Source organism: Haplochromis burtoni, unplaced genomic scaffold, assembly GCF_018398535.1.
Source record: "Haplochromis burtoni strain Fernald_Lab_line unplaced genomic scaffold, NCSU_Asbu1 Contig_43, whole genome shotgun sequence".
NCBI lineage: Eukaryota > Metazoa > Chordata > Actinopteri > Cichliformes > Cichlidae > Haplochromis > Haplochromis burtoni.
The window spans coordinates 2232642-2304730 of record NW_024582404.1 but is presented as its reverse complement, the minus strand read 5'-3'; the positions used below and the strand labels follow the sequence as shown (position 1 = coordinate 2304730).

Genomic DNA, 72089 nt, shown 5'->3' with positions numbered 1-72089 from the left:
GGGGAGCAACTACTAACAAGCAAAGCAGTGAGTGAAACAGTGACAGCTGTCTTTATGCTCTCAGGTCTGTGACTTTTGAAGTGTGGCAAACATGGCAGATGGCCCCGCCCCTCCCTGAGCCTGGTTCTGTTGGAGGTTTCTTCCTGTTAAAAGGGAGTTTTTCCTTCCCACTGTCGCCAAAGTGCTGCTCATAGGGGGTCATATGATTGTTGGGTGTTTCTCCGTATGTGTTATTGTAGGGTCGACCTTACAATATAAAACACCTTGAGGCGACTTTCGTTATGATTTGGCGCTGTATGAATAACACTGAATTGAACTGAAAAGAGTGAGACTGTTACACTATTAATCGAACTGTGCTTACTTTACAAATCTTGATTGGACATCATGCTGTCAATAACTTGGTGTTCAGTGGTTCACACACGTTTCCTGCTTCAGCTGGGAGTGCTCTTCATGTTTCATTCAGTTCACAGGCCGGCTCAGATCTTCAGAGACCAACCAAAGTTGAAAAGGGTTTCTCAGCGTGCAGTGACCTGTGGGCACGTTTACTCTTCAGTGTGACTTGTTAGTTGAGCGATGAGTTGTGAGAAAAATCACAGCAGTCTGTTGTAAAGACACATAATCATGTAAGGGAAAAACTGCCTCCGGAGTGATAACACAGCTCTGCTGCGTGTAGCTGTTACGCTGATAAAAGAAGCGCGACTGTGAAAGGAAAAGGAAAAGACGTAAGCTTAACGTCTGCTGACCTCTGAAAATGCAAATGAAATCATCCATCTAAATTTCACACTTCCTTTCACATCAGCCTGCTTAAGAACTCTGAGATGATGCAGCACACAGGAAGCTAATGCTACACGTAAGCTGTCCCGTTTAGCTTTAAACCAAAACTCCAGAGATCATAAAGCTCCTGAGATCTAACGCTGGATGAATCACTCACTGCTGTTTTGGAAACGGATTGAGTGCGATTGACTTCCCTTTGGGGGGGAAGGATTTGGCTGCAGCTCAGAGCGGAGCTGCGTTTGAACTAACAGAGCAAATGTCTCCTGAGCACGACGTTTTCTCTTGTTATCATTTTCTTAGAAAGGAAACTCGCCTTGTGTATCTTAATGGAAGAACATACGTTTTTCAGATGTGTAGTGTTTTGATGTCACTGTTGTCTTTAAGAATTTGTTCCAGTGTAGCTGTGAAAATAATTATCTGTGATTTGTTTGCTTTCATGGTCCGTAGTAGATGAATGAGTTTCTTGGCCTTTCATGAAGCCAGAATTAATTTGACATTTATCTAATGGAGTATGGCACCATCTACATCATGTTGCTGATGTTCCCGATCTCCAAATAGAAACCTGCTTTTCATTTGGTGTCACTGTGACCTTGGATGTTACTGTATTTATGCCCCAGACTTGGCAATTATTAACTGGGGGATAAAAGTGGAGGAGACAGAAATGGCCTTGGGTGGAGATCCAGGCCGCTGTAGTGAACCTCACGGCATCGATCGCCTGCGCAACCCGTGAGTTAAGCCGGTGCCCTGAGATAATGGCTGTCCTTCATTGAGTGATAAAGTTCTCATTGTGAGGATGGAAGTGCGGTGGGAGCCTCAGTCACAAATGTCTTAGCTATGAGACTGTGGATCGCGCTCTCTTTGTACATGCACTTTGTGTAGCTTTCTTTTCAGTCAGGTTTAGGCTCTAACAGCTGTTTGATAAGGGGCTAGAAAAAGAGTTACAAATGAACCTTAATGCTCTACATTATTATTATTATTATTACTAGACAATCACTGCGTTTAAATGTGACACAAAGGGCTCTTCAACAAGTTTTTAAAAAGTATGTGATGGATTTGGGTGTGAGAGGTCCTGGTTTCAAGCGCCCAGATATGTTACAACCCACTTAAGTGTTATCTGGGATGGGGTGTAACAAAGTGGGGAAAAAATGTAATAGTTAACATCAGTGGAACATCATTTAATTTACAATTAAGGCAAAATTAGAACAAAAATAAGACACGGGGAAACTCTGAGCGTCATTGTCTCAGTGGCCGAAATAACAAACAAAACACTAAAAAAAAAAACTAAAACCACTCTAACTGTAAGAAAACAGAGTACAGAGGCGGAGCTCGCCGTCTAACCACAAAACAGGAGAAAAAGACTGAAACAAAAATGGCAGAGAACCCTTCCTGCTTCCACTGTGGATCACTACAGTCCCCGTTGTAAAGATACACCTACAAACAAAACAAAGTCACACCAAGCTTCACTAGTTGTGCACAGCTACAGTCCACTACCCGAATCACTGCAGGAAGAAGGGCGCGGCATTTGGACATGGCAGTCTTTATGCAGTGGCTGACGAGCTGCAACACATCTCATCTGTGGTTAGACCTGAAACACAGGAGGAGAAAGAGCCCTCTCACATGGGCAGAGCCCCTAGAGGTCAGCAACTGTAACAACAGCCACTGTATTTATAGTCTCACAGAGCTACTAGCATGGCTTTGTAAAAGCAACACACACCAGAGAACCATCTGTACTAGTTCGATGCACTCTGGTGTGTGTGCTGTTTGTCACGAGTACGTTTGTTTTGGTCATTTAATTGAATTTTTCAAGTCTGACTGATCATTCAGCATAGGGTCTATAATATAGCACACTCTCTATTATAGACAGACTCACGCAGCAGACGCTTGTGCAACTGGAGGCGTCTGTGGCCATTTAGGGTTCAGTATCCTGCCAAGGACACATGACATTGTTGTGTTTACAAGGTTCTATAATAAAGGAAGCAAATTAGTACATGCTGTTACCCTGTCAGACCAGGGGCGCCGCTAATGAGGCTGGGTAAGAGAGAGGGGAGAAGAAGAAAGTAGAGAGAGGTAAAAGAGATGGAGCTCCGCTGTAAAGCCTGAAATAAAGTGTTGAACCCAGACGTCACCTCCGCTGCCTGATTACAAACTCAACAGACATGTAGACCGAAGGAGCCAGGCATCAAAGCACCAGCCTCTGCTGGACTTCCTGACACAGCCACCTCACTCTCAGCATCGTCTGTTTGTCTGATCTCTGTGCACCCATCAGTTATTGTCTAATTACTTTGCATTTCAGTGTTTCTGTTGCTTTCAGAATCACATTTTAAATCCTTCTCCACATGCAAGCTCGCGAATGAGTTATAACATAAAAGTCCAAATATTCTACCTCAGTAAGTGAATGATGAAGAAGATTGTAGCGTCTAAATGGGTCTTTGCAGTCTCTCAGGGCTTTCACTCTGTGCTTTTTGTTTATAAATGATGTGCATGGTCATGTTCAGGTACTTGGTCCTTTGAAGAGGAAGGTAAATTGCCTAAATAGCTGGATTTTTTTTCTTTTTCCCATCATTGTTCCACCTTGCTGCACAACGTGAGGCCAAGGTTTTTGTGAATCGCTCTGATGAAAGAGATGACAAAAGTCAAAGAGGATGTTTGCATCGCTGCACCTTAAAGGATAGAAATGCATCGACTCACGACTGATGTGGGATCATGAAGCTGGCGTATTTTCACATTTAGTTTAATCAGTCTTACAATGCACAAGAACTTCAATACATACAGTTTTTAATTAAACTCACTCTTCATGTTCACCGAACGTTCGTGAGATTGTTTGGTGAACTCAAGCTGCTCTGGCACATAGTCAGTGTGCAACCCTCGGTATATAAAAGGAGTTTGATTACTGTGTAATCCACTGAAGTCTTGTCACAGTAACTTGCCAGGTTTAGCCTACTGGGATAAACTCTGACATGATGCAGCATAATTTGACCTTAGATGGACATAAATTATACTTTTACTACAAAATTATTGGAAAACCTGCCAAGAATCTCTTTAATGGCACCGGAGAAAAGATATGTGCACAGAGCGTTGACTTCTTTTCAGTTTGGTTTCTTTTAGAAAAGTTACAGCACTCAAAACAAAAAGTAAAAAATGCTACTGCCTATTTAAACATTATTATGCAGCCTTTTCGTCCTACGTTGAACAATAATGTTTCTTGACGCATGCAAAAACAGAAAAACCTGCTCATACAGGGCCTTCATAGAGCTTGGGAAATCTTTGAGAAATGAAGTGCATTCAGAGACCTGCTAGTGTATAGATTAGAGCTAATGGAAATCTAATGTAAGAGGATTCATGCTGAATTTTAAATGTCTTTATTGATTTATGTGGAGGCGTCAGCAGCTTTCTGTGCTGATGGCGTCTTTTGTCTGAGGTGTTTGTCTGCGCTCAGGCTTTCTGTTAACAAACATTTCACCTCTGCATACTAATTCTCGTCAGTGAACAGTGTATCCGAGCCTGCTCCTGGATTCCACGCGTTATTTATTTATTTATTGCTTCCTTCCGTGAAAACTCGACATAAATCGTTTCCCATTTTTCCTGCCCCTTTTCCTCCGTTCAGAAATCCCTTCCTGTTGTGACAGGCCGCATCTAAAAGTATATTTTTACTCAATAATTTATTCACTGCCGATTGATGTATGTAGCAGATTTAACCATCAGTCTTTCTAACATCACTCAGGGGAATTTCCACCTTCCAAAAAGATGTGACGTTATTTTGGAAATCTGCAATAAATACTGCTCGCATGATTTTTGACCTCAGAAAATCAATTGTTAGTTTTATTATGAAGCATGTTGGACATTTTTAAAGTATGGTCACAGTTGAAGGTTTGATTTGATTGGATTTAAGGTAGAACAGCTGGACACTGGTGCTGGTCTGTTGTGGTGTGCATAAAGGCACAGCTACTGGTTTAAATGGCTGACCTGCATTCATACTTTGACATATGACAAATAGCTTCTCCAGAAGTCTAGAGATGGCTCGAGGGAGCCGATATTCAGAGGAAATGGTTTAAGCAACCAGTAGGAGAGCCTGAAGCAGACGTAGCATACTCGGGAGAGTTTGTGTCCGCTGGCTGGTTTGGGAGCATCTCTCTATCTCAGTGAAGAGTAGATATCATGGGCATTGTTTATTAAATTTTTTATACAGCGTATTATTGGAACTGGTCTCTTTTAAAATGTGTACCCCTTGTGTTTACATCCTCAGTGGCAGTTACCAGGTGACGTCAGTGATCCTGTGTTGTTTTCCCTGCAGATGGATCTCAGAAGAATGGGAGCACTGTACCAAAACCTGCAGCAGCCTAGGCTTTCAGATCCGAACCGTTCGCTGCGTACAGTTCCTGCATGATGGCACGAACCGCTCCATCCACAGCAAATACTGCAGCGGCGAGAAGCCCGAGAGCCGAAGGCCCTGTAACAGAGTGCCGTGTCCTGCCCAGTGGAGGACCGGAGCCTGGTCAGAGGTATCCACCGAATGTATTTGTTCTTCGGGGCGGGGGCCATATTTGTCATATTTTCATGTTTCAGATCTTTTAAAAAAATATATTATTAAATAAAGGTAATGCAAAAACATACAACATGCAGTCTTTATGCAGAACTTGAAAGTGGAGTTCAAGTTCACTCCCCGCTCCCAGACCTGCAGTGGGACAAAGTGCAGCAAACTAAACAGCGCATCATTCCACGATATAAAGAAGCAGCTGAGAAACCAACTCACTGACATCTGTCACTTTGGAAAAGGTTACAAAGACCACTGCTGACCAAAAAGAGTACAAAAGCTCGAATCACATCTGCCAAAAAACATCTGGATCCTCGCCGAGACTTTTGGGAACTGACAAGACAAAAGCAGAACTGTCTGCAAGGTTTGAGTCCTGTTACATCCGGCTTCAAGCTAAAAAACAAACATCAGACGTGGTGGTGCGATGGTATGACCTTAAACAGGCCGTTCATGTTTGCAAACCCTCCAGGAAAGACGTGTGGCCTAAATTCCCTCCACAGTGATATGAAACTCTCCCATTTATCTGTTTGATTGCAAAGTGTGATTGTGCAAGTGTAGCACAACCGTTTATTGGGTTTAGACGACTGCTGCTTTGTCACTTTGGGGCAGGTAACTTTGGATGATCTGAAACATGTTAAATATGCAAAAAATGGAGAAACTACTAAGGTGGCAAATATTTCACGTTACTGGGTTTGAGCATGAAAAAGCCATTTTCTTTTGAGTCGCAGATCAAAGAATCGCATCTGAAAGAGTCGTTTATATTTGCTGTTTGTCTTTGATGTGAGGGTGAAGAATTTGGTCCCAGACTTTTGTGACTGATTTCATTCTTAATGTAACGTTGTTTTCTGTTCCCCAATGGCACCTCAGCTGACATAGCAGGGTCTCTGTACAAAGAATCAGGCATCTGTAATATTTCATTTAGAGCCGTGTCGCATCTCATCTGCAAACATGCCAGTTTTACAGCCTGCACTTCCTCCAAATGAGACCTTTAAAAAACCACATCAAAGAATTCAATAAATCAGGCGTCCGGCTGAGTGGCACGATGCAAAGAAGAGCTAATGAGATGTGTGTCTTTGTGTTAGTTGTTCATTTGTGTGGGTGGGGTTTTTGTAACATGATTGGGCTACAGCTTCTGATTAGCAATATATATATATATTTAGTATATGTACAGTTAAGCTGTGAGTGAGAGTAGTGGTGCAGTTTCTTTAATGATTTGTTGGTAAATTAAAGATGTTTTTAAATCATAAAAACATGCTTTTTTACTTCTAGGCTGATGGAATATGTTCGAACAAAATCTCATGAAATTAGCCACTTACAGTGTTCATTCAAATACCAACAGTCAAACTAATTGCTTCAGTATTGCAGTCTTGCAGGTTTATCAATAAATTATTCAAAATGTTGTAACAGAAGAAAGAGGATCTCTCCACCTGGGCCTGTTGAGATTTCAGATGCTGTTTGGCTTCATTTGAGGGCTTTAAGTTTGTTAATTCGCCAGAATCCCTGGGTACAAAATAAAGATGCCACTGAAGCAAAGTGAGACAGAGACAAAATACTTTAGTCGTGTGATGTATTCCCAGGATAGTTTTCTAACATATAAAACTCTGAGGAAAGTAAGAAGTGTTGTTTCTTTTTGAACATTAAACCTGAAGTGAATTTTCAGCTCACTTTTCTTATCTTCAAACTCTTGCTCAGTGTTCTGTGACGTGTGGAGAGGGGATAGAAAGGCGTTTGATCACCTGCCGGATTGGAGATCAGTGTAACGGAGAAAAGCCCGAAAACGTGAGGCCGTGCAAACCTGGACCCTGCCACGGTAAGAATGTCTGATGGTGCAATCCTCGTCGCAAACATGCAGCGTCTTCTTTTCATTTACTCCATTAACATTTCAGCACATTGTGCTTCCCTCCACATAATCAGTAATTCCAACATGCCCGTCTTTCAGTCCAGCAGGTCCTCTAGACAAAATACATAATGCATGTCATTTGCTCTTCATTTTAGCAGATTACGTCCTTGATAAAAAAAATACCAAATCTTGCATTTTCCCCTGACCTCGCAGCCAGCCGACGGTTTCCATTTATTTTTAAATGAAAAGGAAAATCAATCAGCAGCCCCTCGAAACGGGCTCGGTCCATCTAGCCTGCAATAATTCATTAGAAAGTACCAACATTGTTCACGGGTGAGTGCAGTTCACGACCAGGTAGACGGAAGCATCTCTGCTGACATTACAACAACAGTAAAACTTCATTTAAGCATTTCCCGTGATTGATTTAGACTTCGAGTTTTGTGCCGCTTCGAAAATTCAATCAGTCACTGCTTGAAGGAAGAAAGATGTATTCAGATGTTAACAGTGCGTCCTTTCACATGCTCTTATTGACTGAAACGTGCCGCCCTGTCACGCTTTCATTTAAAGTCATTTCCTTTAGTGATTTAAAGCCCAGACAATGACATTTGTGAAGAAATAACACATTATTCCTCTTACTTTGCTGCTAACGTCATTCTTCCAGTTGGAGCTGCTGTGATGACATTTGAAAGTGTCCAGCGTCTGTATGAAATTGCTTCACCCCACAAAAACTCTGCTCAGTGGTAGCACAGAAAGGCGTCTGCGCCTGCACGAATGTTTGCTAGACTTTGGTTTGAAATGCATCAAAGCAAGTAAGGCCGAAGGAATCGTCCCATTCTGCTTTGATCGAAAGCTCATTCATAGATCTAATGGAATAACACTTTTGTGTCTTCATTAAGTAAACTGCATAATCGCTCACTTTCTATTCTGAGGGGAAACTTCGTGGAGCTTACGATGTCATGTGCATAAATGGCCGACATTGTTTTCAAGCAGTCATGCTTCTAAGTGCATTGTGTGTTAATTAGCTTGTGCTTAATCTACAAATAGAAACATACAAAGGTTAATGACGAAGTCTGCTGCTGTTGGTTGTTTTAAAACCTTTCTGTCACACAACCTTAGAAGAAAGCTTTTAGAGATGCTCCAAAAGATTCTTTGTTCATTCATCTGCAATGAGACAAGATGTGAAGGAAGTTCGCCAACAGTCCTGCAAAGATCTGTGAAGAACCTGAAGTTAACATACAAAAACCTGCAGAAAGCTCTACAATGAAGTAAAAACCATGTTATATGTCCAGTGTAGAAAACAAACCTGTATTTTGGCAGATCTCAGTTTTTCAAAAGAACTGAATGTTCCACACAAGATTTCTAGGACAGCGTTTAGCGAACAGATGGGACAAGAGTGTAACTCTTAAGCTACACTGCACACCAAAGCATGCAGGGTCTGGGTGACTTGTATTCAATAAAAATAGAAACACAAACAAACTCAAGGCAGGAGGCTGGCTTAGCGTTTAGGAGACGAGACATCGTGTTAAAGTCAGGACGAGTGAGATGCTGTGACATGTTTGAAGGGGGCCAGTGATGTAAACAGTTTGGTGTCTATGAGAAGCTAACACAGGTTGCTGCTGCTGAAGGACGTTTAACAGGTTACTAAAGTCACGAGTTTACCTATTTGTACAGCCGTGACAGGACGCGATCACAAACATGAAATTTAAGGTTGTGTGTCACTATTCTAGGACAACGTGCAGTGAAACAAAAATGAGACAAAACCCCCCCAAAGCATTGTGTTTGTTCACAACAGCGATGAAAATCAGCAAAAGGAGTCCAAACAGAATCCTGCCAAATCCAAACCTTTTCATGGAACGTCTTCTGATTTTAATAACGCGCCCTAAGCACCTACGTGGCCTTTCTGAGACAGCACACAGATTTTTAAACCAGCGTATTTTATTGATCGTGTCAGTGGAAGTGCATGTCATTTGTAAATGTCGCTGCATGCTCTTTATGCGAAACATAAATGCCAAGTCAGTATTTAAGTTACAGAGATACATCTCATAATAATAATAATGGAGCACACTCATAAGGCGGCGAGAGCACATTAAGCTCTCTGCAGGTAGCATTCCAGCTGTTATATATGCATGTGTTTATTTTATGTGTGCATGCTGTGAGTTTATGTAGAACATCGTCCCTCAAACAGGAAAAGAAGAGGTTTGAATGAACAAAACGTCTGTGGTTTGTTTGGCCGACGCTGCTGTGGGATTATTACCTTTACTTTAAATCTTTACTGTGTTGCTGTGCATATTTATTTATAATTTTAGCAGAGATAAAGGTAGTTATTTTGCATTTTTGTGTTAAAGGGCAGCAATTGAATGGCAAAATATCAAACAAGGTAAAAGATCTTTCTGATTAGACCTGAGACATTTTCATGCATGTGCTTAGAAGAGTCGTTGAGGTCTCTGGAAGTTGTTTTAGGACGGATGTAAGTCTTGTTAAGCAACACTCAGCAGTTTTATTTGTTAGAGAAACAAAAGCAGAGTTTGGTGCCTGAGAGCGTGAGGGGGATGAACCGGAGCCAACACCAAACACGCTTGGAATTGGTTTGTACAGTAGTAGAAGAAACTGGGTCACATCTCCCGTCCAGGCAGAACAGAATGAGCATCGTTATGCTGAATGTGCCGTTAGAATGTGCACAGACACTTTCTTTGCTGTCAGTCTCTAATTAAAAGCAACGCCTCTGCGCTTTGTAAGGCATCCCTTCCTCTCTTTGATCTCTTTCCAAGGCCATTTAAACTTTCCAGAGTTTTGACACTGCGGCGAGCTTACACTGTATGCTCTTTGACTTACAGATGAGCCGTGTAATGGGGACAAATCCATCTTCTGCCAAATGGAGGTGTTAGCGAGATACTGCTCTATCCCAGGCTACAGCAAGCTGTGCTGCGACTCCTGCAGTAAGCGCACCGGAGCCCTGTCTATGTTCTCGGAGGCGGCTGAGACCGAGGAACACGTTCGCTTCGGATCAGCCTCACAGCTCCTTGAGACGCTAACGGCTGCAGTAGCGGCCAACGGCACTCGCGGTGGGAAACAAGGCGCGGGCAAAGGATCCGCCACATCGGGCGGTGCAGCAAAACACATCACCACGCCTGCTCCAGTTAAGAAAACCCCATCAAAGATCGCTACAGCACCAAGGCGGGTTCCACGGCATGCGGACCTCACTGACAGGAAGCTGTCCACCCAGGCTGGTCCTACTCAGGGTCAAAGGTCAAGCAGTTTGGTGGACAGTCGGCAGCCTGTGGCATATTCTGAAGTGGAGCGATGAAAGTCATAGCTTTTGCCTTTAGGACTCGTAATGTACAGTAGATAATCCAGCTTCATCCTGAGTCTTCTCACACCAGAAAACACAGAGAAAGAAAAGTGCTGGTTCACTTTGTAAGAATTTGACCCTGATACGGACTCTAAATATCTCTTTAACCACCTGCAGCTTCCAGATTGCTGAGGCTGAAACAGCCGTGCTACTTTGCCCTCATACTTCTATATTAATATGAAACAAATATGAAATCATTTCAAGGTGTAGGGGCACGTGAGCCACGGGGAGTTTTCAACCGTGTCAAATGAAAAGCTAAATTACGTTCGTAGTGAATACTTTCAGGGATACAAAACAGCCAAAGGACAGTATTCAAAAGATGTTTGTCGCTCTGACTCATACATTCCCGATGTCTGACATTTATTTCATTTTATCACCTTGTTCACTTGTTCAGGCAAATGTTTCTCTAATGTCACCTGCACAGTGAAAACTGAGAGAGCAGGTGGAGGAAGGTGTCTGCATTCCCCCTCCGGACGAGCGGTCGCCTGGTCTCGTTACTGAATAAACCAGACTCCTGCTGCCTGCAGAGCAGCTCTGCTGCTGCAGGTATCCAGAGAGAACGTGTGAGCAGGTGCAGAGACCAGAGCTAACCCAGCTGTGTAGATTTAGTAGAACTCAGAGTATGCAAATAGATGCAAGAATTGGTTTAAATGCCTCTTGCATTTCAGTTCATTTAAAAGTGACTCCACTAAAGGCCGCCCATATGGAAAAACTTCTATGATTTACTCATGAAAGTGGCCACTTTCTCATTACTTTCATGTATTGTTTTAGTATCCAAAACATACAAGTTTCATTATATAAATGTGTTTTCACTCTTATATGCTTTTCATACAAGTTTCACACAAGACAGATACAAACTTTATAAGATTTATATAGATCTTTTCCATGTGGGCACGTTTGCCACGTTGGTTCTTTTTGGATAAATCTCAGCTTTACGATGCGTTTAATTGATTGCATCCATATCCTGTCCCCACATTGTGACCTTTGAGGTAGATGTCAGAGTTCGGTGTCATTTTAAAGTTAACAATAGTCAAAGCCAGATCAGCTGAGAATTCCCACTACTTGAATGTTACAAACTGCCAGTTTTCTTGCCAGAAATCGAACTTTAAAGCTCGACTTACAGAAAGTTCAGCCGTCAAAATATTCAGTGAAAAATGATTTACCGTACTTTAAGTGAATATGAAACAGGAACAGAGATGAATTTCCCCGGCGCACTATTTATAAAGCTTCCTGTAAATGCTGTACATGAGAATATCAGTATTCTTTTAAGAAGGTGGGATGCTTTCAAATACATTTTTAACCAGTTCTGACAGATGTTGGTGCCAGTGTTTACCCTTCCAGGGACTGTTCACATGGGCAGAAAGGGATTATTGACTGATCATTGATGTAGCTTTCCTTTCAGAATGCCATGAAGGTTTCTGTTCTAACTTAAGGAAAAGTCAAAGTGCAGAGAGATGAGATGTTTGATACCTTGTATGACACAATTAAGTTAGTTTTTCATAAACACTGAAAACATGGGGAAAGCTAACCGGCTCTGTCCAAAGAAAACACCACCTATCAGCACCGAAGCATTCATCCTGTTTCTGTGTTTAGTACAGGAACAGCTTTGTTAGACAGAGCTCACTTATTGCTTTGCTGCACCAAGCTGGCTGCCTTTCATATTTAGCTTTGTTCCATGTTTTTCTCTTCTTCTCAGAAATACTTAAGGGCAAAGAAGAGAACTAACTAAAGAGCATGCGCATATAAAATAGACCGCACAACACTCAGGTTAAAGGACCAAAATTATTCATAATACATGTAAAATGTGTTTTTACTTTAGCCTCACTTTTACCGTGACTTTTCGTTAACCTGTGAAAAGAAAGAAATGCAATCCGATATCAGCACACCGCTATAAATCCTTGTCCTGTGAAGCTTTCTGTTTGTGTTTGTTATTGAGGTCGTAGAGGGCAGTGATGTGGGAAGGAAGGGAGGCAGCCTATGTAGCCTACACGTCCTCACTGCCTGAAACCTCCATAATCAGGTAAAATCATAAGAACCTTTGAGGAATGTCAGCAAAGAGTGAAAATGATGAGTTGTTAGCAGAACTGCTGTGTTAGATTGCATTCGCGTTCACAGGTGAGCCTAATAACTAAAGCTGCATTAGTTGACTTTTGACCACTAGGGACCAGACAAACTCAAAAACAAATTATCTTTAACTTTTAGACACATTAAATATTCTCCCCGTGCAATGAAGTCCGACTTATTTTAGCTCAGGAGTCCCCGCCATCTCTCACTGTCTTCACCACCCAGCTGTTTGTTCCAGCTGTGCTTTTAGCTTTTTTATGAAGAGCTAAAACAATGTAATCTGTCAGTACTGAGCTTGGAAAATTGATCTACCCTTTCACAGTCTGCCGATACAGAGCCATGTCATTCAGTTTTAATATGAAAATTGCTTAATGACCCTTGGAGCTCGTTAGATCCTTTCATGATTAGCCTGAACGAGGTTCTCTGGTACGTGTTACGTTTGCAGGAACAAAGCTTTGTTGTAAGTACAATAAGCTGGAATTTAAAAAAAGACTTACTGTATGTGGAACATCTTTCTTTCCAGAGTATTCTCTAAATGGCTTTTTTATTAAGGTGGAAAAAGGTTTTGGAGAGAGAAAGCTATTTATTTATAAGTGGATTTCCTTGCAACCACCATGCATCTGACTGCAATAGCAAAAGGCACAGATTTGTGTTTTCAGCAAAGAAATAGCTTGCAACTATCCACACTCAGTCCTGTGTGCCAATGTATAGAACATGTATATAGCATTGAGTGCATAAGTATTTATTGAAAGTTAAAGGGTTCTGCTTTGTTGTCGCAGCGTGTGCAGCAGCCGGCCGATAAGCTGCATTGGATAAACCATTGAAAACTGATCACCTCTTTCTCCGGTCATATTTTCACATTGGAAGCAGATTTGTGCTTGTTAACGAACACAGTAGAGTAGAAATGACATTGTTTTTGCAAACAATTAGATGTAAATATACATGCTCAATTTTGAGATGTTTTACTTGTCAGAAAGCTGTTTTTTCACAGCTGTTGTGTAGAAGTCTTTATCCGAGTCGTTGCAACGCAGCAGCGTGAACTGACCAGACAGATGCTTTATTTTAACCGATAAAACATGAATAGCGTAGTACCAGTAAAGCTGCTTTATGCTGTTTGTAGTTGGCAGTATTTTCATTTTCCTCCCAGTTCTTTTCACAGCATTTACTTGCTGCCTATAAACTCTGCTGCTAATGCTATAGAGAGCTTGTAATGATAACTAGAGTAGCCGTAGATGTTACTTTGACAATCCCTGAGCCTCAGACAGCTGTTATTGCATAGGATTTTCCATGTACTGTATCAATACCCCTGTGCTGTCCATGCATTGAAGTATTGGATTGTCATGAACGCAAGTCACTCTGTTCTATTTGCTTTACTATGTATTTGTGTAGATTGAAGTGTACACTACTGATGCTGTTTGTTGTAATGGGGAGCACATAGCAATAAAAGAAATAATTATCTAGTCTGTGTTCTTGCCTTCGGCTCTTTCCACCATTGCTTTTTCTTCTGGGAAGTGAATTGATGCAGAAAAGAGATATTCTTGGTATGTAGTAATAACAGTGATGTAAAATAAGCCCAGAGCTCCTGCAGTCTGTAAACATCCTGTCTATCTTTGGATTGTTCAGAACACGACATACACACAAAAAACCACGAAAGCATATTCAGAGATTTTGATCATCATGCTTAATTTCTTTTATTAACGAAAAGACCAATCATGTGTCTGCGATGGGTCCCTGCTTTTGGCTTTTTTAATGAAATCCAGACTAAAAACATGACATTATATCACTTTTCCTTTTCACATACAACGACGCTGAAGCCGTTTTCCTGCACTCCAAAGTCTTCGTCTCCTTCAAATTAAAAGCCAACCAATTCCTCATTGATCACAGCTTCCTGCCTTTTCCTTGTATCACAATTAAGTGATTGTTTAATGTTTTGAGTTATTCGCAGTTGCTGGCAGGAGATTGATAGATGCCTTCTTTTACATGTACAGTATGAGCTTTGGAGGCAGTTGTAGGTTTTGGTGCTGCTTTCTGTGTCCTTCCCCTAAACCATGATGGTGAACAAGCTTTGTCTTCAGGTCATGTGAGAGTTGTTTTGAGACCCCCGTGTTGCTACTGAGAGAAAATTAAAAGAGGAGGGAAACTTAGTTTACCCCCCTTAAATACTCTTTCTCATTATTGGATTCACCTGTGTACAGAGATGGGCAGTAACGCGTTACTGTAATCTGATTACTTTTTTCAAGTAACGAGTAAAGTAAGGGATTACTATTGCAAAAACGGTAATTAGATTTCCGTTACTTTCCCGTAGGAACGCTGCGTTGCTAAAACCGTGACTTTTTGCGAGAATGTCTCACGACAGTGACGTAAGCGAGTGCGACATTCGTGACAACAGCTGTGTGCAGATCAACAATGGATCACATATCGATTGTGGGAGAGAGTATGAGCGTGCAGCGTTTAAAGCGTGGAAGCACTGACCTTACTTTGAGTTTGATTCCATAAAAAGTGACAAAAACATGAGTGTCCGCTGTGCGTGGGAAGAAAACTTCTTTTTACAGCGAAAAAACCCCTAAACTTCCAACAAGCACCGAGTAGCTACGATGTAATGGGAAACTCACAGTGAAACTGCCGTATCCTTCCACTGACCGCGGCACACCTGCACCAGGGTAAACCTCCGCCTGCCCCACTCCTGCTTTACAGGTGAAAATAGAGCAACAGGACCGCTGAGGCTTTGACTTTATTTATTTTCTGCTGTGTTTTACTTGCATCTATTTGAAAGACTGAGGGTAAACACAAAAATATTTTATTTTATGTGCTGGAATGTGCAGAAAATAGGTTTAAATGTTAAACTAATTTCTTCCAGTCAGAGAATTTTGCAGATAATTAAATGTTTGCTTGATGCATAAAGTTAAAAGATTAAAACTAATAAAACAAGTTTTAAAAAGAGACTTTTCCATTTGATTACATTTTGTATGATGGATTATGCAGGAAGTAGAATTAGGCTGAAAAATCTTTCACTTTATCACCTGTTCAGGTTGTAAATCGTGTTTTTAAAAAGTAACGAAGTAACTAAGTAATTAATTACTTTTGAAAATAAGTAATCAGTAAAGTAACGGGATTACTTTTGGGGGAAGTAATCAGTAATTAGTTACTGATTACTTTTTTCAAGTAACTTGACCAACACTGCCTGTGTATGTAGGTCAGGGGTCACCTGCCTGATTTTGTTTAAACAATTCTTGCACACTTTCTATAAATCCAATAAACTTCCTTTCACTTCTCAAACATCACTGTGTGAGTCTCCTGGATGATATATTTAACTGACATTTTTTATTGTACCAACCAACGATTTATACAGGAAAATAATGACTATTAACAAGGCTGCCCGATCTTTTGCATCCCACTGTAGGTTTCATGTTCTCCCCACTTTGCAAATCAAGCCTACACCCTTGCTGATGAACGCCCACACCCTCCTTTGTAAACCAGCCATTGTGTGGTCTTCCATGTTGTATTACATAATGTGCAGCAAAGCATTTTTCATCCTTACACTGAATTTCCTCCTAGATTTAACAAAAATGTCCTCAAAAAATAAAACTCAGTGCGTGCACCTTGTACCGTGTTGTCTTTAAATAGATTCTGTGCAGTAGGATCCTGGTCTTGCTTTTAATAAGTGTGACAGCAGCAACAATAGCTGCGTGTGGCTGTTTGCTTGACAGAAGCCAGTATCTCACTGGTATTATTATCCTTTGACACTTCCTAAAATTGCTTTGCCCACACGTTGGTGTAGGAAAAACCTGATCTATTGTCCTGGCGATGAGAGAGCGGCGGAGTTCTGTTATGAGCACTCACCTTAAAGAAGAGGGCCTCTGAAAAATCACTGCAATCACTGTGCTGAGTGACCACAATCATCCTAAGATGAAAACTTCCTATTGTGCTGGAAGTAGTCTCCTCCAGGATGTTAAAGGCCCCGTCCATAGGTCAGGAGGGGTCAGCGAATGGTTTGATGAGCTGGAAATGATCGTTGGCACATCTCAATCCCAAAAACGGCCTGGGAGGATTTTACACATGAACAACGGGCTTCAGCAGAGTTCCAGAAACATGGAGAGTCAGTGCCAAGATGAACTGAAGTTGTTCTGTTTACACCTTTCCTTTCAAATTCAGCTCTTTGCTCTGCACTGCATCGTCTCTGAGAGGCTGAAGCAAAAGGACTCAGATAAAAGAATTCAAGGTAAAGCAAAGTACTGCAGGTGGAGTCACCGGTGCATGTAAGCCTCTGAGCTCTACCCCACAAATACAAGAGCAGAAAGGATAGAAGGTGACACAGTTAGGACTTCCTGCCTCTGTCACAGTGCTGCGTGGCAAAATGAGAAAAAGATGGCAGCTGGGAAGTTGAGGGGGTTGTGTGTATTAAACCAGAGAACACAAGAGCCACGCTGACTACAAGTTAATTACTCTGTCACGGCACACTGAATAGACGCATACATTAAATTAATAACAGCTTTTTTTCATGACTTCTCTCATCTAATTAATACGTTTTGTGAGGAGCTCTCCACAGAAAGCAGCATAATTTCACAATTTTCATTGTGTCGCTTTTTTGTGCGAACAACAGCCAGGCAGTAGCAACTGTGCACGAGTGATGACAGTGCACGTCTTGACTGACGCACTATGAACCGCTGTGGACTTGGGTGGCTGCTTTTGGCGGTGCTGCAGGAGCGTGACATGAGTCTGCTACAGAAAAGCCACTCGTGTCTGACTTCTTCTTTTCTGACATCTTGACATCACAAACTTTTTTCAGGCTTTATTCTCACCGGCTGCACCTTCGACTCGTCAGTGAGGAGTCTAGATTATACGCTGCTGAAGAATCCTCCGTCACAATCATTGGAAAAGAAGAGACAAAAAAAGGAAGGAGCATCGGTCATGTGGGATTTTACCTGTAACGCTGCTGCTGTAGTTTCTTAAATTTGAGTGTATTGTGCTTTCAAGGAAATGCTTTCAGTGTTTTCTGGGTTATAAAACTATTTATGATTATTTTAGCTTATTAGCCCAAATTTAGCATCTTAAAAACCTCCCGAGGTCAACATCCTGAAACCTTCAGTGCTTCTGTTTTTTCTCTCGTTGCTCTTTTTGTATTTGAATATATTTATTACTGGATGATTTGTGGTTTGTGACACTGCAGTGTCCTGTAGTTCCACGTGGGACTGAGACCATTTTTGGCACGATGATGAAATAACAATTAAGGCCTGAAACAACCCAACAGTCATTTTGAAATGAAATAACAGGTAAACACTGTGTTAGAACTGAAATGAGTGAATTTTCATTCACGTTGAGTAATGTGATTATTGACACCTGTGCGTCTTTACTCTTCTTGTATCGACACGGCTGCTGTGAAAATGGTTTGTGATCAGATTTTGTCACAGGCCCACTGGGTAACAAATCACTGCTCTGAAATCAGATGCGCAGAGAGGAGCCGCCTCACAAAGAGAAAGGCATTTTAACAGGGCTGTCTGTGCTGTACTTCCATAGATCCGGTCAGAGAACAGATAGATGGTTTTGTATTGACAGTTTTTGCAGCGTGCACTGCAACAGTCCGTCCCAGGGGAAGGCCACCACGTGGGCACAGCCTGAGCCCTGACACAGTCTCTCATTGTGTGTGTTTCTCTAATTGAGGGGCAAGCTTGCCAAAATCTTTTGTGACACAGCTCACTGTGGAAGCATGCAAGGAAGTCTGACAAAATCTTGGCACAATAATGATCATTTTTGTGCGGTAGAACATCTGTGATTTGACCGACGGCTGATTCTTCTTTGTTTGCAGGAAGAAAAGGCTGACAGCTCTTTCTTTTTTTTATTCTTTTCCCTTTTTTGTGCGTTAAACGTGACATTCTCATACAAAGTAAAAGAGGGGGAAGTTTTCCTCAGGTAAAAATGGACTGATCGTGCTGGTGTGCCACCATGATTTTTATATGGAAAGTCATTCTGTTCAGAAATTAAAAATGGGACAAAGAAAAGAGCTTCTGCATAATTTGCTGTCTTTATACAAATGCCTGCAAGGAAGTCAGTGAGAATAACATTTACACAAGTATTCAGACTAAATCTGTGATGTGTTCATGCTTGACAGACTTACCAGACTCAGCCAAGACTACCTCTGTGCTCCAAGGAGAGGTTTTTTGTTATCAGCATATTTGGGACTCTACAGGCTACAGGCAGACCTGAACATTAAAAGAACATATTTCATAAAAAGTCAGATGCTTTTATGTACAGTACTGTGACAGTACAGTACCTGATCCAATTTTATAATTCAATATTTGATCAATTCTTAATATTAGACTAAGAAAACCTGAGAAAATACAAGATGGAATTTAAATTGCGTTGGCAGCAATAACTGTAACCAAGCATTTGTGATAAGTGGCAATGAGAATAACAATGGTTAAAATTGCTTGTGAAAAGAAATGCATGTGATAAAAGACCCAGCACATTTACATCTTTGTAGTTCTACAAAGAAAAGCGTCTCTGAGCAGCTCTATAATAACAGATCCGGGGAAACCTGATAATGTGTTGTTTCTCAGTTCATTCGGTTTTCTTTTTAAGATCAAGTTTGTCAGAAGAAAATAAGCTCAATTCAATTCTTCATCCGCTTTATCCGAGGCCGGGTCGTGGGGGCAGCAGTCCAAGCAAAGAGGCCCAGACCTCCCTCTCCCCGGCCACCTCCTCCAGCTTATCCGGGGAACACCAAGGCGTCCAAGGCCAGCCGAGAGATATAATCTCTCCAGCGTGTCCTGGGTCTGCCCCGGGGCCTCCTCCCGGTGGGACATGCCCGGAACACCTCACCCAGGAGGCGCCCAGGAGGCATCCTTGTCAGATGCCCGAACCACCTCAGCTGGCTCCTTTCGATGTGGAGGAGCGATCTCATTGGTCACTACCCACAGCTCGTGGCCATAGCTGGACTGGCCATCGGGCATACCGGGCATTTGCCCGGTGGGCCGCTGGCGATTTTTTGTTTTTATGGGCCGATCGATTTTGGGTATAAATAATGAAAGGTGTTGGATTGGCCAATTGGTCATGATCGACTCTGGGCTGGACCAATTACAGCCGAGGAGGTCGGATGCACCCTCCCCCTTGTTTAGCAATCTTATAGACGAACTAAAGAAAATGGAGAACAAAAAAAGGAAAGGAGGTGCAGAAAAAATTAGGGCCAAAAAGAAACAAGCCCTTCAGGCAGACGCTGCCAAATGTGTAAAAATAACTGAATTGTTTGGCGGTAGCTATGGCATAGCTTCCACAGATTTAGCAACATCAGCAAGTGGTGGAGGCCAGCAGGTGGATAAGGGAAAGGGGAGGCAAGAGGAGGAGAGACCCGAGGCGGCCGCCGGTCATAGTGGCAGAGGAACTGAACTTCAGGTAAGAAGTTATGACCTGCTGTCTATCTGTGTCAGATATAAACCAAGTTTAGTTGTAGTTTGTTTTCGTTGTGCTGACTTTTTACAGTCGCTTAGAATAACTGGTACTGCGTACTAGCTAGCATGACGGAGTTTATATACTGCTGGGCGGGTGCTATGAAGTTACTGATAGTAAATTTTATTTTATGCTTAAGGTTAGTTTCTCAAACTCCTAATTTAACAAATTGTCTCAGTCACCAGGCTGATTTATCATCAAAAGTGGAGAAGTCTGTGACAGAGGAGACAGAAGAGCAGCAGAGAGAGATGGAGAGATGACTTATGTCATCCATGAGGGATGCATTTGACATATGTTTCACATATTATAGCCCAACAAGTTACTTATAGCAATTTAAATACGAGCAATCAGTTTTTGGCAAATACCGGAAATCAGTTTTTGGCAGACAATCACTTTTTGGCACAACACCGGCTATTGCAGTTAATAATACAACAGCTTCTTGCCATTTTTTGTGTTTCTTTTTATCGCTGTGTAACTGAGTTCAATTGAAAGCCTGCATGCGCTAGTACCTCTTGCCACAAGTTCCCAGAATCCTTTGCGGTTTTACCCCTGAATGACGTCACATTTTTGGTGGGCCGGTCTCTAGTCAAAATGCCCGGGCCGATTTTTTGTCCCAGTCCAGCCCTGCTCGTGGCCATAGGTGAGGGTAGGGACGTAGATCGACCGGTAAATTGAGAGCTTCGCTTTTACACTCAGCTCCCTCTTCACCACGACGGACCGGTGCAGCGTCCGCATTACTGCAGCTGCAGCCCCAATCCGTCTGTCGATCTCCGGCTCCCTTCTCCCATCACTCGCGAACAAGACCCCGAGATACTTGAACTCCTCCACTTGGGGCAGGAACTCATCCCCGACCCGGAGTGGGCACTCCACCCTTTTCCGGCTGAGAACCATGGCCTCAGATTTGGAGGTGCTGATCCTCATTCCCGCTGCTTCACACTCGGCTGCGAACCGTTCCAGTGCGAGCTGGAGGCCCTCACCCGATGAAGCCAACAGAACCACATCATCCGCAAAAATCAGAGATGAGATTCTGAGGCCACCAAAGCGAAAGCCCTCCGCCACTTGGCTGCGCCTAGAAATCCTGTCCATAAAAATTATGAACAGAACCGGAGACAAAGGGCAGCCCTGGCGGAGCCCATCACCCACCGGGAACGAGTCCGACTTATTGCCGGCAATGCGAACCAAGCTCTTGCAACGGTTCAGTTCTATTTTATTTATGTGGCACCAAATCTCAACAACAGTCACAGTTATACTGTAAAGTGAAGACCCTACAATAACACAGAGAAACCGCAACAATCATACGACCCCCTATGAGCCTGGCTTGGTAACAGTGGGAAGGAAAAACTCCCAGGAAGAAGCATCTAGCAGAACCAGGCTCAGGGAAGTGCGAGCTGTTGGGGTGAGGGGACAAAGACACCCAGTAGAAGAGAACCAGAGATTAATGATAACTAATGATTAAATGCAGAGAGACGTATAAACACATAGATAGTACAGCTTGTTTGTATCCCGATGACCCGATGACCACACTTTTTTAAATTTTAAATTCTAAAAACGTATTGAAGCAAATTTTCTGCAGGGGGATTTCATAAAATATTATCTGTACATGATCCAGTTCTTCAGAAATAACGCTAATAATGATGCAGCGCGACCTCGGTTGTCAAAATTAGAAAACTATATAATACTTCTCATGTTTTTAGATTCAAATTTCAACATGTAAATATACATGATGCATGAATGATAAATATAACCTTCAAAAACAGAATACCCCCCCCCCCCAAAAAAACCCCAGAAACTTAAAAATGATAATTATTAATTATAAATAATAATTATTAGAATGTATATGTTAAATATTAAACATATATGTTAAAGGTTTAAATGCTCAGCTGTTTAGCCTAGCTGGATTGTAAATAAATAAACATATTTCATGGTGGCATCACTGACAGTACAACAGAGGCGTCTGTGGGCATCGTCTTCATCACTCGTTCAGGTGTGTTTGTTTTATTCATTCATTTTTCCGGCCATTGATGAAAATGACCGCATCTCATGTTTAGCCAAAATATTTACCAGTCTTATGCAAAATATAATAACAATAATTATTATTATTATTTGGAGGTGGGGCTATATTACTAATTGCGCATATTCGAGCGAGTGTCGTTGCACACTGGAAATTTTAAGATAACGCTGCTGCGCATGTCAGAGGACGACTCAAACGTTTGGCGTCTGACTCGCTGTGAGTATTATTTATATGGATAAGTTTAGTAGCTTGAGATTCAAACGTGTAAAAGGTGAAAAAAATAAAACATTGAAAAAAAATTCTTGATTTTCTATTTAAAAATAACACAATTCTAATTTTATTTCACTAACAATCTTTTCTCATTGCTGGCTAATGTATTCTAATGTATTCTGGTTTTATTCTCCCTTAAGCTCCATTTAGGAGGGCATATAAGGAGACTGTGCACCATATATTAATCAATTACTTCCACAGCTGGAAATGTTTAGTTAATGACATTTAACATAACATAAAAAATGTAATAAATGCTGCAGTTTGAGTTGATTATCTGCTTCCTTTCCTGCCTATGATTTAGGAAGGATGGAGACGGGTCATGCGTTGTTCCATGATTGGTAAATACTGTCTTTGACACATGCCTACAGGCTTGCTGTGGGCAAGCTTATTCTCCTGCACCTCTAAAATGCAGCTATCTTGGTAAAATAGCCAACTCAGCTTAAGATGACAGAGAATTCAGTGCTTGCTCCAATAGTTTTAGACGATTCCTTAAGGGGGAAACAGTTTCCCTCCTCACGGGGTTATTCATGTGTGAAATTACACAAAATTACAAGAAACAGAGCAGAAGAATACTAGAAGAGTATTATACTATTATACAAGAGTGCAGTATCGAGGCAGAGAAAGCAGATGTGGTCACACGTGGTTGTCTGGTTAGCTGGGAGGGGAGTGTAAACAAGAACTAAAGTGGCATGTGAGAGCGCCAGCGGGTGTGCAGAGTGGATGTTACCCCACAGCCAAATGAAAAGCAAGTTGCTTGTCATGCGTCATTCTGTTGACTTGCTGGTGAGCAGCACAGGCTGTAGTCGTGTGGGTAAACCTCTTGCTTGTTAGGCCAGGAGGACCCTTGCTCCTAATAGCAGTCGCTTCAATCATGCCCCATCAAGGTTGAGATGAATGTAACTGGGCACCTGCCTACTCCTCTGTACCTGGGGTTCTGTCAGATTTCATTGGTTTTTCACAGCCTGATTGGTGCGTTGCGATGTTTCTCTCCCCTGTGTGCGTCCCTTAACTGTTCAGTATCTGCCTACTTTCTTTCACGGTTATATGATCAGTGCAGCACAATTTGTTGTTAATAAAAGTGACAACCCATCTGAGTCTTCCCTCGCCACTTTCAGGTTGTTCCGCTTTGCCCAAACTGCCTGAAAGCCTTGATGATAATGATGGGATCCAGAGTTAAACCTGCTGCCATGTCTGTGAATCATGACATTATTACACTGAAGTCTCTTCAATTTCTCAGAATGGCCGCAAGCTTCTCCACTGTCAATTTTTCTCACACTGTCCAGGACGGTGTGAGATAATACAGGAGATATTCAGCTTATATCTCGGTCTATCTGGACCCGCCTGTTTTCCCTCGTGGCTTTGTTCCTCCCCTGAAGCTCTGCATGACATCCTGTAATTTCTTTGGGTCTGTTCTTGCTGTGGTTGTGAATGCAAGGATCAAAAGAGCTTTCATTTTGAGTAGACAACAGCCTGTGTTTACCACCCGCAAAATGTCATATACAGTGGGAAGAATTTCAGCCTGTAGATGTGCAAAGCTGGTAGAGACAGACCCTAAAAGACTGGCAGCTGGAACTGCAGCAAAAGGTGGTTCAACAAAGTATTGACTCAGGGGGCTGAATAATTACGCACACCCCACTTTGCAGTTATTTATTTGTAAAAAATGTTTGGAATCATGTCTGATTTCCGTTCCACTTCTCACGTGTGCACCACTTTGTGTTGGTCTTTCACGTGGAATTCCAATAAAACTGATTCATGTTTGTGGCTGTAATGTGACAAAATGTGGGAAAGTTCAAGGGGGCCGAATACTTTTGCAAGCCACTGTAAGTCCTGGATAGACATCATCACCTCAGCTACAAACCCAAGTGCATGGAAGTAGTTGTCTTTGGCCTTTGGACAGCTTTGGTTGGAGGTAATGGTGCCTCTTTGGCCAAGATCTCCCTGTCGTCTTTCATCTGAAAAGCCAAACCACTGGCTCAAAACCCCGAACAATCTATTTGACCAGTTTCCAAGTAACTCAAAGCCACAACATAACTCACATTATGAGACCTCAGTAAAACCCGTCGTAGCTGGAACCCCACTCGGGTACTCAGTGTTTTCTGTATTTCACCCTCCTTTTAAATGGTCTTAAAAAGCTATGATGTGGTTTTCTTGTGGTGGTGTTTTGCAGAGTGAGCGAGACACTGAATCTAACGTGGGAGCTGCTCAGAGCTGAGTTATGGCCAGAAGGTGCTCTATTGGATTTGAATCTGGTGAAGGACACGATAGTATCGCGTTTCTTCCGAATTCTGATGTTCATTTTGAACTTCACCCTGAAGTCCCCTGCATGCCTGAGTGCACCAACTGCTCCTGCGATTCACTCATTAAATATTTGGAGCAATTTAGCAGATGTACCTAACAAAGTGGCGAGTGAAAACCTTCTTAGTGATGAACAAACCTCTTTTCATCAGAGTTTGTATCTTCATATATTGTCTTCTGCTGATTATTGAAATCAAAGATAATTGAAATAATGGTTAAAAATGAGATGAGATGAGCTTTACAGTAAGAAGATGAAACAAAATGGGATGTAACTGGTTCGCACCCTGTCTGGACACATCTGTTGGGACTGCTTGCTGCTGTGGTTATCATTGCAAAGAAAGACCTGTCATTTTAAATAGACTAAATATTTATATTATTATTTAGAATAAATATTCTAAATATCTTTTTAGCTGTGGTTAGCTGGATGTCAGTCTGATGTTACAGCAGCTGTGTCGAGCTTTGGATACGTGACATATCCAAACCGACATCATGACCAGCAGCTTTACAGCCGTGGCTCCAGCAAACCTCAGCTGATACTAGAAAGTAATATTAAATAAATTCTAACAACAGCTGATCACGCTTAAACGTGCTGCTGTTGTTTATCCGCTGGTCTTCTCTTTCTAGCGCAAAGTGGGCCATAAACAAACGAGAAAGGCGGGACTTGGGGCAGAAAAGCAGATCAGCTGATCATTGATCAGCTTCATGTTTGAAGTAATAACATAAATCGCTTCCTTTTCACCTCATTATGGAACTCCGATGGCCAGTCCAGCTGTGGCTCAATATATCAGTTGTTCAGCTTAACGTGGAAAACCTATGCAAACACTCAGGGATGAACTGACACACCTGCTTTACTTCTCTGGGATCGTTTTCGCCGAGATGAAACGCTGCGGTTAGGAAGCATGTAGGAGGCTCCAAATGCTCCAACGCAGCCGCTCTGCCACCTGACACATACTGCTCTGATGCGCCGGGCTGGGTTACACCGAGTAGCACGTTTTGTGAGGTGACTTCGTGATACTTCGGATCGGATTACATTTTTATTTCTCTCCGATATCCGATCCAGTAATTTAGGTCAGTATCGGACTGATACCGACACGACCATCTCTAGTCTCTGTATGTTAAACCATGATATAAAGCATTATATGATGGTCTACAGAAAAGAGCCAGTACATTTACTGTGCACCCTAAATGTTATTGCTGTCTTCATCATAGACATGTTCTTCTTTGTATTTCCTGTCTTTTCTTTTTTTGTTCTTTTGTCTTCTTATGTTCTCCTGTCTGTTTTGTAGTGTAGCTGTATTGTTTCTTACATGCTGTGTTGCTGTTGTTTGTCTTTTATATTTTTTTAAAGTCGACATTTCAAAATGTGCTACTTTTGTCTTAGAAAAGTTTTCAACTAAAAGAAACGAGCCTGTTAGCTGTTTCCTGTCAGCACATGAAATTCTAGCTTTGTTCAGAACCCGACAAAGGTTTTTGACGTTCACACTAGATTGCTAATTCTATTGTAAAATCAGTGTGTGACTTTCATGGGCATGTGCCTCGAGATGGACTAGAAAACTATTTCTGTAAATGACACTAATGACACAAAGTGACAAGACAAAGAAAAGCATTAAAAAAAACCTCCCTCATTTTGTGACTGTGCACTTCACCACATCAGTTTCAGCGCGTTAGCCTGACAGCTTGTTAGCCTGTTCAGTGCACTCTGCGGGCTCTCCTCATCTGTCACTCGGTGAGCGTCAGGAAAACGATAATGAGGCTGTTACTGTTCTTACTGTTCGGTTTCATCTTCACAGACTCGAGCAGACATCCGGTCAAGATGCTAGCGAGAGGCCGGAGAGGCTGTAGGAAGCAACTCAGAGGTATTATCATACTGTAAGTGAACAATTGGATATTCAAACCTGTATTACAGTGCACTTTAAAGTCACTCTACACTGCAGCTTCCTTACAGGTGTGCTGCCTTTTTTGTGCTGCCACAGTGGAAATCTGCATTTACGTTCTATTAATTTGTTAATTTACTAATTATTTGGCACCAACCTCATAGCAGGCCACATTTTAAAAGCCAAGCTAGTGTTGTACCCCAATGATTTGACTTAAAATGCCCCTAATGTTCTCTAAAGTTATTTAGCAAAAAATTCTTTCCCTCTTAATTACAATATTTATTCATGTTTTAAAATTCAACTGTTCAGCTCAGTCAGCCAGTTTTCAGTGCTGCTGTGAGTCTTATTTCTGAAAGGGTGTCAGTGTCAGAAACGAGTCATGTGTTAATCATGTGAGTGTGAAACCAAGAGTGACTAAATGTTGTGAAAGACGGAACACCAATCTGTCCACAGTTAGTAGACAGATTGGTGAACCTCTGCCCAGCTTGACATCTGAGAAACTCTGCCTCTCTAAGATGCTCTTTTTATACCCGATCCTGTTACTGACCTGCTGCCAGTTAACTTAAGCTATAAAATGTTGTTTCTTACCACTCGTGAGATCTGCAAATCCCCCCCGCTTTTGCTAAGAGTTAAAGTGTGACAGCGAGGCATAAGTTTGCATTCTTAACCCACTTTAACAGTAAAAGCTGAAGCTTTGTTTTTATTTCCTGTCCAAAACAACAACACTCTTTCCTGAACGACGAGCAGAAACCGTTCACAGCAAAGCAGCACCGTGTTCAAAGGATTACAAGGACAGTTAATTATTTCCTGCTTGAGAATTCTGGTCAAGTTTGCTTCGTTGGCAAAAGTTGGTCAATTACAGCAAATATGAATTTCTTAGTGCATAGTTCATAAACTTACATGGAGTATTGCAGAATTCTAAAACAAAGCAAAACTAAAAAGCTTTGGCAACATTTTTTAGGAATAATGTTACACGGTGTGCTGCAGCATAGGGACTTCATCATATCTGTTTTAGGAAGACACAACCTCCTTTATACTTAGTTCATCGTTTGTTCTTCTACACCAGAGAGCCGTAAGTTAGTCCTTACATGGTGCAGCACTCACCAACACATTTCTTCCTCTCTTACAGTCGTTGCCAATTCATTACAAATTGGAACTCCGTTTTTGTGGACCACATGTTTACAAAAAAGACTTTTCTATATAGAATAAGAAAGATCATCGAAGGAGGAAAAAAGCCCAAACTCCAGTGTTTGAAGGTAAAAAACAGCAAATTCATCTGTTATTCTGCATATCTGTAGGAGGTTAACTGCTTTTGTGCAAGCTTTCCTCATTTAATGAATCGTTGTTGTTTATCTCCTCATCGCTACCCAAGGAAAAAAGTTAATGAGAGGAATTTAAAATTTGTTTAATGACGCAGTAAAATTTGTAATATTTTTCTTTCTTTTCATAAACAGAAAATTAAGTGTTTATGAGAAGTGTTTGTATTTAAGTGCTCAGTTAGGTGTAGATGAGGTGAAAAATCACCTGCACATGCATACTGTGAACATTTATCACAGCCTTTTTTTTCCTCTTTTTTTTTTAAAGGCAAAGGGTTGAGACGCACACAAATGTGCATCTTTTGTTAGGACAACAGTTACCAACTGTTATTTTGATTTGTTGCTTTATAAAACTGAATTAATAGAACTGAATTAATCATTTTCAGATATTTTTCCTGGGTTTCATTTCTAGAAAAAATGTGTGGAATGAAGAAAACGTGTGTTTAAAGTAGCCTGATTTTATAAATCACTTTGACTTCAACAATAACATGAGAAAAAACATTCTGGTACAATTTTTTTTCTTTCTTAGGACTGAATGAACTTTCTGAGGACTGGCCCAAAAGAGAGGAAAGCAGCAGCAGTATAAATAACTAGCTTTTATCTTAAATAAAAGCTTGCTCCTCTTTGATCTTGAAAGCATGATGGGGTCTGTAAGAGAGGATAATGGTGACTTTCTGAGCTGTCTGTATTCCTACTGAGGAGGTAATATCACCCCTGACTGAAGCCTAGTATGCACTATATGATGACACACCCTGCTAATGTGTGTCCCCTGAACGACTGAAAGGAAGCCAGAAATCTCAGGAAACTGAGTTGTTGTGCTGCATAGGGAACAATAACTACAAAGGCTCAATCATTAGCTAGATTTACTTCCTCATTATGGGATTTAGCATGGGATAAATCTGCTTGCTCCAAGCATTATTTAATACAAATGAGGATGCAACCTTGAGTTTTTTTATACTTGTTCAAAAATAAGCTGCTTTCATACAAACATGCTGATGTGTATCGGAGGACGTACACTGGGAATGCCAGTTGTATTAGCATGACCAAGTTAAGTACTGAGTCCTGGTAAAAGAAATTATCCCGTCTTTACTAGAGATGGCACGATACCATTTTTTTAATGTCCGATACCGATACCATAAATTTGGATATCTGCCGATACTGATATGAATCGATATAGTCAATTATATAACGAATAAAACAGTTTTTTAATGTCCTGCTGCATTTTGTACAAGTTCAGACTAAAATTTAAAAAAACAAAACACTAAAGCTATTCTATTGTACTTGTATGCAAAACATGCACTGCACTCACAATATTTTTTGCAGTTCAGCAATACTGATCTTTAAACTTGTAGCAGAACTTTCAATCTAAGTATTTAAAGTAACACTCAAAAAGTTATTAATATGTAATTTTATGCAGATTTCAAAAACTCTTTGGTTCTGAAAAAAAGTGCAATATCTGACAAAATAATGTTTATAACCAACAACAATTTGTAGAATGAACCCTTTATACTTAAAGCTTAACATAAATAGACATCGCAGAGTGGAAAGCAGTGCAAATAAATGCAAACACAGCTTCATTGCATCATCTTTTATCAAGATGGATGTCAGTGTAAACTGTTTCTATCACATTTGTGTCATTTCTATACAAAATGTAACAAAAGTATGAAAAAAGTGTTTTGGTCGTGTCGTGCTGGTGGAATCTGTTTCCCCTGCGTCGGGAGCACACGCTGGGCTGTCCAAATCACGGACAAACGGTATCCCACAGCTGTTTGTTTATTTTTTATTTTTTTTTTTTTTTCACAAAAACTTCTTAAAACAACGAACTACTCCTGAAACTTTGGAGGTTTTAGCTCTTTATACAGTAAAGTTACAGGAGGATAAAAATAAATGTCCTTCGTTTGTTAAACTGATCTTGTCCGATACCACGTCAGAACAATAAATATATACTTTTTTGTTGTAATCCTCAAACTGAATGGTAATGTAATGACACTCACTTTTCACCTTTTCACAAAACTAAAACATCACTACTGCCACATCTAATTGTCTGTAATGGAGGCGGAGTAAACCAGATCCACACTCCGTGCCCAGCAGGTGCTCTCGGCGCTGGGGGAGCGGGTTTTGTCGGGATGCCTACCTTGGCACAACACCTGGTTTGGAAGCATGTAGCGAGGCTCCAGATGCTTTCAGTGTGAAGTAGCTCCAGAGTGCCGATAGGTTTCGTGCACAACAGCCGCTCTATCATGTTACGCATACTGCTCCGACGTGCTCAGGTCACTACCTGGGTTACGCCATGTCGCAAGGTTTGTGAGGTGCTTTTGTGATATTTAATGGATCGATTACATTTTTTGTTTCTCTCTGATATCCGATCCAGTAATTTAGGTCAGGATCAGACTGATACTGTATATCGGATCGGTCCTTACCAGGTCCAAACATTAGATAAATATACAAACCCCGAAGGATAAAATTGAACATGTATTAAACTGTAAAAGTATTTATTTAACAGAAATCGAACCAAAATGCAGACTTGCTAACACTCTGTGATTCAGCAGCTTGTAGAACCCCTCTTAGCAGCAATAACCTGAAGTCGTGGTTTTCTTTATGAATTTATCAGTCGCACGTTGTGGAGGAATTGGGTTTGGGTTCTTTAGACCACTGCTTCAGTTTAGGTTTGCAGCATTTCTTATGCACGGCTCTCTTGAGGTCCAGATTTGGTCTGCATGTCAACGGGACCTTGCAGCACCTTGAACCTTGTTTTGTTTTTTAGGGATGATTGTCCTGTTGTCAGTTTGATCTGTCAGAGAGCCAACCTCACATTTGACTCTACGAATACTTTGATATACAGAGGATTTCATGGTCAGCGCTGTGACCGCGAGGTGCCACAACAGGCCGAAATCATCACCCCTCAACCATGGTGCTGACAGCCGGTGTGTGGTGTTTGTGCTGATGTGATGTGTCTGCTTTTCACTAAACATGGCACTGTGCATTACATCAGACATACTTTGGGCTAGGGCTGCTCAATTAATCGAATTTTAATCTCGATTACGATCTGGGCTTTCAACGATCATTAAAAATGACTGAGCCGATTATTAGCACCTCCCTCGTGCTTACTCTCCGTGTGGCAAATCGAGCGCACCTCTCTGCGTTTCGAACACGCGTCACAACAATAAGAGGACCCGAGGGAAGCTCGGAAAGCTAAGCAGAAGTTATTTGGAGAGGAGAGTGACTGCCGTTGGTTGAAAAGAGAGGTAAAACCCTTCAGTGGTGTGGAAGTCAGACGTGGAGTCAGACGTGGATCAAGTAGACACAGTGTGTAAACTCTGCTACAGTGTCGTAGCTGCACCACAGAGCAACACTGCAAAGTTCACTAAACATAGATGTTTACATTTTTCATTTATTTCTTATATTGCAAACATTTGCACTGTCATCAGTATTTGCACTATTTTATATTATTTTTTAAAGTCATTATTCAACACATTGTTATTGTTAAATAAATATCGTCAAATAATCGAGATCTCAATTTCAGTGAAAATAATCGCGATTATCATTTTTGCCATAATCGAGCAGCCCTACTTTGTGCTTGTCAGTCCGAACAACATTGTTCCAGACGTCTCGAGTCCTGATCAGATCCAGCTTTGCTTAAACTCAACCCACGCTTGTTCTTTTCAGAGAGAGGACAGTTTCTCCTCGCAGACCTTCTAAACAAGCCATACTTGTTCAGTGTTTTTCTAATTTTACTGTCATGAAGTTCAGCATTTAACATCCTAACTAACTGAGGCCTGTAGAGTCTTAGATGTAGCTCTGGGGATTTTTGCACTTTCTCAGAGTTTCTCTGACCTCAGGGTGAATTTGTTTGGATGCAGGAACATTTGCAGCTGTTTTTGACTTGTGAATAAGTGAATAACCTCTCTTACTATAGAGTCATTGACACTGAAGGCTTTGACATTGTGTTAACGCACAGCTGAATGCGCCAGACCAGCAAATTGACAAAACTTCTGCTTTTGTGGAGGTGCTAACACCACCGTTGATCAATTATTCAAGTACATTTGATTAGCAGTACGTGGCTGCTACAGTACTTACCTACCAATTCATATGGAAGCTGTAAGGTTGTTCCCTGTTTTCTGCAGATTGACTTTGAGTTTTTCTTAAATAAAAAAGTGTAAATGTCATGTTTGCTGGTCGTGCGAGTATTTTATTTGATGTCGCTCTACATTTTTTATGTGCATATTTCATCTCCTTTTTTTTTCTCATGAAAAAGTATAATAAATAAGAGGATGCCACTTGATGACCTAGACCTGATCAGGTAGTACATCTGCGTGTCTGTCATCATTTCCAAATTGCAATCTCAGACTTTTGTGGTGGCCTAAAGTCAAGGAGTGTGGGCGCTAGGAGAACATGTGTTATGTGAAAAGGGGAGGATTTCTTTTTTGTTTTGTTTAGTTTGAATGAAAATGTAATATTGTAGACAGCATAAGTCTTAAAGCCAGTTAAAACATTTTGTTTTTAAATTTTGTTTGTGAGGGGGATCCAGAAAATGAATTAATGCACGATTCTAGCTGAAAATGGTCCCTTTTCTTGAGGCATCTCGTGTGGTTTCTGTTGGCTTGGCTGGACAATATTTGCACATACAGCCAAGTTTGCTGCTGCCTCTTCAGCTCCTCCATCTGTCCTGGCACTCTCGTCTCAGTGAAGCTGGTTAACAGCAGCTGTGCTTCCACCTCAGCAGGGCTGTTTGTTTCCTACTTCAATTAGGAATAGCTAACTGTGAACTGCAGCGTGGTTGAAGATGCCGAAAGCTGTGGTTTACTGCAGCAGGACAGGTCTGTATATTTTAAACCGGATGCTGTGTAGCTTATTTGACAGAAATCTATACATTTAGATGTTATTTATGATTGTTTGAAGACCAGATGATGGAACACAAATTCAGTAAACTATGAAAAAACTAGATCTCCACTCATGAAATAATGTAAGATAAAAATAAGAGCATATTTAGCAACAAGTGCACTCACTCGGGTGAATTTAGTATTTGACATTAACCACTGTAAAATCATATAGATTCTGCAGTCTAAAACTTCAGAATAAAGTATTTTACCTAAACTTTTTAGTTATGCAGTTTAAAGTAATCTATATTCATCCTCCACTGAGCCTTGAAGTCCCTCAGTTCATCCACTGTCTGAATATATTTTAGGTCTCTTCCTCATAAGGTTAAACAGCATGTGGGGCCTCCCTGCTGCTGCGGAGTCGGGGCGGTCTGCCTCCCCCCACCGCAGGGAAAAGGGTAACACCACCTGGGTCTGGGTGCAGTTCCCCCCTCCAGGGGCAAGGGTACCTAGACCCGGTTTGTAGAGTACGCTTGGGGAGTGTGATCGTGTGTACAGCGTCTCTTTATGTCTGTCTCCACGTTGGTTGAGTGTGGAGTAAGTGCATATGAGAGCATGAGGGTGGGAATGGATGTTTGTGTCTGTGTGTGCCTGTATGTCTGTGTCTATATGTCAGGTTGGGTATCAGACGCCACCTCTCTGGGGACATCTCAGGCCCTCCAAGGTTTGGAGGCCTATCTCCCCCTACCACCACTTCCCCTGCCAGTGGCGGACTCCCTCAGACATCGGTGCGTTGGTGGTTCTTTGTGTCGGGGGATGGGCGTCCAGGTACACACCGGCTCACTCCTTGGCGGCCGCTTATCGGGGCCTGGAGCCTGGGGCTCGCTCGGGCCACTTCGGAGGTGGGGTGCCCCCGGCCTCTCGGCCTGGGGCTCGGTCACTCAGGCACGGCTGGCTGCCGGCGGAGCTCACGGGCGCGTCACTGCAACTCCCCCTGGCTTCTGCTCCGCGGCTGCTGAGTGAGCCCTCATCTGGGACTCTCCTCAGCTCTTTCTGGGACAGTGGCGCGGCTGCCCCTCTGTTGGTCTTCCTTGGTCTCTTGTGTTCTGGGGGCCTCTGGATGTCTGGAGTTTTGATCTCCTCCATACCTGCTTCATACCCTGGAGGACGGGGCTGTGGGCCCCCCCCACACAAACCAGAGCCAGGTAGCAGCAGTGGGCTTCCCACTGACTCCCTCTTCTGAGCCTGGATACTTGCAAAGGTATTCAAAAATGTCAGTAGACAAATAAAAACAACAACTCTTAGTAATTGTACATTTATTAACTTGTGTTCTTAAGAATTATCTTGTTGATAACACACATACATACTTTGTATTTTTTTAAAGTAACCCAATTCCTTCCGGCCCGCCAAGTGGGTGACTTTCCCCTGCAGGCCCATCTTCTCCAGAATTGTCCTGATCACACACAAAATATAAGAGACGAGAAAAAAACACGGCAACTATGATGATCCCTAAATCCAAAAGCTTTCACAGCAGAACACCAGAGGAACACCGTCTGGACATCACATTCGAGGACTCTTCTAATTTGGACAGCCTTCGTTGCGTTGCTGTGACATCATTGCCTCCAAATATGGCATTTGAAGCATCCTTCTCCTGAATTTGGACACAGCCTAGTTTTGCTTTCCCCTTGTCTTGTGTTTGATTGCTCCCACAGCTCTCCCCCTGTGTCCCAGTCCCTCGTCATCCCTCAGTGTATTTTAGCCCTGTGTTTCTCTCTGTCAGTGTTGCGTCGTCCCCTCACCATGTTGTGTCTCCTTCCGTTCTCCCTGAGATCTCTGTCTCTAGTTTCCAGGTTTCCCAGTGTTTTTGTTATTAGTTCCCAGTTTCTAGTTTGGTTTTTGCAAGTTCATTTTTGTGCAAAGCATGCAACTGCAATAAAACAGCCTCTTTACATTTATTCCTACGTTGACTGTTTTGCGTTAGGGTCCTACATCCTGCCTGCCACACAGCTGTACCTCGACAGTTTCTATACAGATGGGATGTGGGAATACAGGGAGAAATGCTGCATTTGTATCAAATATTGATTAAAATAATACAGTAAAGTGCTTCTTTGTACAAATGGGATATGGGAATACACTACAGCTTTATGATGCTCGGGGGAGAGGCTAATGTTGTGGGACAACCCAGAAAGAGTGGACGCTCTGATTTCTTTGTAAAATTCAGATGAAATACTGCTGTTTAATGGAAGAATCGGACACTCTGCTTGTAGAGCTCAGCTCTGAATGTCGTGGCAGAAACAAACACCCAGAGCCTGTGCAGACAGAACATGATAACAACATATTGCTTTTACTGTATTTCCCCTCCTGCTGTCAATGACAGCTGTCAGGCGCTGGTGGGTAAAGCCGTCATCTGTCAGGGCTCTGTGTGCGGGCAGGACTCGAACACTGAGTAGTAACTCAAAAAAAATCAGCTTTATTTGCTGGCAGAAAACAAAACAAACTGAGCAATGGTACTGAACACGAAAAACACACAGGCATAATCTGAAGGTGCGGCAGGAAAACACAGGGCTATATACACAGGGTGGTAATCAGGGAACGGGCAACAGGAGGGAGTCACAGCTGGGGGTGTGTCTCCCAGCTGTGTCTCCCTGACTAACGAGACAGGGGGAGCAAAGCTGCACACACTGACACAAGACATAGACCTTCACAATAAAACAGGAAACAAGAAAACACTAAACAAAGACGCAGACCCGACAGAGAGACAGAAAATGACACGTGGACCTGAACTATACATGAAACAACAAATCCTTAAATACAGATACACAGAAACATGAAACTAATAATAATCTATCATCATCATATCCATCACCACCACCACAAGAGACTGAGAAAACAATCCATAACAGCAAGATAACTGAAACACAAAGACCAGAGAAACCTAAAGAATAATCCATCATTCAAAAATAAACCAAAAGGTAACAACTCAAAAAGCTGGGTCAAAATCATCGCTGGATTCTCAGTGGCACAGAATCTTTAATACTCTGAGGCAGAAGGAAGTTGTTACCGTCAGACTGTTATGGGTGATTGAAGTGTAAAAGCTCACTGCTACCTCGCCCTGGCAGGAAGCTTTTTGACATGAGGAGAAGTGGGAGGGAAAAAATCCCTGATGTGATTAAAAAAAAAATGAAATCATTGCTCAGCAATTTAGTTTTAGTCTCTCATGAAAACTGCCCATTAGTTTCCCAGAGGCCGATGTTTTATGTCGCCTGTATTCCCTGAAAAGCAGACACAACCCTAAAACTTCCAATCACGGGAATATTTATCTGTGCAACTGCAAAACTCTGCTTGCTGTAATTTTGATTCTGCTGCGCTGCATGAAAGGTGGATGGCAACAGAAAGCCTACAGTCTATCTGTGACGCCTACAATAACAGTAGCTGGTAGCTCTGACGAGCTGTGGGTGTCATTTCGCTGGCATGATTCAGGTCCATATTCTGTATCCTGCTGTAAAGCATACTCTGTGGCACAGACAGAACCGCAACGCTGCGTAGGCGTAGATGATGTTACTTCTCCTCTGCAGACACAGTGTATCTGAAGAAGAGCGAGAAGAAGTTCTGAACATGTTTATGTGAAGTTTCATAAATTGAGCATTACTTTTGGACATTTCCTTCATCACACGGTGCCACAGTGAGTAGCTCAACATGTTTGATTTGGCAGATTTGGACGCCTGATGTAATGGTATTGGTGTCTCTGCTGGGATCAAACCAGGGATCTTCTGCTTGTTAGATGAATGTGTAAACCACTACTCTCTCACTAGTTAATGAGTACTTTAACAGGCTTCAGAATACATAGGAACAATGTTTCCTTAATTTTGATCCAGAAAAACTTCTCTTGCCAAATGGTGCCGGTGGTCCTGTGCGAGATGCCCTCTCACACAGTACAGCACTTATTGGAGTTTTCTTCATCCACTCTTTCATTCATTCAGTGATGGCTTCTCTCCTTATGCCTCCGCTTCTTTTCCCTTTCATTTTTGCCAATGTGACATCATATTACAATCCTCCTCTTCTCATAATTCATCCAAAGACTCCCTCAGATCTTTTTACATAATGATCTTTGGGTGTTTGCTCTTTTCTAAAACTCATTAGTCAGTCTGATGAACCACATTTCTGCTGCACTGATGGTTTTTACACTTTTTAAAAAAAATGTCTGCACTTCACTTCCATGCATGAGGACTGGTGTAATGTATGCATCTAGAACTCTGTCTTGTCTCAGAAGAAATTTGTTGGTTGATTAAAATCTTGTCAGTGAAAGCCAGCTTTGCTGCTGCAATCCGAATCTTAATTTCATGCAACGATCTAGTGTCACTGCTCACAGTCTTACCCAAAAAACTGAACTTGTTGAGTTTTTGTAGTCTGATGTTACATGTTGGGTTGTGTTTTTGGACATGACCAGTGTCTCAGTTGTCTTCACATTCGGGAACAGTCACACTTCTTCATTCTTCTCGTTTACGATGTTTTCCGGTCACGTTTTCTTCAGATGTTGACGTTGTCTGCATACCTCAGATTATTAATGCGAAGAACAGAAACATTTAAAATGCCACTTAATGCGAAGTTTGTATTTTATACTTCTGTAAAGAAACCAAGAAAGATGTTGCACATTTGTTTTGGGGTTTTTTGGGTTGTTGTTTTTTTTTTATTTAGGGTCACATTGAAAAATAATTGAGATTAGACCAGTGGTTTGCTGTTTGACAGGCGATCTGTCTCTTATTATTAATGCTACGTGGAACTTCTCAAGCTGAGAGGCCAGCAAATTCAGCTAATTTGTTTTTGCATACTTGTGGTGGAGTGGAGACTGATGGGAGATTAGCATGCCACACAAGTTGCCACTGGCTCTGCTTTCACTGCTCTGAGATCAGTTGCGCTTTGTGTGAGAACACAACTATCGTTAGTATAAGATGAGCTTCTGTGATTTATCATCACAACAGATACGCTTTCCCTTACTGAGCATCTTGGCTATTTTGAGAGAAGATGGGGTGCAGAGTGAAGAAACTTTGAATAACTCTGTTAGCAGATTAGCAAAGAACGCCTTGATGATTTAGAGGAGACGCGAGTTGAACCGGTGCAGGCTCAGCAGCTCGTTCACTGTCTCTGGTTGCCTCTCTGTAAAAGTCTCTGCACTCCACTTCAGGATTAAAAACTTTTATTTGTTCTTGTTTAGATTTTTGTCTGTAGCACTTTCATGAGAGCAGAAGTCCCGAATGCTCTTTTTCTTTCTTTTGTATGTTTTTTGTGTAATATATCCCTGGGTCTTCTGAGGCAGCAAGATGGTGTGGATAAATTCAAGGACGGGAAGAAGGCAGGCAGTAATTTTCTGGGTGGAGAAATGACCTTCTAGTGCACTCCCCTGTCTGCTAAGGAACAGCCAGTCATCCCTGCAGGGCTGCAGTAATATAGCAGTATCCCAGTGAACAGTAGTAGATGGACACCAGTGGTTCCCCATTAAAGTTGGTCTGTCTGATGATGCTCTGAGCGTTTCTGATTACAAGAATGCGTTAGTGATCCACAATAGGCTGTAAACTATTTGCACACTTAGAAATCTGCAGCACACGGTTCCTATAAAGATTTTCTTCCTACTACAGTCGATGGTGACTTCTTCTGTTCAGAGGTGGATGTGTTCTCTGAACAGCATCTCTTCATCTCTATATATTTCCCCCCACACGGTAAGCCTCACTGCTGTGAAGTCAACACACAGCCCCTGTGGGGGGCCAGCACTGAAGGACAGTCCTACAACACTGTTGGATGCGTTGATTTTCAGGCTGTTAACAAGGAGAGGTGATGCACCAAGCACTGTTTCAAGTAGACTGAAGGAAAACTTCCAAATGTTTTGAACAATGTAGCTCAATATAATCTTGGCAATTTTTAGGTTTGTTTGTTCGCACTATTAAAAATAGGTGGCTCGTTTTGTTATGAACAAGACATGGCTGTGTTTTTTAAACTTTGAATTGTAAACTTGAACTTTTTAAAATCATCACCAATGGTGTTTCACAGAGAAAAAAAAGTTTTGAATGAGTGGTCGACCTGCATCCGTCCATCTTTGAAGTTTTCTCACATGGCCGAAATTGCAGCGGCTGCTTGTGATGATCTGCAAGATTAAATTAGGTTCAGTCTGGTGTATCCTCATTTATCTAAGAAATGTTAACTAAGCAGTGCATCATCTGTGAGTATGACATCAAAATGTGCATCTGTAGAGTGATTCACATTACCTCAAGAAAATGTGGCCAGTGTTTTTTGTATTATATTTGTATTTTTATAGAATCTTTTGCACCTGTATAGTTTTATTGGTGATGTTAGATGTTTTTCATGGACACTGAAACCTAAGACAAAATGAAACCTTTAGAAGCCTCGGATACAGCACATAAAATATAAAGAGTAACTGAAGTTAAGTTAAATTATGTGTATTGACAAATTCTTCTATACTTTATTTTATTTACTAGGTGCATTTCAAAATATTGTCAATAGTGCTTATTGGTACTTGAGACAACAATTTTTTCTTCCCTGAATTAAGTTGAAGTAGTTGCAGCAACTAACCAGAGGTTGAGGAGGTTGCACGCTCAACCTCTCGGTGACCACTTGGTTGCCAAAATTCCTACATTCAATTGCAAGGGAATTACACGGGTCACCTAGTGGGAGGCAACCTCCAAGTCATTGTGCTCCAACTCAGACTGATTGCAATCACTCTCAACAGACATAATTGCCATCAAATATCTAAAAACTCTTTATGTTCCATCTATGCTAAAGTCATCTGCATCTCTTTGTGGTTAGACTTCACTCAGCTGGTTGTATTCTGATAACGTTCCTGACACAGATGCAGGGCCGCCAAGCATCGTTTTCATATTTGAACTCATTTCTGCAGCAACATTGTCACTATTTGTGAAGTCATTTCTTCCAGTCTGAGGTTCCGGCTGGATAATGATAATGGGAATTTCTGTATGTGCAGCTGGCAACAGATTTGCACAAGACGTTTGTACAATATTATCTTTATTCATGACCATTTGGATGTTTTGTTGCTCACAAAAACACAGATACACCCTCACACGGTCTGGGCATGTTGAAATATCACTTGATTTAAAGAGGAAAAAAAGACAGAAAAAAAAAGCATACACACAACCACCACTTTTCCCCACTGATTCAACACTAACACAATTAGGGTCCTTAAGGGAATATACACTCAGTGATCAGAACAATGAAACTACTGGTCTGTGAAGGAAGGTGTTTTCTGTCAATGTGGAATGAACGCTGGAGATGGAGGGCTTTCACTTGGCACAGCTTTGGTTCATCTAATCATGGAAATGATTAGCTTGAGTCATGCCCTGCAGAATTTTTGCAAAAAGCAGCAAAACATCAGAGGCACATAATAAATTAAGAAAATGGGGCATGTGCTGAACATATAAAGCTGCCTTAGTTTCAACACATTAAGCAGTTTAATGCTAAGTAGACACTGAAAAGCCACTTTATCCTGTCATTATAAGAAGATAAACAAAGAATAGTTGTAGGAATGTTCAAGGAAATTAGTTTGCCATTAGACTCGGGAGCATATTAATTTTGAACTGTACTTCTGCTTTTGTGCATTGCCAGAATACTTATTGTCTCTGAACTCCCCTCGAGCCAGTGGTGCTTCAAGGTGGTACTAAGCAGAGACTCTATTGTTCTGGTCACTGAGCATATAAAACAGAGATGGAAGGCAAGTATCAGCTTTTGAAAGTAGAACAAAAAGAAATCAGAAAAGCATTAAACAGAGATTCTGTCCAAAATCACTCACTATTCCAGACTAGCTTAAAAAGCAGGAATGAGCTTAGTTGGGAAATTGCTTTCCGATATTCACTGGACACCATTTACACATTATTCTAAGGCAGTCACATAAATGAATTCATTTTAAATCATTTAACTACAAGAAAAATTAGAAGTCGTGACCGTCTATAGATTTCAGGTCATGTTAATGAGTCATTTTAACATACTTGATCATTTTTGATCACTGTACATAGACATTAATTCTCACTAGACAGCTGGACGACATTAGAGGAAAAAAAAGGGAGAATAGAAATTTGTAGACTAAAAGAGAAATAATGAACCATTTTGGACAAATATGCATCTTTTCTCAAAGACACTATCAAAAAATAGACCAGAGTAATCCTGTGTTTGTTTTTATAAATAAATAGTACTACAGCGTGTGCGTCGTACAGTGGAGCAGCGTTCACGGACCTTGAAGACACATCTAGCTCCTTTCAGGATGGGATGAATTCAGAGCATATGCTTTGCACTCACGAAGTCTCACCATCCTTCCCGTCAGCAACAACAACACAGACTGTTCGTCTCAGTCTACATAGCTAAGCATTAAGCTACAAGTACGTCATATCACAGGTAGCAAATCATATGAGAACACAAAGTGGCTGCCATAAAGTCACTAGCAACCAGTTTGAGACCACGTTCAGACTGGTCTGCGTAAGAAGATGCTTCTCTTATTCATTATCTCCAATAAGGCAGTGCATAAGTCATCATGGGTTAGATTGCCATGTGTGCCACACCAGGTCACAAATGCCCCCCCCCCCCTTTTTTTTTTTTTTTCTTTTGTAAATGATGTCACTAGGCCACTTTATTAGATACACCGTGGAGTACTAGGCTGAACCTCATTTTGCCACAGGTCGGCATGAGGTGTTTAAACAAAGGTCAGCTGGTGATAATGGCCCCAAAGTGGACCAAGGAAATATCCTTTCCATCTTAATATTATGAATCCGAGTCGGACTCTTTCCCAGTGGGTGATGGACTCTGGCAGGGCTGGTCTTTGTCACCAATTCTGTTGTACTCAAGGTGCAGCCAAGTGTCAGAGGGCTTTCACTTCGGTGGCCTCAGAATCTCATCTCTGCTTTTCGCAGATGATGTGGTTCTGTTGGCTTCATCGGGTGATGGCTTTCAGCTCGCACTGGAACGGTTCATGGTCGAGTGTGAAGCGGTGGAAATGAGAATCAGCACCTCCAAATCTGAGGCCATGGTTCTCAGCCGGAAAAGGGTGGAGTGCCCACTCTGGGTCAGGGATGAGTTCAAGCTCCAAGTGGAGGACTTTAAGTATCTCGAAAGGAGCCAGTTGAGGTGGATCAGGTCTGATAAGGATGCCTCCTGGGCACCTCGTGGGTGAGGTGTTCTGGACATGTCCCACCTGGAGGAGTCCCTGGGGCAGACCCCCCAAGGCTGGCCTGGGAAAGCCTTGGTGTTCCGCCGGACAAGGTGGGCAGGGAGAGAGAGGTCTGGGGTTCTCTGCTTAGGCTGCTACCCCGGAGAAGCAGATGGATGGCTCAGTCAGCCAATATTGGTGAGTTTGTAGCCTGGGTTTCCTGTTCTCAGCTGACAGAAGTGGCTCTGGTCTTCTGTTTCTGTAGCCCTTCTGCTTCCAGGTTCTCTGTAAACCATAGAAATGGTTTGTGGGGAAAATCCGGGGGGGTGAAAAAGACCAGCCCATCTGGCACCAACAACCTTCAGTTGGTCACACCGAACATGTCTGCACACCTGGATGCTTAGAAATCTCTGTTAATAAGCTGAACAGGTGTAGCCAATAAAGTGTCTAAGATTTGTCGCAGGTCTGTCTGTTTTAATGTCATCAGGCTTTTTCAGAGGCACATCTGTTTAAATCTGGTCATTAAACTTCTGGTCTCCCTAATATATAACAAACGTGTCAAGAAATTGTTATTTTACCACTATTGGCATGAATTAGAGGCATTAAGACATTTCATTAGAAACTTGATTATAAACCTTGCCTAAACTTTGTGCTGACAATCACAGAGGTAATAGATAATCTGATGAATAGCCCTTCACAATTTAAAATAGGACACCGTTCGCTTCCTCGCCTTCAGTAAAAACCTACAATCTCCATTCTATTAAAAAAGTCCACATTTGTGTCCCATTAAATAAACAATATTTACGAACACAAACACAAAAGAACACACATGCTACTACACAAAATAGTCACATGCAAGCTACACAAAGGTACCAAGAGATCGCAAAAAGTATTTCACAGTAATTCATTGCAACGTGATTATTTTTTTCACCACAGGCACCAAAAAGTACAAATTCATTACATTCAAAACTGGACCTTCACACATGTTTGTGCTAAATGTGTTTGCTGGAGTGTTGTGTACCTCAGCAGTGTTGTCGTGTTTAAGTTATTGTTGACGTCTTTGGCAGTAAAATCAAAACAGCTCACTGCTTGAATCAGAGAAAAGTGTAACGGCTACATAACAAAATGAGAAACGCACCAAAATGTGGAACCAATGTCTATTTTTGGCTTAACTAATGGTACAACTAGTACTTTGAAGCTGAAAAACAAAAATATGTGAGTATTGTCTGATGTCTTGGTATTAATTATCAAATGCACCATCTGGATCTTGGTTTTGTTCATTTAATATTTACAGTGTTTATTTTTCTGCAGGTATTTATTTTTTCTTTTTAAGAAGTTAAACCAGGAATGATGCTATAAAATGTGTAATTTGGACGCTGTAGCGAAACTTGTTCATTATATTAGCATTAATATTTAAAAAAAACAACCTTGTTGTGGCTGTGATGTATCCATGCTGTGGCTTGCTTGGATAAGAGAGGCTGGATTTGCTACATGCACTTTGGATCCAAGTTTAGATCTCGTAAGTACCCAGATTACCCAGTCTTAACTTACATTTTAAGCGCTCTTGAGCCACTCTTCAGTTCTTTATTTTTGCTTCCAAGAAGCCAGATTTTCTTCTCATTCTTTTAAAGCAAACCTTCTCCAGGCTTTCTGAAAGTCTTTCAAAGTTTTTCTTTGGACATTGACTGCTTTTTCACTCATTTCAATCCTCTGATTATTTTAGAGCAATGCTTTTGTTGCTTTGTTAAGACACTTGAATGACTCATAGGTCAGTGTTAAGTGTAAAAACTGCACTTTAATCGAGGGATGAAATATCTGCAGCAGCTGAACAGTATCTAAAAGTCAGGTCCTTAGAAAGAGATGCGTCTCTTCAGGACTTGAGATCCATCTGGCCCTCCATCCATATACTGCTCACTAGTCTCATCACAAATGGTCTCAGTGGACACGTTGGCTGCCAGGAAGCCATTTTTGAGGGGAAACGGTGGGAAAAGGCTGAGGTTAGAGAAATTACACACAAATCAGTGGCAACAGGTCTGATGGTGCGATGAACCTAAACCTAAACGGTATAACTGTGATGGTTTAGGAGCGCTGCCATGGTTGAGGCTGCATTTCAAGCAGTGATGTTGGAGATCTTCTCAGAATTGATGAATTACGAGCACGGAAAATTGAACCACCATCTGAAAAGCACGTGGATTAGCAATCGCTACATTTTTCAGCATGACAGTGATCCCAAACACAGTGCCTATGCAGTAAAAGCATACCAGGATAGAAAAACGCACACTGGAACAATATATTAAAGCAGACTGGGAACGTCTTGACGGACACCGGAATAAAAGGCATTCAGAGAAGAGCTTTGAATGTCCTTGCGGGAGCCTGGAGAACTATTCCTGAAGACTACTTAAAGAAATAACAAGAATGAATAAAGCTTGTCTTATACACTGTATTTCAGTTTATGCTGTCCATAAATCCCTGCACTGGTTTCCCAGCTAAATATGAAGAAATGAGTGGTGGCTCAAGACTCATGCAAATTTTATTATTATTTCATGAGAATTCATATTTGAAGTACTGATTTGATTAAAGGACCAGTGGCACCCAATGCTCTAACTTAAAAAACACTCCGCTATGCTGAGTATATGTTTCTTTGCCCACATTCACGCTGCATTTTTTTCCTCTCTACAGTGAATTATGAATTCTTTCGGCATGTATAATCAATATGGCACAAAGTTGAATTTGAGTAGCAGTATGAAGTGAAGAAGTGAGCAGGCTGTTTGGGGTCAAATCAGGGTCTAAAGGGAGACATGCACCCTCTTCAGCAGACATGTCGAGGTCAGCGGTTATGTTGTTAGCAGTTACATTAAATGACAGAATACATTATGACCACAAAGACCAAGGGTGTGACTGCAGTGTAAAGGTTAGCGGGAGTTATAAAATGCCTGGAAACCATGTCTGGCACCATAATAAAACAGTGTAAAGATGGCAGTTTGTTTTTGATATTTCTAAACAAGACAGAGACTTGGTCTTCATCTAATCGTCGAAAACCTAATTTTTTGGGACAATGACTCTCATATAGCAATAATTGATGACATCGAGTCCAGTACATTGTGCCCAGTGCACACAAAAAAAGTGTCGGATGGATGTCACCTCTGAGCCTTGCATTCATTCATTCATTCATTCATCATGCTGAGACCGCGCACCGGTCAACTGCAGGGAAGCAGCCACTTTCAGGCTAAATGTGTTTGTCTTGTAAGTTCAGTTAGTTTCGACGTGCACGTGGATATCCATTTACTGAACTGGTTGATGTGGACAACTTGTCAAGCGTAAGTTTGCCTGCCTGTGAGAAGTGTCAGAGTTTTTTAGCATTAGTGGATCCATTTATTTCCCTCTGGGACGGCAGTGATCACTGTGCACTTACTCACAGCAGGCAAAGAGCTACAACCTGCTGTGCTGAAAGGCTTCTGCTGATTTTGCAATAATCTGATGTTTTGATTTTTTAAAACATGACATATTCACACTAAAGCTAAAGGTTGGAGCGATATGAAGAAATTTTAGGTTGTAGAGCTCAACTTTAAAACTGAATTGTATCACATTACATGGCATTTTATCAGTGCGTATATATCTGTGCTGTAAAGACTCAGCAGTAGAAATCTGCATGAAATTAGCATCTAAAACGTGGAAATTATTGGACTGTGAACATGTTTATCTGAGAGGTAAATAATGCCTACCTTAACTGACACCACATGCCTTATCCTGGATGTAGTGGTATTCTTTTCATTTCGGGATGTAGAATTTTTTTTTTCTTGCAGTCTCAGCAAGCATACGTGATTCAGCTGCACTGAGCTATATTAGTGATTGGGCTTAGCGGGTTCATGACTTCTTGGGTGACTGCCTTGTCCCTAAAAGCAGCTGTCCTGCACATTTCACTGCAGGCATTCATCGTTAGAGAACGCTGACAGTGTTTCCAAAATGGATCACTGACTGCAAATCATTGTAAACTCCAACTGTACGCAAACTCATTACAGCCTGATTTGAAGTTGCTCTGATGCTATTTGCAGTAACTATTTGCCCGCGGTGGTTTTGCCAAAAGCAGCGACTAAAATCAGTCGAGTTTCTGGGTGATTTTATTTAGTGATGTCTGGCCTGGTTAGCCTTTGCTGCACTGTTCAGGCTTACTTGAGGGGTTTTGTAGCAGGAGAGAGATGCAAACACGAGATATGTTGCTTACTGAAAGGGTAAACTACATAAAGCAATGTTAAATTTTAACCTTTGTATAAATCGACACATATAAAGATGTCAACAAGACCAAAGCATTAAAGTGTTGGCAATCTGAATGTGTTGTGTATTTACCGAGGTACCCCTTGAAGTTGTTCTAGTTTAGATCTCACAGCTGCCAGAGTTTATAATGTAAATAATGTAAAATCATGATGTTTTTGTCGATTACAGCTTTACTTTTTCTGTGATTTATAATCTTTTCTATGAATATTTTCAAAATTGCTTGAAAAAGGACATTTAGTACAAAAAGCGACTGAAGTCATTCATTGGATCATATTTACAGTGTGACAACAGCACAACAGGGTTCAGAGAGATTTAAAAAAATAAAATGACAGGAAAAGATTTGATGTGTTTACACGGCACATTCATAAAGGGCTCATTGAAGGTTTCTGTATAAATAATGTGCATAATTGCACGTTGATGTGTGGATGTTTACAGAGCAGATTTTAGGGTAAAATCCTGAATGAAAATTTTGTAAATGGATAATCATAGCTTTCATCTCTTTGCCATCTATAGGGCTTTATGCCCGAATAAAAAAACCCAGTAAATGTGTCACCTGCAGAATATCTGTTGGCAAGTATCATCTTTCCTGCTTAATGTCTTTCTGTCAATAAAAAGACACAAACTGTCTTCAGTTCAAAGCAACATCTTCACAAATAATGATTCTAATGTTTTAATGTCAACAGGTCATTAGCACATTTATTATGTGACCTTATTTTAGTTATCATAAGCAAAGTACATGCTTATCATTTTTAATTCAGTCTCTATAGCAGGGCTCTCAAACCTAAGCCTCTTTGTCCATCTCCAGTGTCTCTGAGAAAAATCTTGGTGAATATCAGAACTCGCAGCAAACTCTCCTAACTACTGGTGTGTTTGCTCTGCTGCTGGACTTTAATCAAAATCAAGTGGAAACCTTCCTTTTTAAAGTTTTACAACCTTTAATTATCACTTTTGCACAAACAGGGTTTTCTCTGTCTTTGTGGTTTTGGAGTTACTCTGTTTCAAAGAAGGCCATCCATTCTCTTAGCTGCTTATCCGACTGTCATGGAGACAGGTTGATTGCAGGGCTGACACAGAAAGACAACCATCCGTAGCTACGCCTAAAGACCGTTCGTGTCTCCATATGCATGTTAGATCAAAAACTGCTTAATTATGGCTACTTTCATAACTGTTACATCCTGTGAGGCTGTGGGAGTGTGTGGGTGGGGTGTTTGCCCGCTCTCCCCGCCTCCTCCTCTCTTGCCACTCCTACCCCCTCTGTCTCTCTCACTCTCCTCTCTCCCCAGGACACAGCTGCTTTTGATTAGCCTCGTTTGCCACCTGACTCCAGTCAGCAATCACCTCTGAGGCTATTTAAAGGCTGATTGCTCCTGCTTTACAGTCTACTACTTCTCCTCCTTTGAGTTGATTCACACAAACTTGCCTTTCTTAGTGTAAAGATGTCACCTTTCTGCACCATTTTTACAAACTGGGTTACAAAACAGCCTCTAGATTAATGGCATAAAAATCATAGAAAAAGATTTCATATTTACTGAAATTACTTGTTAGTTGATCTCTGAAGTGAGTGTGACATGCTGTGGCTGTGATAGCAGAGCATAAAAACATGCCTCGCTTTAAAAAAGAACTGTTCTCATGTATTAATGCATCTGTGAATATAAAAGATCGTGATGACTAATAGTTGCTACATCAACCTCCACTTCTTTTCTCAACTCCTTTATTCCTCATTTGAGCCCTTTGACTTTTATATCTCGTGTATGTTGTTTGACTTAATAAAGCAGTTCAAACATTAGGCGACACAAACCACACAACGTGGGATTTCTCCTCGTGATCTGAAAGTTGCCGAAGGTTTCAGCAGCAGCAGCAGTGAATAACACGAGACAGATGTTGGGAGAACTTCTGTTCGTGTAGTTTGCCACATTGCAAAGACATATCTTGAAATCTTCTCTGCAAGTGTCATGCTGTCATGTTTGATGCATCTTTATACATTTATACACAGAAATTTTATGTGGTGCAGATTAAAGATTAAAGGAACACTTGAGCATTACTGTGAAGGGATCTGGGGGCTCTTTTATGCTTTCGGGGACATTTATCACATCTGTACGTCTGTTTTTGTCTCCTATAATGAAACGTTTCTGTCGTGATCAGGGCAGTTTCTTCAAGTTTGACAGGGGCTCCTTAAAAAGTTATGAATCATTAAAAGACTAGAAATGCATTTTGAAAGGATGGCGCTCATCCCTCCGTCACAGTTTTGGAGCTGAAATCTTACATGGTGTTGTTGGCTGCTCTTTTTTCCCCTTTAATTTGACACCATCTGTATGTCAAGTGTGCAGCAGCCTGTTATCAAAGCAATATCGACAAGTCGAATTGACCATTCTGCAACGGACAGCAGGAATATTAAGTCCTGTCCTTGCACGTGTGTCACATCGTGTGCATCTGAAGTGATAAGATTACAACCAAAGGCTGTGTTCCCCTTAAAACTAGTCACTTAAAGATGTGTATTTATTATTTTTATTTATTTTCTTGCCTTGAAATCTTGTATTGTATTGAAATCTTGGACATTTTCCAGCTCACCATCCGCTTGTAAAATCTATTTAAGGGAGCCTCGTGGTTTTCTTAGGCACAGCACAGCATGATTTAAGATTCAAATATCTTTCCTCACCGCCTACAACAAAGTGTGTGTGTGCGTCCTCAAATAGACACTGCAGTCACACCCCCACTACTGCAAGATGCCTTTTCCAGGTCCTCCATGACCAAATCCTGCTCGGTGACATGGTTGACTCGCCTGGACGTGTTCTTTTCCAAGCTGTTGAGAGAGATGGGTTCCAGGCAGGTCTGTGCATTATTCGCAGGGAGGACAGAGTTTCCCTGCAGCCTGTGCGAGTAGGTTTTCCTCCGCTGGCCGTCGGCTGTGCACAGGCTGAACTTGAACACGGCTTGAAAGCCTCTGCGGAAATTCTCATTGAAGAAACCGTAGATGATGGGGTTGACGCTGCTGTTGAAGAAGGCCAGCCAGTGGGCAAAGGGGTAGATGTAAATGTTGATGATCCTGTACTGCTGCTCAGTCAGCCTGGCGTAGTCGCTCAACATCATGAGCGTCCACAGAGGCAGCCAGGACAGGATGAAGAGCAAAGCAACTATGAGAAGCATTTTAATGACGCGTTGCTTTTTCTTGGACACCGTGTGGCGGTTCTCGTGGCCCGGCTTTCCTCCCGTTGGAACTGCTGTTTTGAAAAGCGTAATCCCAATCCGGGCGTACATGATCACAATGAGGGAAAGAGGGGCAAGATAGATGTTGGCAAACAGGACTGTGGTGTAAATCTTTCTCATGTCCTGGTTTGGCCAGTTCTCTCTGCACCAATAAAAAGGAATAGTTTTGTTATCATATCCCAGCAACACCCGGATGGTTTGCTCCTTGGTCACTTGTAGCATCACGCCAGAGGGACACATGATGGATACGGCCAGAACCCAGATGATGACTATTATCAGCGTGGCTGTGGAGATGGTCAGCTTTTGTTTGAATGGGTAGACGATGCATCTGAACCTGCAAGAGGGTACAAAAGGTGATGTTAAGATGCATGTAGGCATTTAAAATACTTTTTCTGACTACGTGAGCATGTGCGTCTGAAAAGCTACATGGTGTTCACATCATATTGCACTAAAGGTCACCGTGCACCTGGCATGCTGTTTGAATAAATGCTGCTGATTAGCTCATTCGGACATTAAGGTTTACGAGGACTATTTTTGTGTCATTTTCCTTTGTGTTCAAAACCTGAAGAAGCACAAATGTGTTCTTTAAGGTTCAAGGTTCTTTATTTGTCACATGCATAGTTATACAAGTATAACACACAGTGAAATGTAGCCTGACACGCTCCTCGACATGTGCAAAAATGGGGGGTGTAGGGAAGAACATATATATATATATATATATATATATATATATATATATATATATATATATATATAAATTATAGTATATACACTGGGTGAATGTGCAGTAGTAGCAGCAAGCAGGTGAATTCTGTACATTAATATGAATAGACATCTGACTATTTTACAGGATAGACAATATAAACATATTTAAAATTAAAGGAATTGAAATGTACATTGTGCCTTGGTTTAGTGTCTGGAAGAGTCCTGTCTCAGTCAATTATAGATGATGTGAGAGGGCGGGTGTGTGTGTTTAGGGCACGGATGGCTTGGGGATAGAAGCTCCTCTTGAGTCTCTCTGTCCTTGCCCGGAAGATGCGGAACCTTCTACCAGATTGCAGAAGTTGGAACAGTTTGTTGCCAGGATGGGACGGGTCCTTCAGTATCTGCGCTGCTCTAGTCCGGCATCTCCTGGTGTAGGTGTCCTGAAGCGGGGGGAGAGCAATCCTGCAGCAGCGTTCTGCTGTACGGATCACTCTCTGGAGAGCTTTTTGGTCCTTCACACAGCTGTTCCCAAACCACGATGTCATGTTCTGTGTGAGGATGCTCTCCACAGCGCCTGTATAGAAAATCCTGAGGATCTTTGGAGAGACCCTGAACTTCCTCAGTTGTCGTAGGTGATACAGGCGCTGCCTAGCCTTTTTGGTCTGGACCTGAATGTGGGCAGCCCATGTCAGGTCTGAGGAGATGTGGACACCAAGATACTTGAAGGACTGCACCCTCTCCACTGGAGCTCCATTGATGATAATGGGCTTGACTGTGCTGACTCCTTCTGAAGTGAGCACTTGCCAGCTATAGTTACAGTGTACAATTCATTTAGAAATCAGCTTATATGGTCGTGTTCTCACCTCTCCATGCAAACATTACACCATCACTTTCCATTTGTTTGCAGTATCTGACAGTCATGTCAGCTGCATTGTGTCTAAGCATGCAAACTGTATTTGAAAAGTTTCAGTTGGACTTATTTTGGTGTGGCTAATTTGCTTTGTGGATGTCACTGTGAAGTAAAGCCCTTTTTTCCCTTGATGCCTGTCACCGTGCAGCGCTGGATAAACGAGTGACTAAATAAGTTCCCCCGGGCCAGTCTGCTTTTTCCGTGTTTACAAATGTCACTGCCGGGTACTTCAAAAATGCTAATGCCCTCCTTCTTCTGTGCCTTTTTCTCCAGCCATTGTCTGAGATGTCTTGCCCACTGACTTCACGGTAACACAACAACATATAATCAAAAGCTTCAATCCAACTGGAGATGCTGTGCAAACATTCAACCTGCATGACTCTCGGAGTTTAAAATGAGTTGCTCGTAGACTGAAAAGATATTTTGGTATTAAATTAGTCAGGATGATACAGTGCTGTGTAATGTGACAGCAGTAAGGTGAAGGCACAGAAGATGAGACTGAGTGATTACTGGCTCACTGAACAATGACAGCAAAGGTGACAACACACAGCTCTGTGTCTCCTTGTCCTTTCAAATTTAATTCTAAGTATGTAGCTGATGGATATTGAAGGTGACTTTCAATTCTGTATGTCAAAGCATTTCAAAATCTGTCCATCCCAGAGGCACAGACAGCCTCTAGTGATATCAAATAGTGATGGAGTGATATCGCTGCATGTCTAGTGTCTGAGGACAGAGAGATGATAATATACAGCGCTGTCAGTTTACACCACGCAGAGCTTTTGTCACCCTCATATTTACACCTTCTAACTCCACTTAGGATGTGGGGCTTTTTGTGGGGCTCGAGTGCTGGCGACAGACTGGATTCTAAAGCCTCTTGCTTTGGTTTGTAAAGCGATTAAGCAGGATTAACATCCGACTGTTGACATCTTTGTGGACGGCAATGAAGCAATTCAAATGAAGACATGTGCCAGTTAAAGATAATAAAGCTGCACAAGCCTGTCCGGCTTATGTCTTTCTCAACAAGACATCACAAAACAGATTTCACTGACATTTGGTGAATTTGAAAAAAGGGGCAGGATAGTTGTTTTGTTTTTTAATTTATTTTTTTGCCACTTGAGGGAAACAAGCAGATAAAATTTTAATGTAAATGCTTCTTTACACAGTAGCCACTTATGGCTAAGTAAGACTGGCAGTGTTTTAGAGACATGTCTCTGTGATCTGGACCTGCAGTCCAATATTCTCCAACTTCAAGCATTATGAAGAACCCTGCACTACAGGCAATTTTAAGGATTGTTTTTGGTCTCCTTTTGCACCCAAGAGAAAATCTTTCCTCCTTTAGCTGACAGATGCTCCGTAGCTGCGGCACATAGGTGTGCCGTGGAAGATTATCCGGTTCCACCTGATTAATACTCTAAGCGATCGATGTGAGTAACAACTACATTCTCTTCCACTAGAGGGCAGCACAACTACCTGCTCTTATTAAATGGGTTGCCAACCGCCAGTAAAACAGATGACAAAGAAGAAATTACATAATGTCATGCTGTGAGTGAGATAACCAGCGTGTAATAGCAATAGATACATATTTGAAAAGGAAATGTGGTCAATCCGACCTGGTCCCGGAGAAAATTCTCACCCAGATGAAGGCAGGAGTAGTGGGCAGAAGAAAGCAAAAAAAGGTATACTGGGGACAAACCGAGCCAACTCCACTGTGCCTGGTGTAAAATGATCAATATGCTTCTTGTGACACTTTTGTTTGGTGGTGTGCCGTGTGATTTTTCTAATGTGAAATATGTGCCGCGGCTCCAAAAGGTTGGGAAACACTGCCGTAGCATTTCCATTTCCTGCTGAGGCAAAAACGGCAACAGTCTGAGAATGAAAAAAAAATTATTGGTATAATAGCTCAACTATTAAATACCCAAAGGCTGAGAGAAGTTAGATTAAGGTGATTCTCTGGTTCGATTCAATTTTTTAATTCAGTTTTATTTATACAGCGCCAAATCACAACAACAGTCGCCTCAAGACGCTTTATATATATTGTAAGATAGATCGTACAATAATAGATACAGAGAAAAACCCAACAATCATATGACCCCTATGAGCAGCACTTCGGCGACAGTGGGAAGGAAAAACTCCCTTTTAACAGGAAGAAACCTCCAGCAGATCCAGGCTCAGGGAGGGGCGGGGCCATCTGCCCTGACTGGTGAGAGAAGGACGACCGGATGAACACAAAGGTTCTCTGTTTGCTCAGTAGTTGTTCAGCCCATGCACTCTGTTACTGTAATGGTCCAAATCTCCTGTAACACTCACCAAGAGGACGTAACTAACTGTGATGGCTTAGGTGCATTTCTGCACACACGAGATAACAAAAGAGGAGACAGGATCCACTGTTTCCGTCACTGACATGCGTGTAATCCTCGATTAGAGGACACAAATAGATGTATGTCAGCTATCTGTGGTGTTTGGGGCCAGCAGGGGCCAACTCAGGCCAGATGGGCCGCAGAAAGTATAGAAACAAGGGGATTTTATGGGAATTTTGATAATCCCCATAAAATTATCTCAGAACTGCAGTTTCCTGTTTCTTTGCATCAGAGCACTACCATTTACTTGCCTACTGTCATCAACGTCTTCTTGTTTGGGCTGCTGCTTTTAGAGTTTGCCACAGTCTCACTCTTTTCCTCCTGCCTGGCAGCTTCATATTCAAAATCTTTTGTCCAGTATCTCCAGCATCCCTAAACCATCTTACCCGTGCCTCTCTACCTTTGTCTCCATACCTTTTAACCTGAGCTAGCCCTCTGTCCCTCTAATCCCGTCCTTCCTGGTCTGTCCAAATTAAGTTTTACTATCTTCAGCTCGACCTCTTGTCTTTTTATCAGTGCCATCACCACAGCAGGTCTTCCTACCATTTTATAAACCTTCCCTTTCACTCTTGTGATAGAAGGACACTCATCTCCACCTGCTCCACCCTTCCTGTGCACTCTTCTTCGCCTCTCTTGTTTACTGCCCATCGCTTTGGATGCTTGTCCCCAGGTATTTCATTTCATCCACCGTCAATATCTCTACTCCTTACATGTTCACCTTTGCTTCTGCGTCCCTGTCATTCACACACATGTATTCTGTTTTGCTTCTGCAGACCTTCCTTCCCCTTCTCTCCAGAGCATACCTCCCCGCTACAGATTCTCCCCCATCTGCTTCCAACTCTCACTGCAGATCTCAAAGTTGTCTGCAAACATCATAGTCCACAGAAACTCCTGCATAGCCTCACTTGTCAACCTGTCCATCACTACTGCAAACGATCCCACACTCAACTTAAACTCATCTGTCACTCCTCACACCGTACCACTGTCTTTCCTATGCCCCCCTCACATACCTCTGACTTCCTCATGCAGTACCACAGTTCTTCTCTCGGCACCCCATTATTATTATTATTATTATTATTATTATTATTATTATTATTATTACCCATCTGAGCTTTGTCATAAGCTTAATGATATCATTCACTCTAAAAGACTGTTTTAAATAAAGCTGGGGGTGGAACTGCAGGAGAACTGAAGGCTCAAATACACAAGAGGTAATCTGGGAGATGGAACGCACCGGGGAAACACAGCTGAGCTAAGTCAGGGGAAGCATGACAGAGTGAAACAAAGCTACACGCAAAGCACATGAGACAAGGGACTGGCAAATTAAACAGGAACTAAGTGAACAGGTGACTGACTGATATATACAAACTTGACACGAAACAAGAAACACCGAACTGACATAGAAAAAAAAATCCAAACAGATGGGGGGACATGACTGAGGAGACAGAGGGATGACAAAGGAGGACGAGAATATAAAAATAGTACAAACAGATTCCAAACGAGAGACTCTTACAACTAAAAGGAATCACAAGCTCACAAAAACCCAGGATCATGACAGGACTTCAAATTACACAAATTCATGGAAAATTCATGGAAAGCACATATTGAACAAATTGCATAAAAGACGCTGCGACCTTTATATTTTTCAAAAGCCGCTTAAAAGATAAAATACATCTACGTTACCTGTCAACAGCAATAGCGACGAGCGTGAAGACAGAAGCTGACACAGAGATGCCTTGAACCATGCCGCTCATTTTGCAGACCAAGCTTCCGAAAGGCCATCCTGTTGACAAGAGAGATGCACTCAGCTGATTTACTACTGAGACAACAAACTGTGACAGTTGGCATGATGACTGTAGCCCCAGGCTGTGACTCTCATGTAATGGCATACTTCTGGGACACAGAAGAAACCATCAGTTCCTCTAAGAAATATTTAACCAGTGAGTTCTGAAAAAGCCAGAAGGCCATTTAGGAAACACTTTTCAAAACAACCTTTTAATAATCCAGACCATAGTGTTAAACACTGCCGGTTAATCTGGAAGGACTAACGTAATTATGCGACCCACATGTATGCAAAGGCCTGAGAGGCACGACTGCTCTATATGATAGTTTTCCAGTACCTATGTAAATTCTGGAAAAGAATAAGAAACGAGAAAACAAAGATTACACCCACAAACTCACCAGTGTACGCTGAAGCTGAGGGGATTTGTCTTAATGCCATAAGCAAGTGTTTTGATTGGGAACAATACGTAATCAGTGATGCTGGTAACAGTAACACCTGCAGTGTTGATGTTTAATATGCCTGCAGACAATCATCAGTACAGAGTGAACAGGAAGAAGAAACACGGTACTCAAGGAATCCTCAATCAGCCCTTTGTGCAAGAATAGTTTAGTAAAATCTGCAGAAAATGCTTTTAAGCATTCAGTAAAACGTGTGAATCCCTCTCCAGTTCATTCATATAGGAGCTTCACTGCACAAACAAGCTCCCGAGAGGCCAGCAGGCTAGAAGGATGTTGATATGAGCCATTTATCTGCACTTGCAATTAATTGTTAAACCAGATGAAGGTTGAATGAGACTAACAAACCTCACGGGGTTCCTGGCAGAGCGTGTTGTTCTTATTAGTGAAGCTGAAATCTGAGTTTTAAAATATCGGCATTGAACAGTGACGAGAAAAACATTTCTAGGACGAGATTTTCAGGGAACTTTATAATAGTGTTTCTATCTCCACCCACCAGCAGTATTACTACGTTTTGGGGGATCTGATGGGGGCTCTTTGAGTTTGAAAATGAACCTCACTGTAAGAAATGTACATAAAAATGACAGTTAATAACTGTAAAATGGTAAATTACCATTAAATCAAAAAGAGTAATTTATTGTAATATGGACATTACATTTCTGTAAACTGAAAAATGATGATTTGCTTTTATTTTTACACTGCTAATATGTTGAAAATATATTAATGTACTGTAATATGGCACATTGTCTTTGAAAACAACAGGAAAAATCTGTAACATTATTTACAATGAATCACCCTACAAATTACATAATAACTCTGTATGAATGGCAATCTTTCCTGCTTTTTTCATTTGAATTTACGATTTACAACTGTATATTAATTACCTAAAACATAGCGTACTTTTAATTTTAACAAAATGTCAAAACATTGTTAGAATTATTGTTAGAATTATTGTTAAAATTACGGTTTTTAATATTAATAAGCTCAGGCTGTTTGATAAAACAGTATATGTTAACAGTACATACAAACAATTACTAATAATTAAAAAATATGTATATTTCTTTAAGTTCTAGAGTCTCACCAAGTATAACGCAGCTATTTACAATGAAAAAAAATATTTTGTGGTACAGGGAGGTTTAAATCATGTATTTCCCAGTGTTCACTGTTCAGTCTGTTTGAGTGTGATACCACCTGCTGAAATTAAAATTAATTGATCAAAATGAAATACAAAAAAAATAATGAAATAATTTTTCTTTTCGGTTTCTAATAATAACATAAGGGATATCTCTGTTACTGGTTTAAGATATTAAAATGTATATCTAGGAAACAGAATAAGGGATTTGAAAGAGGAGGGGATAGTCTTGTTTTTGAACTATGTAAATTATTTGAGGATTAAGCCTGGCACAGCTGGGAGCACAACGATCTGGAAGTTTGCTCTCTTACATGGATGATGTCAGATAAATATAATGGCAGAAATAACTGGACTGAAAGCGTATTTTTATTTCACTGTGTATATGTTTACCTCCTTGTCTTCCTTTTTTTCATTTTTTAAGGAATAAACAGATTAACAAGCTGTCTACATAATACGCTCAGCTTCTTAATCCCTTTCAGAACAGAAAACTCTAAATAAGGCAGATACAGACCCACTTTCATCAAATTTCTTCTGTGTAGGCAGACAATATGCTGATATCCTGAGCTGCCATCCATCCGCATACTGGATTTAGAAGCGGCAGACACGGTCTGGTGTCATTATTAATTACTGTTTCCATAATAAAAAATATCCTCAAACACCAATTCCTTCTTGCTGGAGGTCTGCAGTTACTGTTTTTTACAATAATTTCTATTCACCAAATTATATTATACAGTGCGATAGTGCACTTCTGTTACACACAATATGTTATTAACCAAAATTACACAGCATCTGCCAAATCTGCTCACAGTGCTGAGCAGACGAGCAGGCAGATTTTGGGCGTCTTTAATCTTCTTGCGATGCCTCTTTCATATAGTTTGAATTGCCAGTAAGCACTGATGCAGATTCAATACCATCAATCACGGTGAACTAGAGCATCATCACATGGGCTGTAGATGAAAGCTTTCTTAGAAACTGCGGCAGATTGCGAGTAGTCCAGTCTTTTCACAGCACTCATGGGCTAAACAAGAGCCTCTTATCACTATAGCTGAAAGAAGATGACTGTAACCGTCATCGCACTGCTTTTCATTGGTGTTGGGAAGCTTCACAGTCTCATTGTCAAATGGAGAGCTGTACATTTTATTTATTGCTTCACTTCATTGTGTTAAAGCCCTGACCCCTGACCTCCATTAACATTGAGTCCAGTCTCGTTTCCAAAAAAGCTGAAAAAATGTGAATTAAAAATGCAGAAACGCATTTTAGTATGTTCATTTTTAAATTCATGCCAGCGACATGTCTCAGAAAGGTGAGCTGAGGGGCAAGTTACCTCTGGTTGCATCACCTCTCCTTTTAACAGCATTTCTAGGTGTTTTCAGCCACTGAGGGCTTAGCTATAGTTTCATAGCTCACATAGATTTGAGTGCTGAGCACCCAGGAGATATCAGCATTTCGAAAATGTGCATTATGCACCTGTTTGTTTGCATTTTAGAGTTTTTACTTGTTTTCCTGATCGCAGAGAGAGTGCTCCTGAGAGGCCAAACCTCACATTTACTTGTTTATGTACCAAAAATTCTTCATAATTGTGAGACGTTTGCACACGCAGTCCTTCAGAGTGGTGAACCTCTTCTAGTCTCTATTAAATTTGCAACCTCTCAGGAAATGTCTGTTTATTCCAAATAATGCTACTAATTAACATCTTAGTTATCAGATGTTCCGCTGTGTGTTTTTTTAAATGTATTATTATCACTTTTCATGTTTTTGTTGCCCCTGCACTAACTTTTAATTATTGCCTACAAAATTAAATTGTGCCTTTCTCCTTTTGTCCACAATCTCTCATCAACACATTTTATCACAGAAATATATCTTTTTGGTATTTGTGAAATTTTAAATATAAATCAAACACCCAGAGTTTTCATTGACAACCGAAACTAACATACAAAAAAGGATATGCATCACATCCCTGAGCAGCACACGAGCGCAGTATCAGCAGCAGCGGCTCCCATACTCTGTCTGTGCCTGAATGCATCGTGCATTATCACTCAGCTGTAGGTCGCCCATGCTTGGCTGCACTCGAAGCTCGGTGCACGATCACTGTAAACACATGACTATTACGCTACAAGGAGAAAAAATTATGCATGAGGTCATGTTTTCATACATGCAGCCTGAGTAACATGCAAACTGCAGACAGACAGATTACAATGGCATCTAATCTGTTCTGACGCAATAATGGAAAGCAGAGCTGAATTGAGATGTCGGAGTGATTTATTGGCCAAATGCCACTGAATTTCTCTGTATCCTACTCCTAACACTGAAAGAACTGAAAGATGGAGTGCAGGCAGACTGGTGATGAGCTCTGCCCACTTTATGATTGACACAGCCCTTTACGTTCCAGCTGAGTGAGCTCAATTTTCATCTCTGTGCCAAAAGCTCTTTGGCCTGCTGGCGTCTGAATGAATCTTTCATTTTGTCCTCATACAAACTGCAGCTTGACTCACCTTGAACCTTTTTTTTTTGTCTGCTGCATCACATTTACCATTATGTCCACTGATATTTTACTCAAATCTCAACAGTCGATCAGCAAACATAGAGGGCCATCTTTTTTTGCCTGATCATCACTTTGGGCTCCCTTCTTGCTCAAATGTTTGGATCTTCAGTGGCATGAAAAATCTGCTGGAGACGCCGACCGTAATCTTTCTTGCCCTGTTAACACGGCCTCTCCACTAGGTCATGCAACATAACACACTAAAGAACCTGCAGAGAATTTACTGGAGTATATTCTTCTAAAACATCTTGTGTTATCCTATCTTGTGTAACATGAAATGTGACAAGCTGACTCATGAATTCTCAGAACAGACCCAAAAAATAAAAATGTCGCAACAGGCATCTAGTGGTCGGGGTCATCAGCCACTTGTTCCTCCCTTTATTGAACCAGGCCTTCATTTTGATGTCTCCTACCCCGCTTTATCATTTCATGATTGCATGAGATTGTGTGGCCATGACACCTTAATGTTGACAGAATCTTCACATAATCACCTTCTGGAGCGATCAAAAACAGTTATGGCTGCAGGTGGTGTCACATAATAAGATGGTATATCCACATTTCATTTTTTCAATAATCTTGCTGATAAGAGAGTCAGGTAATGTAAAGCTCTCGGGTGGTACATCCTTTGCAAAGGCTAATGCATTCTGGAAAGCAATCAGGATCCCCACTTAATTATGAGCTATAAGCATGCACCTCCCACCAAAGTGTAATCCTTTCAAAATCCATATCTGATGAAGCCTAATCAAATATTTTAGATTTCTGTGTGGAGACGTGCTCTGCAGATGACCTTAGTTTGGTCCATACTTGACCTCAACCAGAGACAGCCCCATAGGCCAGCCCTGCCAATCACCCTCCCTACTGGCTGGGGGGTCCACTGGTGTCTGATGCAATATGAATGGGGAAGCAGTCGGGGGGGAGGTCTGGGCAGTCAGATCCAAACTGGTTCTTGGCACTTCGAACAGCAGCAGCTGGAGCTATTGCACGAGGCTGAGAGATGCCAGTTGTATATAGTCATGCTTTCTTCAACGCACAGCTCGGGTTTTGAAGCCTATGTCCTATAGACGGTCTGTAAAGTCGTCCTCAGTGAGAGGTGGCGAGCAGGGGTCGGTATACTTGTATCTCCTGGGTTCAGTGTTTACACATTAGGCTTCCTCTGTGCAAGACGTTTGTTCCCCTGCAGATATGGATATATCCAAGTTGCACAAGTGCAAAAATCTTGCTATTATTAGCCAAATGTAATCATCATTCTCTCCAATAAGCTACATCACAAAATAATTTTTACTGATGTTTTTTCTATTATTACTATTATCCTGTTATTTCTATTATTTTGTGCTCGGCAGGTGTTGATTCCAGAGCTCAATTTCTACTCCGTTGGCATGTCTCTCCTCTAGGTTTCTATTATTAATGCATGACACTGGGATTGCATACACGCTTTATTTTATTAAATGCTTTTATTATTTTTAGCTGTTCCAGTGCCATTCATAGTGCAGCAAATGCTTACCCACTGGTGTATTCTTGAACTGTTGAGGTTAGAGGTTCGCAGTGAAAGAGATTTTTCTAAAACTCTGCATAATTTTTAATGCGATAATCTACTGGAAAGCTAATCTGGAATATGCTTCCTGCTGGTGGGCGCAAGCCGTCCCTTACATTTCTGGATTAAATTCATTGTTATGTCATCGCAGCAGGAATTTAATCACACAAAGAATTCCAGCCAGCTGGACGTTCACATATTGCATGTCTGGTTTGGCTCTTGATTCAGACTATAATGTTTTTTTTCATACCAAATATCTGCTCTTACAAAGAGGAAAGATGTGGATAATTGGTCTGTAACTGTAATCACTAATTGCAGATTCCGCTCTCGTTATACATCCAAAATTGTTGCTCTAAATGAGTGAAGCAATTTCGTTGTCACTCAGTTAAGATTCTTATTGTTAGCAAAAGACAGAAGCTCGTGGGCTTTAGTTTGAAACTGTCATTTCATATCAGAATCAGAGGAATTTGAAAACACTTTCCAAGTGTAAATTATCATAAAATCATTGTCTGATTTTAGTCATTTAATTTCAATGTGTAACTGTAGACAGTATCTGAACCCCCAGCTACTATCACTTGCCTTAAAAATTGCTCATGTGTGATTTAGTCATCAGCAACCAACTGTCAAGCGGAATTGGAGCACAATGTGGAAAAAGCCCCGGTTTCTCCATCTCAGCTCACAATTTCAACTCTGCCGAGCCTCTTCTGTTTCTCACCACCACAGGCGATAAGAAAGCGGTGGGTCATGTCTCAGTGCTCACAAGGTTCATTTAGCAAAGGATGGCTCTACAGAAAACTTGGGTAGTCCACATTAATACAACTCAAAGCCAGCAGCTCTGACGCTGTGATTTCACAGTAGAAAGCTAAATGGCTGGTTGAACTCTGGAAAAGATGGTGAGAACACTTCTTTTCATACAGCATTTGCTTTGCGATCACTGAAATGTGAAGCAAGTCTTGGTAAAACAGGGCAAAAGTGAAGACGACAGAAAAACCCTAACCCTTCTGCTCGGTGGCCGTTTCAGGATACCAGGAATCAGATCTGGTTCCCCTGCGGTGACTCAGCTGTTGCTGGTCAGGCTGGATTTTACCATACTCCGGCTGCCTTAACATTCATTTGTAATTTAGGTTTATGTGTGCAGTGGGTATACCAAATCTTTCTAAGATGTTCTATCGCTACCAAAAAGTGGTTATTTTCTGCTTCAGAACCTGTTAAGTAGCTGGTTATGATTCTGTTCATTAGTATTTGCTGAGTTCTGCAGATAATCTGCAAAACTTTCATCAAGGAAATTAGACTTTAACTTTCATGTTGGCAACCTTTTATTTTGTTGTCCATTATTGCTGTTCGGTCTACACACTGAAGCTTAAATACGCCTTTCGGGATGTTAATCACAATAGAAGCTTGTCCTCTATCTGGGTTATCGGGAAGCAAGAAGCAATAAATCATCTAATTTATAAGAATCCACATGCAGAGATTCCTCTCTGTGCTAAAGGTAATAGTTTCTTCCCTACTCCATGCTCAACCTCTCAAATTTGATGCAATTTCACCAGGTAGTTTTTGGGTAGTGTTGCCAGCTAATGGCACAAAAGAGCAACACACCTCTATTACTGTCTGCTCACCTGTAATTATGTTGTCAAGAAGCGTTGTTGGCATGCAGAAAATCCCCACCAGCAGGTCACTCACGGCGAGGTTTAGGATGAACAAGTTGGTAACAGTCCGCATATTTTTGCTCCTCAGCACGATGAAGCACACCACTCCATTTCCCACCATGCACACGAGGAAAATCAGCAGGTAGGACACGATGAAGATGGCTGCCGTGGATGGCTGATGCAGGTAAAATCCAACATAAGTGATGTTGCTCCTGGGTATGACAGACTCCAGGGAGGAGTTGTAAAACGTCCAGTTGTCATTCAGTTGAGTCAAGTTGTTTTCAAGTCCTTCGTTCATTTTAACCCTGTAATATGAAAAGTCGTTAGAAAAGTGCAATGAGAAGGTACAGGAGTATTTATTTATTTATTTTAAGATTAGTTTTGTATTAAGTAAAATCCTGCAATCGGAGGTTTGTTAAAGGATTTTTGGTGAAAACATGTTTGTTGACCACGGCTGAATCCCTCTCTAGTGTTGTAAATCATTTCAGTTTTATTCACATGGCACCAAATCACAGTCACCTGAATGTGCATCATACTGTAAGAGCCTACAATACTGGAAAGAAAACCCCAACAATTAGATGACCCTATGAGGAAGCACTTGGTGACAGTGGGAAGGAAAAACAAGAAGAACCCGGCTCAGAGAGGGACAGCCATCTGCCTCAACTGCTTGGGGGTTAGGGAGGAAGAAAGGAAAAAGACGCACTGTGGAAGAGAGCCAGAGATTAATAGTATTTAAAAAAACAAACAAAAAAGATGTGAGTGAAGAAGAATCCCCCAGCAGACTAGACCTACTGCAGCATCACTAAGGGAGGATTCAGGTCACCTGATCCAGCCTTAACTATAAGCTTAATCAAAAAGTTTTAATCCCAATCTTTTAAAAAAGCACCCATTAAGGAGTGCAAAAATACCTTAAAAACATATCATCCTGTCAGATTATAATGTGTAATGTTACACAAGAAAAGGAAGAAATCAAAATGAAGAAAGATAATGCACCTCTAAAAGTAAAGAAATACCCTCACCTCTTCAAAGAGAAGTTTTCTGCCTTTGTAGCTGAATGATAAAGTTCAGAGGAATCTGTGATGGAACCTTGTTCCTTTCACTCTCACATCAGTGCAGCGTGTTGGGTTTTTATTGTGTTACAACAATGCTGCGATCTTTGCATGATACCAGATGTTGAGTGTGGGCAGATACATTTTGATTTTGATCATTTCTTATCAAAAAAGCTCGGGTCGGCTGATGTATCTGATGGTTATCTGATCCCCCGCTGTGTTTTATTTGTCTGTTATTTTAATGGAGGTGATGATAAATTATTTTTTAAAAGTTCCATTTTGAACAGCGTTGTTGTAACTGCTTGTACTTTATCCCCTGAGGTTTTCCAGGCTGGAGTAAGTCTGATTTTAAAATGTAAATGCATTTGTATAGCGCTTTACTCAGTCCCTAAGGACCCCAACGCGCTTTACACTACATCCAGTCATCCACACATTCACACACTGGTGATGGCAGCTACGGCTACCTGGGGCGCACTGACAGAGGCGAGGCTGCCGGACACTGGCACCACCGGGCCCTCTGACCACCACCAGTAGGCAACGGGTGAAGTGTCTTGCCCAAGGACACAACGACCGAGACTGTCGGAGCCGGGGCTCGAACCGGCAACCTTCTGATTATAAGACGAACTCCCAACTCTTGTCCAACTTTTATCTACTGTTGTGTGTTTATTGGCCATTATTCAAACGTAGTTTAGTATAGTCAGCATTCAGTACATCCGTACATTATGAAGTACAAAATGAAAAAGTGTCCAATAAGACTTTGAAACTTGCAACTCAAACTCGTTATTGGAAAAGCTGATGGATTAAGTTTTCCCAGTCGTCCTCTTAACGGCTGCACTTGGTTTTACAACCACTTGTTTCACTTTACAGATCCCAAGCTGTGTCCATCTTTTCAGTCTCTGGTATAAATGAGATTATCAAACCTTTCCTCAACATTTTGTTTCAGCCTTTTTAAAAAAAAAAAAAAAATCAGCATCTCTTTCAATACATGTCAAACCGGCCCCGTGCCAGCGGCAGCGCGCTACTTCACTGTCCTATTTTCCATCTGTGTTGCTACTTGAAAAGAGCACTTCTTCCCCCTTCACTTTTTCAACCCGAGCATTGCCACACTGGAGCAGCTCTTGTTGTGGGATCCTGCTGTTGCTGTCTGATTGTGTTTTATAAAACGAGATGAGATTGGTTGTTGAGGGAAAAAGAAAATGCCAAAGAAAAAATTACCCACCAAGTCAACAAACTCGCAATTGTGATTTTATGTTCGTATGCTGTCGAAAACATTTCAAAGGTGAACGTGTAAGTACAGGCTAATCATTTCTACTCTGACATCCTTCTGCATTCAGTTTTTCTTCAGTAACTGAAAACCTGCTCTGCTGGGTTGAAGCCATTTCTTTGCTGTGAGAAACTCTTGGGTTGCTTTTGAGTCTACTTTGGATCAGTATCCATTTGTGCTGTGAGCACTATCTGATGCACTCTTCTGCAGCACTTGTCTAAGTCTGTCTAAGAATATAGTCCTGTACACTTCACACTTCATCCTGTTACCTTTATCAGCAGTTAGGTCATCGGTTCTTAGTTCTGCTGGCAACCATACATACTTATGCCAAGACACCTCCACCATATTTGACAGGTATGCTTTGGATCACGAGCCAGTTCAACTCCTCCGCCATAATTTTCTCCATCCTGGTTTCATCTGTCCAGAGAATTTTTTTGTCTGAACTGTGAAAGCTCTTTTAGAGCGTTTCAAGCAATCTTCCTCTTTTTCAGTGAAACCAGTGGTTTATACTTTGTAATAAACCCTGAATGTGTTTCTATTCATTAAGCCAACTTTGGTTTGTAAATGTTGACAGTGACACGCTTACCCCCTCAAAAAGGGTCTTGCCTTGGTTAGATGTCATCCACTCTAGTTGGCCTCTATTTAATTCAGTTTTATTTAATCACAACAACAGTCTCCTCGAGGCGCTTTCTGCAGTCTTTCAGCTTTTTTTGAGTTTTTTTCTCTCTCCGACAGGCTTATTCAGTCTCTTAAACCTTTTGACAGCCTCCCTCCCTTGTACTGGTATCTCATATCATGTTTGATGTTAGAATGAAAAGCTATGAATTTAACACTTTCAATCCACTTTCATTTTTTACTCTCTGCTCGTACAGAACTTAATCTGTTTTCTAAGAGTAGGTCCACCTGAATTTGACACACGTGAAGAAAAGTAAAATAACTACTGTTTATATGTGAACAACAAAATGGGCCAATGAAAAAGTCAGCCTCCTCTCAGCTGTCTGAGTGTCACACTCGTGTGCCTTCAAGCAGACAGCAAATTAACAGCTGTGATAGCATCTACTCAAGAAATTATATAGAAGAGATTTGGATCAGATAAGGGTAGCTGCTGAGAATCCTGCTCATTAAGTCTGATTTGAACTGTCTGGTCATGATTGGATGTTACTTACATGGAGTAATCTGAAAGTCTAGATGGAAGAAAACACAATATTACGTTGGAGCTGACTTCCTGTGCTTTGCTGATGTCTTAAATTGATTCCTTCAATCACCGTCATCCTCCCATCACATTTTCTGAGTCTCCTTTATGATGCATCACAGTTTTTACAATTTCATCATTGAACCCAAGATCAACAATTCCCCTTCAGTTAAGTGTATCACATTTGGTGTTGTTGACAGATGGTTTCTGTAACACCTTTTTGATAGAAGTATCGCGCTCTTCTTCATCCGTCTCTGCATTTCTGTGATTAGATATAAGATATTATTTTCAAAAAAGTGTAGGATTTAATAGCCTGCAAATAAATCATAATGCTAATGCAATAGTCATTAATCTGCCAGTGTAGCCACATCCTGATTTCTGTTTCTCACAGTTCCAACTCTGTCGATTCTAACCCTTTTTTTATGTTAAGTCTTATTAAACATTTAATCAGTCCAACAGCAGGTGGATCACCTCAGTGTTAGCTGCCATTGTTTGAAATGCACAAAAAAGCCCAGCTCCGCATAGAAAGCCCAGTGCAAACTAAACTGCAACATAGTTACAGACTCATGCAAGCTGGCTACACTTTCAGTTAGATCAATCAACAAAAGTTAACCTAAGTCCAGTAACCTGAGGTTTTTCTGAGGTTTGATTCCAGGTTCTAATGGCTGCTGCAGATTGTTATAAAAATTCTTAGGTATGCTGTGAATTATAGTTCTCAGAAAATCAAAAACCTCAAAAAATTGTAATAAGCAGATGCAACTTTTAAAAAGCAAAATGTAATCAGCCAAGAAAGTTAAAAAAGGGGCCGTCTCTCACTTCCTCTCACAAGTATAACAAAATCAGATTTACACAGCACAATTAAAATTGAGCTTTTGAATTGCTGTGCAAAGAATACAGTTGCATTAAATGTAATTACATTAAAAATACATACAAATACAGTGGAACCCCGACTTACGAATACCCCGTTAAACAAAAAATTCAAGTTATGAAGGCACTGAATGGCAATATTTCTGCCCGAGTTACGAAATCCGCTGGCTCTGATTGGCCGAGCCCACAATGCCTTCCGAATCATGTGACAACCCCTTGGCTTTCGTAATTGCGCTTCACTGTTCCACTTGAACAACGTGTTGTTGTTCTAGTTAGCAATTAGCCTATAGCCCATCGTTCAGCATCGCCTCACTCAAAAGGCGCGACGGGTGCTTCGACTTACGAAAATTTTCAACTTACGAAAGACCCTCAGGAACAAATTAATTTCGTAAGTCGGGGTTCCACTGTGCAATGTAAAGTAAACAGTGGAGATTTAAGTGGCCTTCAGTAGCAGATACATAACTACTACTACATCAACCAGAAGACAGCAGGGTTACAGATATAACAACAAATGAGAGGTTAGTGGGTTGGAAAGGCCAGAGAGTAAAGGTGGTTTTGAGCCTAGACTCTCCTTTTATCTCAAGCATTAAGTGATTCCATAGCTCTGGAGCAGTGACTGCAAAGATGGTTACCTTGTTACTCCAAATGTGATATTGGAAATGTAAGAAATCAGCAATAAAATCTAGCTGCTGAACTCTGTTAACGTGTTTAAAGACACAGGTGACACCAAGGTACAGGAATCTCCAAAAAAGCAGACATAAAGTAATAAAGGAACGGATGAACTTCCAGATCACGAAAAGCCAAAAAAGATTTGAGTTTAAAGATGATTTTTAACAAGAGAAGAAATGGGTTTAAAAAATTGCATCGAGGTCTTTTGCATTAGGCTTTAAATATGAGGTGAAATGACTTGAACAGCCTGCAAAAGCACTTCTAGATTTGGCCGAACTGACGATGATGATCTCAGTTATAACTTTAAGTTATTAATCATCCAGGCTTTAATATCTTCATAATAGTTCATAAGAAGCTGTAGGGAATCCTGAGGTTCTAGTGGAAGATAAAACTGGAGGTCATCAGCATAGAAAAGAAAGGAGATGCTGTGCCTCCTAATAATATTACCAAATGGAAACAGATACAAACCTGGACGAGAGCAGAGGATGAGAAAATCTGACGAACAGAGAACGTTCTATCCTTAAGATGGAAACTGAACCGAGAAGAACTCGCTGCTTAGGGCTAACCCAGTGTTTCAGGCAAGAATGTTATGATCCACGGTATCAACAGCACCACTAAGCTCCAGCGTAATCAGGGCTGCTCTATCACCTGTAAACCCTTAGAAAAGGTAGCACCCTTGGTTGCCTTGTGCATGTTACAAACTTGTGCACTGGTCTGCACAAATCTCCTAAATCTCTCACATACTGGCTCCAAGCACCACAGTTACCCCAGGACTGATATTACAAGGACATCACTTGCTCTAAGGAACCTTTGGGAAGAAAGTCGCCGAAAAGGGCAAAAGAGCTTTTCCCCACTCAGCCGGCTAGTGTTTGTGAGGAGGAGGCAACAATGCTTGTTACAGGCTCCAAGCTATGGTAGACTTGGATGCTAATTTCCATATGAGAAGCAAAATTTGACCCAGAAACACTCAAGGACTTCAGTGTCACTGTCCTAATGTGCTAACCCACAGCAGCTGAGCCTTCAGTATAATTGGTGGGGACATACTAATGCACACTACACTTTAAAGCATCATTGTGCAGCTATGAAGCCATCTTTTCACACTATGTTCACATTGTCAACCACCACATTACCTATAACGATGACAAAAGTGCGAAAACGACTGAATTCTGCAGGACAGTCATGTGCTGTGGACACAGATATATCAGCCACTCCAAGCAGCCCACCCTCCAACAAAATCAAGTCCATTTTGGAGATCGGTTTCTAATCAGAGTGTCTGAATCTGTTAGTGTATGAGTGTTTTTCTGTGTTTGATGCCGCTGGTACACTGTGTGACACTTCACTAGGGAACTGTAAAATAAAGTGCAACTGAAGTGTCTTCCTCCTTCAGTGAATTACTTCCACAGCAGATATACTGCAGGTAAAAGAAAGCACCACTATATGAAATTTCAGTCAGAAACATTGTTGGATTTCAAAGGAAATCATTTGTAAGCTGGAAACATCTAAACATGGTTTTAGATGCTTTCACTGTTATGCTGGGAATAAAGATCTCAGGAATCACATGATAACTTCTCAGTTTGTGTTCTGGTTTGTGCTAAAAGCTTTTGAACTTCAACATAAAAGTGTATCAATCCTTCTATCTGGGTAATTCTCTGTATTTCAACAGCACAAGTATGAAAGGGGAAGAGCTGACCAGCAAAACGAGCCTCGTCTCAGTCATCTGACTAAGATCTGCGTTAAAATAAGGCTTTATAAAATAAGGTTTTTTACTAATTACATTACTGCACTGGGGAGGTACTGTGTTAAGTGGTCCACAGCAGCCCAACAATACATGTTATCATGTTAAAACATTTACATTTTGTGAAAAAACAAATTTACATCTTAATGTTAAAAAACCCTCTAAAATTCAATCGACTGATCGTGACCTCTTAATTAAACACTAATCTCACTAACCAACCATAACTGCTTCTCCTTTAGCAGGCAGAAGACCACGTTCAGAGCAGCTTCCTCCTCTGACTCATGTTCACTAAACAATAAAGTTATTACAATAAACAGTGGAGGTTCTGCTGTCATTAAACATGCTCTTCACATGATACTGCATATGAGCTGGGAGCCGCAAGGGAATTCCAGACTGTGTTCATGTCCCTAATATGCCACTGATCATTTTTTGGTGAACTTGCGATCACAGTGCATTTATCCAGGGTGTAACTGGAAATGTAGCTCAAAAACGAATAAGATCCTTTTGCCGTCTCTAATGTTTGTCAAACACGCAGCTTAAAATAAACTTAAATGTCAGATCCAGTCCTTCATCATCTTTCACCAACCCCAGATTTTGCATTTCTCATCATTCTTTAAGCATGTATTAAAAGCAGCCATTGCAATGGCATTAATAGAGCTGCATTGTGCACGTTTGTATTCAGATTTTAATGCTCCACCTTCGTCTGCATGAGACAAGAGGAGCTCATTACGTGTTTAGAAGTTAATTAATTAGAGTCAAACCCAGTTAAATTTTATATTTTAATGAAAAAGGTGAAAAGAAGTTACGTTTTTTTTATTAACTAATCAAACAATTCAACTGTAATTCTAATGGAGCTCCAAAAGTCCCCAGTGATGACTGTGCATGATCCTCTTTCCCACTAATGATAATGATAACACGTACACAGGAGCTCGTTAAGTTCGCGTCCATCCAGCAGCATTCTGCCTGATGCATCGAGGCGAGCAGACAGCTCCATGAACACACCGTGCAACCATTATGCGCACATCACTTAATGAAACATTAAAGTTAATCAGGACATAATATCGCTTCTTCAGATTCCCAGTAAATCTCACAGGAGAGTTATTGGATACAGACTTCAGGAGCTGAATGACTGAGCGCTCCTGGACAAAGAGCGTCCTGTCAGGCAGTGGACAAAAACGCGGTGATAATGGTTTGGATGGATGCGCACTTGTTCCCTGCCTCTACACGCCCCAACGAGCTTTAAACGCTGTCCAGTTTTAACGATTCAGCTTGAAGATAAGTAAAAGTTACTGAAAATTAATTCTACAGATTCACGTCGCCCTGCCAAACACTGAAATGTTCACCATTGCGTTATTTATGATGTTGTCCTACCTTGTTTGCTTTCACCTCAACGGGCAGCGTTCATTTAAAGAAAAAGTCCAAATTTCTACTTTTCTCCGAATGAGACATATTTATATGAAAGCGAAGAAAAAACAGAAAGAAGCCAGTCTCTCTCTCTCTCTCAGCTCCGTACCAATCCACGTTCAAGCGCGTCGCCTGAAAGCGCGCTTCTCGTGGCACATGGTGCGCTCTGCCGGCCGCTCAGAGCGCAAGTGTGGGATTTGTGCAGATCCAGCCGTGTTTGATGCTGTGACGTCGGGGCGCAGGGGTGGGATTAGAGGATGAGGATGAACGGGCTAATGGTTGAGTGATATCGCCCCGATCTCGCCCAGCTGCTGACTCTTAAATGTCATTGTCTGTGATGGTGGAAGTGTGTGTGTGTGGGGGGGGGGGCAGAACACAGATGGTCTGCGCAGTAAAACATAGCCTCAGGAACCGTCACACAACACCCCATATAGTCATGTGGATGTTTTCTAAAAATGTTCAAAGCGACGGTCAACAAATTTATGGAAGCCCTGAGATGCCAGAATTTGTTAAGTCTGCACTCCCCTGGCAACCACTGGTCGCTAGGAAAATTGGCTATTCCCCAACCAGTTGGAGAGCGGTTGCTGTCTGTTGCTGAATGGTGCTAGCTAAAATCAGTCCCCAAGAGGGTGCTGCACAACAAAACCTTGCAATTGCTTTGGGTGCCAGCAGTTTGCTTGGTTGCCCATAGTTTGCACTGAAAACAGAAACTTGCCCCCACCAACTAATCAACCACGTAATAGTGAAACTAGAAAAAGTGTGACGCACACTTGTTTCAAAGTAAAAGTGCCTCAATGCTGCAGCCAACGTGTTTTGAAAGGTGAAACTTGCCACCCATTTTTTTGTTGTCATCTAATCTTTAGACCTGTGTGACTGAGGCCGAACTTCCCTGCAGAGAAATGAATAATAACCTCCGATTTTATCAATAAAATGCCTTTCCAGTGGAAATCCATGTACATACAGCATTCATTTGTTGTTTTGGATTATTAAGAACTAACAAATTATGATTTTATGTGTTGTTATGCTTTTTTTAAAGGTCTATTTGTGAACCATATAATTGAATGCAAATATAATGAGAGAAGATTAAGTGTGTATGAAAAATAGCATTTATTGCTTTTGTATATCTATAGATGGATTTATTTATAATTTACTGGTGTGGCTCTCTTGAGATCAAATTGGACCAAATGCGGTCGGCTTGATAGCCCAACAATAAAAACCTGTATTTCTGCTTTGGTAGCTGCTGTGCTGCATTAAAACCACCACCACCCGCCTGCTTGCGCTGCTTCAGCTCCCACAGCTTGACTGTTGCCTCATCAAGGGATTGCTCTACTAAGTCTAACAGGGTCACGTCTCTTATCTGGGTTTCTTTGTGGTTTGTGGGTTTAATGTGTTGGTCAAATAAGTGAACTATGAAGTTACTGGTTTGAATCTTGCTGTGGACCTCTCCTGCATGTCTTCCTTTCATTGTGCTAATATGTTAAGAAAGTGTTAATCTGTCTCAGCTTCTATTAATGCAAATTCCCCACTTTGTATTTTATTTCTGTTTTGTTCTTTGGACTCTGATGATGAAACGTGTGTGCAGCACACAGTATGCTCCCCTGTAGATGGCAGATGGAAGAGAGTGCTGTTTTGCT

At 41.3% G+C, this 72089-nt stretch overlaps 2 protein-coding genes across 3 annotated transcripts in view; one reads left to right on the top strand and one right to left on the bottom strand.

Moving 5' to 3' along the window:
* adamts3 (ADAM metallopeptidase with thrombospondin type 1 motif, 3) overlaps positions 1-14762 on the top strand; it is a 137888-nt gene extending 123126 nt beyond the window's left edge. For both annotated transcript variants that reach the window (XM_042220121.1, XM_042220120.1), the window contains exons 20-22: positions 5066-5273; positions 6998-7115; positions 9980-14762. In XM_042220121.1, the coding sequence (XP_042076055.1) occupies positions 5066-5273; positions 6998-7115; positions 9980-10449 (796 nt within the window). In that variant the 3' untranslated portion in view covers positions 10450-14762. The remainder of the gene's footprint in view (positions 1-5065; positions 5274-6997; positions 7116-9979) is intronic.
* Positions 14763-39600: 24838 nt separating this feature from the next.
* npffr2a (neuropeptide FF receptor 2a) lies at positions 39601-70661 on the bottom strand. The gene is made up of 4 exons (XM_005921929.3): positions 70423-70661; positions 62246-62580; positions 54873-54972; positions 39601-49551 (listed from the first exon to the last, which is right to left on the bottom strand). Exons 2-4 carry the CDS (start codon positions 62571-62573, stop codon positions 48699-48701), a joined length of 1281 nt encoding a protein of 426 aa, XP_005921991.1. The 5' UTR covers positions 62574-62580; positions 70423-70661; the 3' UTR covers positions 39601-48698.
* Positions 70662-72089: the final 1428 nt, after the last annotated feature.

What these genes read in the sequence shown, in the direction of transcription:
- npffr2a (XM_005921929.3), bottom strand. Translation starts at nt 62,573, where the DNA reads ATGAACGAAGGACTTGAAAACAACTTGACTCAACTGAATGACAACTGG. An exon ending in TCTTGACAACATAATTACAG is followed by an intron (nt 54,973 to 62,245) that starts GTGAGCAGACAG and finishes TCTTGTCAACAG; the next exon opens with GATGGCCTTTCGGAAGCTTG. An exon ending in GTCGCTATTGCTGTTGACAG is followed by an intron (nt 49,552 to 54,872) that starts GTAACGTAGATG and finishes ACCCTCTTGCAG; the next exon opens with GTTCAGATGCATCGTCTACC.